We start from the raw sequence: 72089 nt of genomic DNA, 5'->3' as shown, positions 1-72089 counted from the left end.
TACCCCGTGGCCTGGTCTCTTGTTGGGAAAGTGGGGAAAGCCCCAATTCCCCCACGGTCCCTGCCGGCTCCAGCATTGCGTTTCCACATGGGGAGCTGCTGGCCTGCAGCTCCCTGTGTGGAAAAGCAATGTGGTTTGGATTTTGGAAGAGAGAGCAGGTTTCCAAAACCCAAACCACAGTTTGCTATGGCAGTGTGAGAGACGCGAGGCTCCCGCCCTGCCATACCAAACAGCAGAGTCCTGGGGTGGGCACCTCGGGACACTGCAGGAGCTGGCCCTGGGGGGTGGTGGTCCCCAGGGCCATTACAGGCTCCAGGAGGGTGGTCCTGCAGCCCCCACCCACCATTGGCAAATCCCCAGGGAGGTGGTGGTCCCCGGGGCTTGGGGGTCCGTAACAGACCCCCAAATTTAAATATTAGTGCCCCGGGGAGGCGGCGGTCCCCGGGGCGTGTGGGGGGCTCGAGCCTCCCCACACAGGTTATTTACAATAAAAAAAACAAGCACGGGGGTCTCGGTCCCCAGGGCTGCGGGGGGTCTTTCAGGCCCCCCAACATTAAAAAAACAATTTTGCCCTGCAATTATTTAGGAAAAGCCCCAGGGGAGGGGGTCCACAGGGCTGTGGGGGTCCCCCTGGGCCCCCACAATTAGATTACCTCATGCCCCCAGGACTTGACCCACCCAGGGGCCAAATAATAACAAAGCGCGGGAGACCGTGCTTCGTTTTTTAAGATTCTTGGCCGGATTTGCGCACCCAGCGTGAATTCAGCTGATTTTTTTTTTAAATGCATTTTTGGGCCCTGGGGGTCCTTGTGGGACACCCTGACCAGGCCTAGTGGGTCAGGGTGTTTCTACCCTGCCCCCTTTTCTTGTTTTTTGTGTTTGCTTTCCTTGTTTTCTTGTGCCTCAGTGACCAAGGCACAAAATGGCTGCCAACACTTCCTGGTTTTGAGTGTTGACAGCCAATTAGAATAAAGCCTGTGATCGGGAGGGTGCGCGAATCAACTGCGCCTCTAAATATCTAAACTTGTATTTTTTTATTTTCTCGGCAACTATTGAATGGATTTACACCATTTAAAAAAAGGTCTCTTTCTGAACCAAGGGCTACCTTTTTGCCAAATTTGGTGCAATTTCGTTCAGCAGTTTCGGCTATAACTGCGTCCCAGCCGACACAGTCATTTTCCCCCAGTCAGTGTGTACCGGGTTTTTTTATTTTCCCCGAACTTGTCCCTGCCAGGAATATTCAGCTCAGCAAGGGTATCCAGACCTTTTCTGATGCGTCACTCCAGTTTATACAGCGATGAGTCCAGCCGCGCCGAAGACGCCAGAACGGGAGGAGGGAGTGTGATCCCCTGCGACTACACGGAGGCGTGGTTCTCCGTCATGCAGTCAGCCCACTGCCCCATCTCGTGACATTTCAACCATATTGCAAATCAATGGGTAATTCCATGCCCATACAGAGAAACAAGGCCATTGCCTTGCAACATCCCTTTAGCATTTGGTAAATGGCATATCATTCTATGTACTACATGGTTGCAAAATGTTCCTTCCCAAAAAAGTCTCAAATAATTGGCTTGTTGCTTCTTCCTGTGAAGGAGTATAATTGCGAATTTGTAGAATAACTGTAGTGAAAAAATAAACTCCACTATAGGCAATTAGTAGTTTGTTGCAAACATATGAACTTAATTGTAAGTCACTTTCAAAAACAGCTAAAGTTCATAAAATGTGGCAGCATGCAGAAATTCTATCATTCATGTATTGAACTAAGCTGGTGGTAAAATAAACAGGCTACCACAAATGTCTCATTTCTGTTAATGACTGTTAGTTTCAGAAAAACATTTCGGGAGAGGTCGAAACAAGTTCACCATTTAAATATCAGATGCACAACTCACCAATTTGCGAGTCGCACATTGCGTCGCACTTGCGACTCGCAATTTGCAGCTCACAAATTGGGATGCACAACAGTGTCTGAGATACTGTTTGCGATTCCCAAAAGGGTCGCAAATTGCATGCCTCATGCATATTAATGAGGCGGTCGCAATTTGCGACACCATTTGGAATGGCTGGCTCTCCCAGGGTTGGTTGCCTGCTAGGGTCAGCAGACCACCATGTTTGGGACTGATTTTAAAAGAAACAGTTTTTTAAAACAAATTCATCCTGTTTTCTTTAAAGGAAAACAGGATGCATTTAAAAAATAAAAATGACATTTTTCAGTTTTATTTTTTAAGGGCAGGCAGTGGTCCCTGGGACCACAGCCTGCCCTTAAAAAATATTTTCAGAGCCACTCACAAAGGGGAAGGGGTCCCTGGGGACCCCTTCCCATTTGCAAGTGGTTTACACACTTTTTTGAAGGGTGGTCAACTGTGACTGTTTTGCAACCAGAATTGCGGTCTCAAAACAATCATACAGAGCTTCAGGAGTCGCTATTAGGAAGGGACGCTGGAGAGGGCCTTTAATAGCCAGTATAGCCCGCTGCAGCGGGCTTTAAGGCTATAAAAAATACCCCACAAAATGTTTGGTTTCAATTTTCTAGGTTTTGGACTCATCCCCGATAAAGATTATGAACACCTGGAACACGTAAATGGCACCCCAGGTGTCCCTCTATCCCAGTTAGCAATGACTGAACACGTTCCTTTCGCATGGAACCAGTGGCGGTGCGTCCATTGGGGGCGTTGCCCCCCGCCCACACCCGCAGCTCCTTCAGCGTCTCTGAACTGAAGTAAACTCTCAGTTTACTTAAGTTCAAAGATGCCGAGGGACAATGCCTGTTAGTCAGCATGATGCAGGACCGCCCCCCCCCCCTTCAGAGTCTGAAGGGGGCGGGCAGTTCTGCGTCATGTTGACTGACAGGCATTGTCAGGGGCAGGCAGCAGCACAGGTGCGCATGATTGGGGACGGAGGGCACATTTTTCAGCCTTGCCCACTCATGCGCACTTGTGCCTGCTCGGTTGGCCATGCCCATTAGAAGAGCAAAACCTTGCTCTCCTAATGGGCAGGCGGGCAGAAAGCAACCGTGCCCTGTGTCAATCCTGGCGGTGCTCCAGTGCCAGGATAGGCTGAGGACGGAGGGCGGGGTTGCCACTCCAGTGAAGGCACCAAGGTCCCAGAAGATGCAGCGCTGACCGGTAGATAAGTTTTCTTTCTTTCTTTATTCTAATTCCCCAGTCCCCCCTAACCCCCCTCCCCGCGCAACCCCTCACCAGTATTGCGAAGCAAACAGCGATTGTGTGCGTGCTTTTGTGCGTGTGCATCCCAATGTTTTTTATGGCTGATGGCAATGAAAGGCCAAATAAAACGAATGGTTTGCCTAACTGGCGATTGTTGAAATTAATTCACCTCAAGTCCCCCTTATTGTGTTAACACGCCACGACAAGCCTGGAACAAATCTGAAATTAGAAATGGAATTAGTGCTAAAAGTCTGCACTTCCCTCCTTTTGTGTATTTTAGGATTCCGTTGCCAGCCTCTGAACAGTTAACTATTTTCAACCCTCTCAGTAAGGAGGAAAAGAGGGTGAGCGGAACCAATGAAGGGGTTGAGGGAGAGTTGAGGAAAGGGTTTCCTGATTCTACTCGGAGCAGTCGAGATGCTAGGAGTGGGAAATAGCACCGCGGCTGCATGCACTTTCTCTCCTCCGGTCCGCAGACACGTACTGTTTATTTTTTTATAGATAAGTGGAACTTGAATGGCACCACAGACATTTTCCACACTCAGCGAATGGTCTGTGAAATGAGTGGGTGTATGGATATTTTCTTTAAATTATTTGAGTACATAAACTGCGCTAAGTGGAACTAATTAATTAAGCAGGTTGCACTAAGTGGAACTAATTAATTAAGCAGGTTTGGTGTACTAGTGTTTTGCCCAGTTTTTATTTTTTACAGAATTTGTAGTGGTATATAACTTGCAGTGACGTATTTTGTGCATCAAGTACATAAGTACTGTGTTTGGAAACTATAACTTTCATGCACACATAGAGGGGCATAACGTTTGTTTTCCTTCTCCTTGTGTGCTTAATGCCCACACGTAGGGCCTCATTTATGAAAAGTGACGCATCGCTGCGTGAAAACAGCGATGCGGCACTTTTCACTGCGCACTCCTTGCGACACCAATGATGCGTCATATTTAATGTATGACCCATCATGTCGCAAGGAGTTACAGATACGTCAGTATTTCTGACTTATCTGGAAGCGCAAAAGTGACGCATTGCTGGAGTGTGTCACAAAAGTGACGCAACTCCAGCAATGCGGGAAAGCCCAATGTGACAGGGCTTGCGTCAGTCTTACGCCTGCTGTGAGGCAGGCGCAAGATTTTGACGCAACAGCGTCCTAAAAGTGACGCAGTGAAATCTCATAGATTTCACTGCGTCACTATTACGAGGCTTTTTGCGGGGGAACGCCCCCTCTGCATACATTATACCTGACGCAGGTATAATGTGGCGCAGGGGTTTAAAAAGTGACGCATCTACCTAGATGGCGCAACAAGGCGCATGTTTTACGCTGCCGATGCGTCACAAAAAGTGACGCATCAGCAGCGCAAAACTGACGCAAGGCCTCATAAATGAGGACTGTGATGTTTTTATTTTTTTTCAATTTAATATATGGCTATTCACGATACTGTGATTTCAAGGCTCACATTTTAATACAGACCATAGGGTAGATTTGGAAAGTAAACTGCGATCTTTATGATCAATGTGAAACCTGACGTTTTCTCTGATGTCATCTTTACCGAATTGTTCAATGCTTCTCGGGTTTTAAATGCTGCAAGTAATAGGACTGTATGCTTCAGTCTGCTCGTCTTAGATACAAAAAGGAACATTTTAAAACTATAGTTGTGTATATCAAGAGTGTTTTTGGGAAATTGAGGCATTACATTATTGGCTATTTAATTGGGACTTAACCCCTTCCATGCTGGTGACGAACCCCAGCCGTCACGCTCTGCGGCGCTCGTGTGCTGATGACGGCTGGGGTTCGTCACGGCCCCGCCCTGTTCTTTTGTTTACCGCACAGCGGCGGAAACGGCCCAGCATGGAAGGGGTTAAATGTATTTAGCCATGTCATTTTATTTATAGTGCTAAAATCCCCCTCTGCTGGTTGGAAGTCAGGCAAATGTGCGGTGTATATTAAAGTCCTGCTTTTATTCTAGACAACTAGTATGGGGTCCTAATGGCTGCTTTTGCTGCACTTCTTCACAATTTAGGATTTATAACAGCGATTGCTATATTTTAGGTACTCTTTTAGAATTATTTGATACCAATAGCGTGTATGCAGTGTGATTTGTAAACCAATGATGTAGGCTCTCACTTTCCGTCTGCACATCATAAAGAGGGCTAGTTTTAATTGGTGCACTTCAAATTTTTTGTGACCTCATAAAAATAAGAATAGTATGCATGGCAAGACAATTCGAAGACTCAATCTTTTCTATTTAGTCAGCTGAGTAGATGTTTTGATGGGAGAGCATGTGTAGATTACTTGAGGCAACCTGGTTTAGTGTGTGAAAAGATGGATGGATAGAGAGATACATGGATGGATGGGAGATCGCCTGGGGATGGCTGGATACTCTGGTGATTCTCCACTGGTGAAAGGATACATAGATGGACGGGAGGGCAGAAGTGTTACAGGAGAGTGTGTCCAGTAGAATGAGTGGATGTATACAAGGTTGAATGGGTGAATACTCCATATGATGGACAAATTAATGGATCATTTTCTAGTAAGTGGATACCTAGATGGTTGGGTAGGTAACTGAGTGAATAAAGAGGAGAGTGTCTAGAAGGAAGGATAAACGGATTAATCCAGAGGAAGATGAAAACATGTTTGGAATAAATTGGGGGTTAATTGGGTGAATGATGCATTGGCTGAACGTCCTTAGGTTGGACAGACTTATTCACTATTATTATTATTATTATTATGATTATTATTATTATTATGCTGTTTTGTAACGCGCTCAATTACTGCCGGAGTATCCTGGCGCTGAGAGAAAAAGGAAAACAACAGAAAAGGGGAATAAACTATGAGGAACAGCTAAAACAGCTATGTACAATTCATCCCAGCTTTTACGGCACACCACTTTGAAATGTCACCAGCCACCACTGCATGGAAGAGATAATTGTTCTGAATTAAGACCCATTGCCTTGTGTTTCAGGAAACAGAATTTTGAATTGTGACTACATCTCTTCTAAAAAAAAATATGTTTTCCTGACAGTTAAGCTCTGTCTCAGTTCAGCTAATATGCTTTAACTATGTATTATATACGAACAATTAGTATCGTTTCCTTTAGCTTAATACCGCTATATCAAATGAATGAAAAATATTTTACGTGGCCATAAAGTAATGCTGTTTGCATAACTGAGGTATTACCACAGCATTGTGATAACAAAAAAATGTACAACAAATCATGGTGACATTAATAATCAAGAAATCGTATTTAAAGGAAGCATTATTTTAAATGCACATTGCACTGTAATCAGTCATATTTCAACCTCCGATTCTGCAATATCAATAATTGGGAGTGAGGAAAAAGATTTAGAAAATAGACAATAATGATAAGGCATACTTTTAGAAAGCCAGAGTGTTTCAACGGGTGGCCATGGCAACTCAGTTAAAGAAAACGAGCGGTGCTAATAATAATCACTGGAGCGCATCTTGGTTTCTTGGGTTTTAACATGCTTCTCACCACGGTTGCACAAAGTCTTCTTCTCACGGGTTAATTGGGAAGTTCTATTTTTCTGACACTGATCTTGGCCCGGTCAATAAATAAACAATGAGGCTACAATGAAGAGGTTCCTGTCCAAAGCGTAAGGCTGCTCGCTGATTAAAAAGTTTTCCAGATAGTACAGTAAAGACTGAAGATAGCAAAAAACTGACAATTCTTCAGTAGAAGAAAATAAAAAGAAGTGATAGTCTAGAGTGCTGTGAATAAGCTAGCTGATAATGGAGACGCGTTATATGCATTGAAATGTATGAAATACACCTTATATCTATGAATTATTACGATATTTATTGCATAACAAACCCATTCGAATAACTTGAATTTGTAAAGAGAGTGCAATATGGCTTTATTTACAAACCGCACAGAAACTAATCATTTGGGAGTGCAAGGTGCAGAACTGGAGCACGCCCACACTGATGCAGAGAGGAGAATGGGCACCTGATCCGGAAAAAGCACAGACGTTTTTAATAAGGTCATCTTTCCAACCTTCATTCTGCCTTTCATTGATATCAGCCTACATATTTAGGGCATTGTCTGTTGTAATTCTTTCCTCTAGAAGCGCGAAGAGACCTGATGGTGACCCTGCGCTATATAAGAACTAACTAACATTAACATTTAAGGGGCCTTGCAACAGTTTTGCGCTACCGTTGCGTCTCTTTTTGTGACGCATCGGCGGCGTAAAACATGCCTCCTGTTGCACCTATTTACAAAGTGACGTATCTAAGCAGATGCTGCACTTTGTAAACCCCTGCACTACATTATACCTGTGTCAGGTATAATGTATGCAGGGTGGGCGTTCCCACGTAAGTAAGCCTTGTAGAAGTGATGCAGTGAAATCTACCAGATTTTACCGCGCCACTTCTAGGGTGCGAATGCGTCAATGTCTTACGCCTGCCTCACAACAGGCATAAGACAGACTCAAGCCCTTTCACATGGGGCTTGCCCCATGTGAAAGGACACATTGCTGGAGTTGCGTCACTTTTGTGACACACTCCAGCAATGCATCACTTTTGCGCCATACAAATATGTCAGAAATACTGACGTATCTGTAATTCCTTGCAATATGACGTGTCATACAGTACATATGACACATCAATTATGTCGCAAGGAGGGCACACTGAGAAGTAATGCATCGATTTTTTCACGCAGCAATGCGTCACTTCCCATAAATGAGGTCCTTAGTAGTCAGCAGAATGCTGTTTAGGGGCATCCAAAAAAGGTTTTATATCATGTCCTTGAGTAGTGCTCCAGACGCCACCCAGTGCTTTAAATTGCACAAAAAGTGTGCTTGGCAGAGGCGGGGGGTTTGGGGGGTTTGAGGGGGGATTCTCAAAGGGGTGTGACCAAAAATGTCTATCTAGGAATTCTTCACAAGAGGTGTGGCCTATATAATTAGCAGAATGTCTTTAAACATGTCAAAGTGTGTGCTTGTTTCAGAGTGGCCCCTAACCCTTATCTGAGTGTTTTTTTCTGTGAGTTTTCTGGTATTGCATGCAGACCTATCCCCTAATAATAGCCATAGTCCTAAAACAAGCCAGAGATATTGGCTTAGTCAATGCTTGTTAGTAGTTTCAGCAAAATGAGTATCAACTATAATTATATTGTAAATAAATGGATTTCAAAAATGTTTCAGTACTGAAAGTATGATACTGTGAAATAAATTTTAAAAAATCGGTGAAATGGGGAGTGATCTTCGGAGCATCTCTATCATTCCACTTCCTGTTCACACCACTTTCCTTTACAATTGCCCTCTATTTATTTCCACACATCTTTCTAAAATCCTCAATGTGTATATCTCACACATCATCTACTTCCTCTTCTACAGACTCTAGAAAGTAGTGGCGATGATATTCCTATGGCAGAGAATAGAGCAGTTAAAACTTTAATGTTAAGATAAATATTAAAAAACGTGTTTTGTGTTACATATTAATGTATCATATTTATATATATGTATTTATTTTAATGAAAGAACAAAATTTAAAAATATGGCCCGCGAAATCATCATCAGGACTCAGTGTTGAAATGGAAAGAAAACTAAAAATGCTTGCCAAAGGGTCACATAATCTTGCAGACTACCCTGTATCTACCAATCAATTGCCTACAACAAACTTTTAAGTGGGCAAAGCGACTTATGCTCTGACCAAAGACCACAAAATAATTCTGCTTTTATTTATTCTTGCACTATGTGCAAGATTAGGCGTCCCATTGGCAACCATTTTTAGGTTTTGTTACTTTGAGTCCTGACAATGTTCTTGCGGACCTTTTGCGCCATTAGAGACCAAAATGTCGACTGGTTGCTCACTTTATCATTGATTATGCCTTATGATGCCGCAGTCCTCTCTGAATATTTAAAACATAAAGATGAAAACCACATTGGGCTATGGATTTATGAAGCTGTATTGTTAATGGGACTTTTGTAATTTGCATTGAGCAATGCCTCTATGCAGCTGTGGAATAGCTCTGTAATATTGTGAAGACAAAAAATGTCCAATGGCACAAGTCCTAATAATGTCACAAACATCTCTGCAGTTCCTTCTGTAACACACTGTGCTCAGTGTTTGTGTTGGACATGTTATGTTATGTTATGTTAATAACATTTATTAGGCGCAACAGCTGCCCCAGCGAAGGGGCGTCCTGGCGCCTGATCATATGCAACAACACAACAGATCAGAGCTGACAGAGGGGGATATTAGCCTACAGAGATGAACAAGTGGGTTTTGATGGCCCTTCTAAAAAGGGTCAAGCTGTGAGGGCCCGAATGTGAACAGGAAGGGAATTCCATAAATCTGCCGCCAGCACGCGGAAGGAACGTCCTCCCATCCTGCTAAGCCTGAACCTAGGCTTGTTCGCCAGATACTGGGCTTCGGATCTGAGGGATCGCGAAGGGACATAAGAAGAAATAAGGCCTGTCAAGGCCGGAGGTGAAGACAGCTTTAAGATCTTAAATGCCAGACAGAGAACCTTAAATTTGATTCTCTGTCTGACCGGAAGCCAGTGCAGAGAGGCCAAGACAGGAGAGACAGAACATCGTCTCGGGAGACCTACAATGGCCCGTGCAGCAGCATTCTGCACCCTCTGAAGCCTCGTCGCCTCAGCCTGATTGACTCCAAGGAGCAAGGCACTCCCGTAGTCTATCCGAGAGAGGATAGAGGCCTGAACCACCAGTTGACGTGTGGGAGGGTCGAAAAATTTGAGAACTGGTCTAAGTCCTCGCAGAATGCCATAGCAGGTGGCTGCTGTCTTCTTTGTATGGCTGGCAAAGGAGAGGTTAGAATCCAGCCATACCCCCAGATTTTTAACTTCGTCCACTGGAATAGGCATCGCCCCCAGTTCAAGAGGCCACCACTGGTCTCCCCAGAGTTCCGCCTGCTTCCCCACAATCAGGACCTCGGTCTTTTTTGCATTAAGCTGTAAGCAGTTGTTACGCATCCAGCTAGCCACAGCTATCAGTCCTGCTCGGAATCTGGGCGCAGTCACCTCAGGGTCCCCACTGAGTGTCACCGCCAGCTGCGTGTCGTCGGCATACGATGTCATCGTAAGGCCATATTGCCTAACGACAGCAGCCAGCGGTTTCACATACAAGTTGAATAATGTGGGGCTGAGGGCAGAGCCCTGAGGGACTCCCAGTTCCAGAGAATGGTACGAGGACTGGCCAGGTGGAATGGCTACTTTAGAAGACCGGTCCGAGAGGAATGAGCGGAACCACTTAAGAGCCTTCCCGACAATCCCCACTTCCTCCAGACGCCGCAGCAAAATGTCATGAGACACCGTGTCGAACGCGGCGCTCAGGTCTAACAATAGGAGCGCCGCGGTCTGCCCCGCGTCTAGCACTGATCGCAAGTGCTCAATCATAAAGAGCAAAGCCGTTTCAGTGCTATGTTGAGCACGAAACCCATTTTGAGTCTCGTCAAGGATGTTATTACGCGAGAGGTGGGCAGACAGAATGGTATTCACGTGTGCCTCCGTGACCTTGGCGGTCCAAGGCAGGAGGGAGATGGGCTGGTAGTTCTCCGGGAGCAGGGGGTCAGAATTCGGTTTCTTCAAAATGGGTTTGACCACAGCCTGTTTCCAGGGTAACGGAACCACGCCCTCTCTGAGGGAAAGATTGATCAGCTCCATAATGGGCTCACGACAGAGAGGCGGGAGAGAGGCGAAAAACTCCGGTTTCAGAGGATCTGAGGGAGAGCCAGATTTAATTTTAAGGCTCAGAGTATCGAATACCTCATTGGACATACTCGGCAGGATTGACAGAGTTTCAGGCACCAAGACCTCTACTTCGCTAGGAGCATCCCCGGGGGCAGCTGGTACGAATCCTCGGTAGATTTTCTGTACTTTCTCCACGAAAAAGGATGCCAAGCTTTCACAGTGCGAGTCCGTACAGATTTCTTGCGAGGTGGCCCATGAGTTACATTCTTACGGAGACAGTACAGTTTGTCTGCGTGAGCTTTCGAATTTTCAAGTTATTGTTTACACTAAGGAAGAGGCAATCATACATCACTTATATTTTACTGATATTGGTAAGGGCGGATCAACATTGCAACTGACAACATCTGTGTAACGTGATGTGTCAACAGCTCTACAGTAAACATACACTGTGTAGCAGACTGACCATCCTGAGCCATACCATGGCCCCACCTACAGCTGACTTCCAATAGCGGACATTCCTTGTTAAAGGACTCTGTTGACTTATGATCAGTGCCTGAGTTGGCACCAAGTACACTCCCAGTTAAGTGATGGTTGGACAGCACAATGCTTGCCTTTATTGCTTTACAATGCTTGCCTTTATTGCTTTACCAAACAATTCAAGCACGTGCTCGAAGTCTGGAAAAATGGATTCAGGAGGACTGGCAGATAGATCTGAAAATGTTGTGGTACCTCTTCCACTTCACTTTACATTTTATAATTTGTAAAGAAACAGTTGAGGTCTAAAAGGTGACCCTATCTCAGATATGACCTAAATTATCTGTAATTTCTAATTACCTGAAAGCAGAATAACTTGCTTAAGGATTGTTTTCATACCACATCAACCTTCCAACTCATAATTCCACTATGGTAACAGAAAAACGTCAACATGTATTATGGCAATTATTCAATTAATAAACTGTCACTTCTTAAGTACTAGCAGACAACCTCATAAAGTCCCTCAAGAGTAGATACATTAATTAATGTTATGCAACCAATCAACTGAGATTAATTAAATATATAAAATACAAATATAACAGATAAAAGTGGAGTAATGAAAAAAGTGAGTAATGGTAAATAGGAAAAAAAGGAAGAAATAAGAAGAAAACAAAGAAAGAACACAAAAAATAAAAATGTATCCTAGTACATCCTTTGCCTCAATGACCAGAGGTAAGAGCATTATAGAGACATTAGATCCAGAACTATCATACTGACATTAGAGTCGTGTTAGAAATTGCATTCTAATTTGGCTATACTTTACAAAATGCCAATGTAGTATGCAGCAATCATTTTGTGAGTACCCAAACGACTTGAAATCACTTAAATGCATGTTATGCATGGTATTGCCCAACCACATAACAATCTCTGCTTACTGCTACCACAGGTACTCGTCAATTCTGTTTAGCTATCCAAAGCTTCCTATTGAGTGCACAAAAACAAAGACTATTGACCAATGAATCCGTGTTATCTAAAGATACTAGGTGACAACATTAAATGTGTGATTAAATAAAAAGGTCATATTGAACTACTGAACAATTTTACAAATAAGAATTCTGACATTTTTGTTAATAACTCTTTTTAGGATACTTAAAATAGAAAGGAAGATTTATGATGGCTTTCCATCAATGAAGAATGCTAATAGGTAATTACTGAAGGAACTCTTTCACTGCTATGTAATTTACACTTATTTCAATGATGAAAATTGTTTGAGGAGGATGTCCATCAATAGCTATATTTGAATTGCTTAGTGCTGGTAGACCTGTCAATCTTTTAGTGGTCTTCATCCATACTTTTGACCTCACCTCCTCCATTTGTGCCTGACTTATTTTGGTTGGGCTTAAGACTCTGTGCACTTTAACACTGTTAACTAGTGATAACATTCTTGTGTTCACTACCCTTGAACATATTTACATTGACTTTTACCCAATTGGCATATTGAAATTCTATGCACTTCAAAGCTACTGTTCAGTAGCTTCACCCACCTTCCAAAACCAGGGAACCAGGGTATAAAAGTAGGACCTCATACACCAACTCTTCAGCGCACTTCTGGACCTGTGGATACTCTGCCAGGAAGAAGGACTGCCATGCTGTTGGAAGAAGTGACACTCTGCAGGATTGATGCTCTATAAGTCTGATGATCTACATTGATTGCTGCCCTGTTCGTTCTGCTGCCCTTTGTACTTCTGCCTGGGGAGAAGGACTGGATTTTCAAATGTCCCAGGACCTACAGAGTTAATTCCAAGGGTTTGTTCACTGCCCTACTGTTTAGAGCACATTAAGAGGGAATTCATCCTCCACTAGACCCAGTCTGAGTGAATTCTGATCCTTCAAGTAGTGCCACTCCAGTCCTAGACCGTTGGAAGTGTTGCTAAAGGTGCCCAGATAGCCAAAATCCAAAAGTAGGAACTTAAAAATGTTTGGCTAAAAACTGCTCGGAGAACCAGGAGGAGACTTAGATCAACCTGCTCGTATATATCTGCATGAGGTGCATCTCCAGTCAGATTGACTTTGTGTCTTTTCCCTTTACTTTTATTCTCTGCAGCAGCAAATCCATTTCAGCAGTCCGTCGCCAAAGGGGTATCTGACCTCATGCAACTGTCATCAGCTAGAGCCCTCTGCCTCTACCTGAAGGAGAGTTTCAACTTTCATTTCAGAGATAAACGAAGAAATCTTCGTGGCCACTTTGACCGAAGGTCATCCGACAACTATGCTCCCTCACTGGACATCTCCTGTAGCCTTGCCCTACTGAGCATTACTTTCCCAGCACATTTTCTCAGGACTTTTTCCAAGTCTGTAGGTAAGTACTGACAGGGCTGAATCCCCTTCTTGTATCCAAATTGCACTCCATTACTGTTGACCATATTTTTTTACTTTGACCTGGTCTTGCGCAACCATATCTCCTTGGTGAGTGCTTTGATATTTTATGCACTAGTTTTTACTAAAATCTTTAAAAACTCATAATTTCAGTTCTGCTGATTGAGGTTGTGTCATTTTGGTGTTAAAAAATGTCCTTTAAATTGACTCTACTTTTCTAAATTGGTTTGGGATTTTTCATGTATTGGGTTTTCATTATATTACTGCTTGTGTGCTGCATAAATACTTTTCACATGGCTTCTAAGTTTAATTTGACAGCTTTTTGTGACAAGCTAACTAGGGTTAATTTAGTCACTTTTTGTGGTTCACACTGCAAGTGATTGTGGCAGTTGCTTGACCAGGTCTTACACGCCAGTCAACCAACAGACCAGTGTATAACAGATGTCAACAAGGTCAAGACCTTCATTGAAGGAAGACCCGAAGGGTAGGTGGCTTACCATAATACTGGGTATGATACCTTTTAAATGTGGTGGTAACATCCTATGTCAAGAGTAGCACAATGGAGACATCTGAATTTAGAGCAGGTCCTACTGCAAGAGACAACAAGGTTACAAGGAGCATCTTGGACTCTCTAGGATTAGTTGTAAGTCTCTAAGGTCACATTGGAAAACTTATTTCATACACAATCAATACATGTTTATTTCAGTATAGCATTTATTAGTCTACGGATGATCCAGGGTGGCCCAGTGCTAAAGAGGTAAATATTATTCAAGGGTGTAAAAGGAGGATGCATTTGCAAGAAATGCCATTTGAATTTATAAATGTAATTCAAATAAATGTCTGGAGAGGTGTTAGAACTGGGGGTGCAGCAGGGAGTACTAGATTGTCTGGACTCTGTGATGGCATTGTTAAACATATGATGTCAAACCATGTGGAAAACCCAAAAAGAGAAGAAAAAAACATATTACTAGAATATAAAAAGTAGAATTAGGAAATATGTTGGGCAATAACCTTCATGTTAGTTATTTCAGAATAATTTAAAAAAAATACAATAAAAGGTTTGCATTATTGACAGGTGACATACAAAAGTTTCTGGTCACTGTGATTACTTTGGGATATTTTCAGTAACATACCAACTTGTCAGTACAAAGGGTGTGCAAAATTAGCATAATTAATATGCCTTTTTATAATTTTGTAAAATGTAGCAAAATTATAATTAACTATGCACAATGCAAACCTGTAATTTTGCACTATATTTTGCAGCAAAATGTCTCTTTGCGGCTATTTGTGATGCAAGGATGCTTTTAAACAAAGCCCCACAAACAGCAACCAATTGCTTTATGTTGTTCTTGTGCATTCATTTTAGATTATTACCATGAATGGTGTGTTTCATTGTAAAGTTTTACCATTAATGGTGTGTAGTTATACAGAGTGGAGCAATGACAATATTTTGGGAATTTTTCCGTAACAAGTCTATAGTAAATTTCCCGAAATTATATGAATTACAGCCGTGTAATTCAAATTACTCCCAGGCCTATTCACTATTTATGTGACAATGAAGGTAACAGACCTTCTGGTTCTATTTTTATAAAATCTTTAAATGTTTGGTAGTAGCCCCCTGTTGTAAAGGTGAATTAGAATTCCATAGTTATATTGCTACTTTTCAAGACAAAGTAGAACATGACAATGATAAAATGTGAAATAATTTGAACATTTTAAGAATGTGCCATTCTATACAATTACATGTTTTTCTGTAAAATACTTGATAGAGGAATAAAGGCATGAGAAATGAGATTGTGTAATCACCTGCACATCATCTTCTCTAATGGGATGCAAGTGTAATCAGTTTCTTAAATATTGTTTCTATCTGAGCGGTTTAAACAAAGGGATATATGAAAAATTAATTTAGGACAAAGGTTAAACTTAAACACTCAGTTTTATGGTGGGTTACAAAAAGGACTTCAATGTATTTGGCACAAAATACTCCATTTAACACTAATCAAATAGTAATGCTCTGAAGTTATACTCAATAACACTTCCTGGTGGGCTTAAAGTAAAACAAATCTGAAACAATCTTAAGTAAATATTGGTGATAACTGTTTTATTCTAGCTATGCTAAACTTCACGTACTGTACATGCAGCATTATAACAGAAGTCAAGGCTCATTAAAACAAATCATTTGTCCTGGGTCCTAAATAATGTATATCATTCATCATTCACGTTAAAACACCCTGTCAAGTTTGCATATTTAAATGCTCTTTTTTTCTCTTAGAATGTTTCCTTTGTTGCCCTCTCTTCTGTGAATCTTAGCATTACCGATACTTAAAAACTTAATGTCATCTCTTGTGCATATGGATTGACATTGTAATTTTGTATCATGTTTCTTGAAAGTTCTAAGATGTTCCTTATATTGTTTTTTTAATGGTTGTATTGTGGAGCCTACATATAACGTTCCATATGTACAGGCAGTTAAACACACAAAAAGCTGAGTTACAATTTATACAGTAGTTTATAGTATATCATTTTTTCTTTACATCACCAGAAAACAGTGTTCTTTACAAATAATATACGGTCAACAGATGCAGTTCCCACATTTGTAAAAAACATGTATGTCCATAATAGCTTTCTTGATTCAAGAGGTATTGCTGTAATTTAATGTGTCACCAGGACATGACATGTCCTCCCCTGAAAGTTGTAGATGGCTTTCCTGTAATGTTTGATAAACATCATGTGCTCAATCTCTTTTTAGAGAGTTTTCTTTTTGTATGTATCAAATCGTGCCTACCTTCAAATGATACTTTCATTGCTGTATTTTGTATGATATTTTCATCATAAAATCTCTCCTTACATTGTCTTAGAATGGTACTGACCTCCATGTTATAATAATTAATTCGTGGGCGAAATGTCAGCAAAAAGTGAGCGAAATTATGTGCAATTGTACAACATGCAAATCCATAATTTAGGGCCTGATTTTGATCTTGGCGGACGGGTTACTCCATCACAACAGTGACGGAAATCCCATCCACGAAACTATAAATCCCATAGGTTATAATGGGATTCATATATTTATTTTTTTACTGTGAATTGCACATTTGAGATATAGTTTTACCTTGAATAGTGCAGAATTATGTGACTGGTGTGATGGCATAATTTTGGGAATCTCGCACAACATGCATAACATAAAATTCTCAAAACTATGCAAAATTAAAATTGCACACAGGTCTACACAATTATCTGGTACATAAACCTCACAGTTGTGTATTCCAGTTCAGATCATTATTAAAATACTTCACATTTAACATTCTGTGAAATGTAAAGAGCTAATGTCCATCGCTTTCAAATTATGAATAAGTCATCAATGATTTGCAATCACATTATCAGGTTGGCTTGAAAAGCCTGTAGGCCAGAACACAAGGCCTGTGCCCTTTTAAATCAATCCATGAAAAGAGAAGCATAAGGAGCAAACATTTAGCACATTGCTGCACCTTTAATTTGCTAGAAAAACATATTTTCAGGGACAAAGACATCAATGATAAAAAAGAAAAGTGGCAAACATAACATTTATGTGTGTATTAAGAGATTTGCAGTTCTCCTATTTGAATATTATTATGAGACACTGACCTTTTCTGCATGGTTACCCCCATGTTTTTGTGTGAATTTGTATTGGTTGTTAATCATCTCTGGACACTGGAGCCCTGAGGTCCAGTCTCCACTGTATGTCATCTGAGCCCCAAAACATGTAAAAGTGGGCTAATCCTGAGATTGTATAACTACCCTAAAAGGCATTAGAATGTGCAGTAGAACTCTACTCATTACATGGAAAGTTAAATGTGATCTGTGAACTGCAGCACTTACAGTGCCACCCACTGTTGTGACACAGAAAAACAGGGGCTCATACTATAACTGTAGCCTGACTGCTGAAGTTTAATCCTGCAGCTGCGACATGTCAAGTTTTGAGAAAAACCTTTCTTTTGAATAATAAGTTCCCCTATATCTAGGTGTTGCAGTCAACAAGTGTTGGACTTGGCCCTTTTCTCAGGGCTATCCCTGAACTTTTTGCCTTCCTCCTGTATTTTGTCTGACCTGTTTTTGTTGGTTTATTGACTCTGGGCACTTTACCACTGCTGATTAGTGCTAAAGTACATCTGCTCTCCCTATTGTAAATTAATGTATGAATTAGTGATTCCATGATTGGCTAGTTTAATTTACATGTCAGACCCTAGTACAGTGCACTAAGTGTGCACAGGGCTTTTGAAACAAATGCTGCTAGTGGGCTTGCAGCACTGGTTGTGTCACCCACAGAAGCAGCCTGTAAACGTATGTCCAAGGCCTGCCATTGCAGAGCATGTGTGCAGTCTGGTACTGCCATGCTGACTGGGCAATTGCACCCACTTACCAGTCCCTAAACTTTCCCTTTTCTTCATATCAGACACCCCTATGGTAGGCCCAAGGGCAGGGTGCATTGTAAGTATAAGGTGGGACATGCCCTGGTTTGTGTGGCATGTCCTAATAGTGAATTACAACCATTTTCGTTTTTCACTATTGCAAGGCCTCTGTTCTACATAGGCCAGAATGGGCAGTTTGATTATTACATCTTATAATCCTAACTAACTCAGGGAACACAGTAGAAATTCAAGTTTAGTACACCTGAACTCAGAATGATAACATTCATATTTTAGTGAAGTTGATTTTAACATTCTGTGTTTGAAAATACCACTTTTAGAAAGTAGGTATTTTCTTGTCTAACTATCCAAGCCTGCCTCTGCTAGGTGGTGTATTCCTTGTCTGGAGTTTGAGTGACAGGGCTGGGGGATTCCAGGAGACAAGATGAGTCAGCCCAGTGGTGAATAGAGAGATCTGCATCTAGATGGGAGGTAGGAGGTGCACCTGGGCCGTGAATAGGGCTGTGCCTGCCTTCCACAATGCTGGCTCCACCGCCTGGGGTGTGTCTAATGTTTCTGCCTTGCACTGTGAAAGGAAGGAAGGAGTCATGTAAACAGAGTGCTCCAGAACTGGTCAAAGGCCCCTCTGTCCTCAGAGGACAAAGGATTTTGGGGTATAAGTATTGGGACCCTGAACCCAAGAATGTAGATCACTTTTGGCCAAACAGGAAAAAACCTTTGCTGAGGAGTGGAACCAGAAGAAACTGCTGCCATCGCATCTTGGATGTCTCCGCTGTAGCTGTCACATTGCACCGCATCGAGAGAAGCATCTCGCAACAAAGAGGAAGTGTGTCGCCATCGCTGCTGCTGCTGGTGCATCTTGGATGTCGCTGCTGTAGCTGTTGTATAGCACTACATCGACAGAAGTGTCTTGCCGTCACATCTTGAATGTAACCGCTGTATTTGCCGCATTGTGCGGAAGCGTCTCGCAGCGTCGAAGAAGAGTGTCGCAGCCGAAGCTGTTGTCGCATCACAGAACAAGGGTGTCGCCGAAGCAGCTGATGCATCGAATTGAGATTTCTCGCATCATCAATGAAGCGTGCCGCATCTTCACGTCTTTATTCCTTTGCACCGGAACTTTGCCGCATTGCCATCGCTTCGACACTTTTGTTATGGAAGCGTAACGCATTGCAAGGTACATTGACAAAAGTGTCACATTTTAAGAAATTAACAGAACTAAGCTAAACCTACCATTTTAAGTACAGTATTGGGATTTTTGTCATTTGTGATCTTGTGTTAAGTCTACATAAAGAATACTTATTTTTGATATAAAACTTGTGTGTTGTCCATCGGTAGTGTTGTCACTGGATAACTGTATTTGGTCACAAATGCTTTACACACTGCCTCTGAGTTAAGCCTGTCTGCTCATGCCAAGATACCAAGGGGGTGAGCAGGGTTTATTTTAGAAGTGTACCCCCTTACCCTGACTAGAAGTAAGGGTCCCTATTTGTCACAAGTACCTACCTGTGCCAACTAGAAACCCCCAAATCCCAACCCAGTTCAGACATAGCCATATGCAAATCAGCCTTGACCCTGTGCCTCATGGGAACAGTCCAGCCCGAACTGCCAAGCCATTTCTTCCCTGGACCGGAATCAAGCATCCTAGTACCGGTTTCTGGCTATCAGCCGTCATCAGCCAGGATAGTTTGACCCCAGTGGTGTGGAGAACAAGGTACTCATTTCCGAGCATACTCTTCCCACTCTAGGTGACAAATGAAAAAACAACAGTTGATGGACAGAATGCAGAACAATGTCATACATTCTCCCCAGTACAGAGCTCTGGGCCTAAATCCATGTTTTATTTACACTCCACACCACCCCAGTTCAGACATGGCATATGCAAATCAGCCTTGACCCTGTGCCTCATGGGAACAGTCCAGCCCGAACTGCCAAGCCATGTCTTCCCTGGACTGGAATCAAGCATCTTAGGACCGGTTTCTGGCTATCAGCCGTCATCAGCCAGGATAGCTTGACTCCAGTGGTGTCGAGAGCACGGGACTCACGTCTGAGCATACTCGTCCCACTCGGGATGACGAATGCAAAAACAACAGTTGATGGACTGAATACAGAACAATGTCATACATTCACCCCAGTACAGAGATCTGGGCCAAAATCCATCTTTTTTTGCACTCGACACCACCCCGGTTCAGACATGGCCATATGCAAATCAGCCTTGACCCTGTGCCTCATGGGAACAGTCCAGCCCGAACTGCCAAGCCATGTCTTCCCTGGACCGGAATCAAACAACCTAGGACCGGTTTCTGGCTATCAGCCGTCATCAGCCAGGATAGCTTGACTCCAGTGGTGTGGAGAGCACAGGACTCACGTCTGAGCATACCTGTCCCACTCGGGGTGACGAATGCAAAAACAACAGTTGATGGACAGAATGCAGAACAATGTCATACATTCACCCCAGTACAGAGATCTGAGCCTAAATCCATATTTTTTTTGCACTCCACACCACCCCAGTTCAGACATGGCCATATGCAAATCAGCCTTGACCCTGTGCCTCATGGGGACAGTCCAGCCCGAACTGCCAAGCCATGTCTTCACTGGACCAGAATCAAGCATACTGGGACCGGTTTCTGGCTAATTAGCCGTCATCAGCCATGCTAGCTTGAATACAGTGTGCCAAGAAATGATGGACTTAGGCCCAGATCTCTGTACTGGGGTGAATGTATGACATTGTTCTGCATTCTGTCCATCAATACATATTATCTTTTTAATTATGGTATCTTGGAGTTAGGACCAGCTATAAAAAGGATTCAAACACAAATTGTATGATTTATTAAAAATCTAATCTAAAGATATAATTGGATTTTTAATTAAAATGTAAGAAAAGTAACATTTGAAAAGCTACTTGTTCCCTGACTGAAGAATCTGGGTGGCCATTTGCATTTTGACAGCAGCTGCCTTGTCAGTGCTTGGCCTTTATCGGGTGATATTGGGTGATAAACTCCTCCTAGTGCAGAGAAATGGCTTAGGCCTAGTGGTAGGCAGGGCTAGGTTTGGGGCAGGTGACATATAGAAGCTTAGGAAAAACAGCTGGGGAGGTGCCAGGAAATGAATTAACTGAAAAGAGATCTAAGCGAAGCCTGTCCAGTCATAGAGTAGTGTAAAGGGAAACCTAAGGAAGAGGAAGATTTCCTTCAGTAGACCCAAAGTAGCCAGTTGGACACCAGCCCAATGGGAGGAGTGTATGGTCCCTGGACAGTTTGGGGTAGCTTAGGAGTAATGGAATGCTCAATTCACTAAAAACATCTCTGCATGGCGCACAAACTCCCTAGAAAGGCAGAAGGCCTGTGTCATCCTGGATTCCTCCAGTGCATTCTGGGCTGGTTTGCAGTACAGCACGCAGGATGTGCTACAACATGGGTAAGGTAATCCCTGAGAATCTTTTCTCTATAGGTCAGAAAATGTCAATAAGTCGCCCATTCCATAGACTATTGAACTGTATAAAATAGACCCCATCATAGTTGTTCAGAATACTTTCTGAACCTGTGAATGAACAGAAGAAGGACAGTACCAGCAGTTAGGGACCTGAGAGGATACCTGAAGGTTTGGACTTGCTCCCACTTATACCCATGACAAAGAAGTGGACTCCAAGGGTCATCTGTGGGCCTCCCATTTTGCTACAGGGACAAGGTATCTTTTTACTGAAGTTCAATTCTGATTACTTGTAAATGGACCTGGAATGGATCCTGCTGGTGGCCTCTGTTCGAGTGAGCAATCCTGGCAGTCATTATGGTGTCCAGAAATGCTTATTCTGAAATATCTCAAAAATGTAAATTTAGAAACATGTTGGACTTCCAAACCTCTGGAGTACCAGAAATAACCACCCTTACCTTCCCTAGGCAAAAATAATCAGGTTGGTACCACTCAAGACTTTACCCACATGAAAATCCAGGTAAGCTAAATCTCACAGCAAGCCAGTCTGACTTTGGTGCAACCTTTCCGCATACAGACTTCATCCTTTCCCCTGTAAAAAAAATCTGGTTTCCATAACAAAACATACTAAGTTTGAAGGTTGGAAGATTGACTGGGGCAAGACGGCTGTGAGAGGACTTTTATGGACATTGAATCGGAATTTCTCTCACTCTGAGTTTTTTCCACTAAACCTAATGTCTTCCGCTGGATCTCATCCAATGGCTTCTTCAGATGCAGGCTACAGCCCTACACCACTGGAGGATTTTGACTTCCATTTCAGGAGCTTAAGGCCTGGTTTAGAGTTTGGTGGATGGGTTATTCTGTCACAATGTAACAAATATCCCATCTACCTTATTACAAGTGCCATAGTATTGTGTTTTTATCTAGGAACCTAAATCAATATTGCTATTTTATGCCCTTGTACGGCTATAATAAATGATATCCCTATAATGGCATAAGAATCAGATCCATACTTAGGTAAATAGCCCTTGCAGTCCAAAGCACAGCAGAAGCTACTTCCTTGGATTCCTAGAAAGCACAACGAGTTCTTTTGACACACCAAACCTCCAGCAACCTGGGAAATCCCCATTTGCTTTTGTTTTGATTTGTCATTAAACTCCTGCGAACACTAAAGGAACAGTCAGTTCTTAGTGACATCTTTATGGACGTCTTATGTCCAAACCTCACGTCAAACTCGGCACCTTTCAGGTATAAATATACCAACGTTGCCTTAAGCAAACATACGGTGGTGGTTTTGGAGCCGAGCAGCTATCTACTTGCCCGAGAGCCCAGCTGATGCGAGAGCCCAGGGACGCTGCCCCTCCTCTTTGACACACTGAGAGAGATGCTGTCTTTTCTCCTGCCGAGAAATCCAGCTCCGGTGTTCTCAGCCGCCTTTGCGGGCTGCTGGGATATCGAGACCTGAAAGACAGATACCAGACCTCCTGCATTCTATTACCCAGGTACGGAGCTGACTAAATCCTTAGAGAGAATTCTTGAGTCAGATTCTTGGCAAAACCAACCCTAATTAAACTGCTACTTACTTACTCCTTCCCACGTATTAGGCTTAGGTCAGGTACAACGGGGTAGGCGTATTTAGAAGCACCAGTTGAGTACGGTAGTCAATGTATATATGTATGTATATATTTTATCCATTTTAAAGTATCTTATGGCTAAGAAACCATATCAATGCTTCTACAGTATTATTTCATAATACTCTTTTTACTGTACGCACTTTACTTTACATTAAGTATTGCAATAATGGCAATTCATTTCTCTTGCATGAGAAAGAAGACTGCTCAACAAATTCCACCTTTTTATTGAAAACGCCCGTCTCTCTTTTCTCTGCACTCTGGTGAAACTAAGTGCGCACATTTTGACTGAGTGAAATAGCTGTCTATTGTTTTCACACGACTCTAGAGATACACTCTTATTCAGAAGGAGCAAAGTTGTCATGTTATATGGTTGTCAGAAGCTAATCCCTTCTTGTCTATCCAGGGAGGTTAAATTCCTCCTCGTTTATTCGAGAAAGTTTCTAGTGACCTCTGAGCTAGCTGGCAAACCTTAAGTCTAATATAGTCAGTAGAGACCTAGTCGACCTCAGTCCTATGTCTACACTCCTGAATATATTATTCCAATGCACAGAGCCTATTGGGAATTTAGGAACTACACTACAATAGGATTGAATGAACTTTCAATAAATCAGATTCGATATCTGTCACATTTGGGGTGGAGTAACCCATCCGGCAAACTCAAATCAGGCAGTAAGTCAGAAGTTAAATTCTTTGACGGGGATGAGCCCGCATAGTGTATGCGAGCCATGCTCCACCACTGTCAACCTGAAGTCACACCTAGTTCTCAGTCACATGCTAAAAGTAACTTCTATTTGAGTTTTTTTTTTCTTGGTGTTTTACCATAAATCTTTAAACATTCATGTTTGGTTTCTCTTATTTGAATTTTGTCAAGTTCCTGTCATTTTCTTTATTGCATTGTTCTGTATTTTTTATAAATTGGAGTGGGACATTTGTTTTGTTGTGTTTTTCACATTTTAACTGTTTTGGTACTTCCAAATACTTTACATGTTTTTTCTCTATGCCATAGCTTCCAGTAGTTACGGTCAGGTATACAATACTGAAATCTTTGCCTGGACCTAACACGTTATTGATTTTACTTGTGGTGGACTATCATTCACCTTAATTAATAAATCACATTCTTACAGGTATTGTCGCTATCGCCTACAAGCTGTCGCTAACTGCTGTTAGCGACAGCTTGATAATAGGGCGATGAACTATTGCTGCTTAGCGGCCAAAAACGGCCACTAAAGCGGTGATAATCTTGATATTATGCCCCTTACATCCATACTTACCAATAATAAGTCTATCCCTCACAAAAAGCAATAAATACATTTAAAAAATTCCGATGTAAGTTAAATATAAGCTGAGAGGGTTCGACCAGTGATGCTACAAAAATGTCTGTAAACTCTGTAAATGATCCATTGTCCAAGACTATTGGCCTACGACGTGGATGTTCTAGTTTCGTGTGTATTTTGGGCAGGAAATATATGAGATACATTCTTATATTTTTGATAAACAAACAATGTTCATCATTAATGAGGACACCTAATTCAGAACACTTTATTATTATTGGGTTGTTTTTTTGACTCACGTTAAGTTGAAGATGAAGGATACGCTTTTGCAACAATTTGTATCATGAAGTTTTTTTGTAAGCTACATTGCAATCTCCAATGTTGAGAACACCAACACCTACCCAATTATCTGAGCCCATCTCATTATATTAATGTCATTTTGCAAGGTTTTTAGTGCTAGAATTACATGACTTTTGAGATTAGATGGTGAGGCACTCAAGTGAATTGTGTCAAAATCTAAAAAAAAACAGCATCGAAAAATATAAATACCCCAAGGATAGAATTCCCCATATTAATGTGCACACCTGCCACAATATATTTTATGAAATAGGTTGATTGCTATCAAGAGACCAGCTGAGTTGTTGGTCAATTAATTCATGATTTGTTTTTACCTTTTTTCTTTTTTAGAAGCAGGGAAAGAAAAAGTAAGTTGGAGAAAAACAAGGATTACAATCTCAGTAACAACTTCTGATCCCCAAGAGGAACAGAGGAGGCACTAAAAATATGAGAGTAGAAACAGTATATGGATGAAGCATGAAAACGAGATCGCAGAACCATCCCAAAAAAACATAACCTTGTCTATACTTTGTGTATTAGGTGATTAACACCAACTGAAGTGAACGTATTAAGTAAATGTTTGTCTTTTGCGCCTTCCGAGCATATCGAGCATTTTGTAACTTTCAATTGATTTTGTATTTAATGTCTACATTGACAGAACGATATTTTAGATATTGTGTTGTTGCTCTACCAACATCATACATCCATTTTACAACTCCCAGAAAAATGTGCAATTAAAAATCAGGAACTTTAGCGCAGATACCTCTGTTCTACCGGCTCGATTTAAAAATAGCTAAAATGGCAGAAAAGAAGAAATTAAAATGTCTAGACATTGGGCTGTTGTCAACACGGATCATATGTAAACACACTAGTTTCCTGGATTAATTAAATTAAAATATGTGCTATTTTAGGCCCAATTCTTTGCTTTCAGTAATGACTGAAAAAGCTCAAAGACTGGTTTATTCGGCATTTTAATTTGTTCTCTGCTTTTGATCACCAGAAAAACCTGGATTATTAATTAAAGACCGGATAACACTTTTGAAAAGACTCTCAACTTTCTGCAGTATTGACCCATTGTGATAGAAGATTTCTAATCATATCCTATCACCGGCTCTGTCCTTCAGCCAACTTCAGGATTTCCATATTAATGGGTTAGGGGCTCCTTAATATGGACACCTGGTTCCAATAGAATAAACCCATTTACTAGGACGCACATCACTGGGACTTCTAACCCCTTTTCTCTAGCCTTACATTACTTAGATCAAAGAGCTGCAAGAAAGATATGGATGTTGAGTCCGGGCTATGAGCTTTTGTCAAATAAGTTGGAGATGAATGGAGTGAACAAAGGGGAGGGAAGAGGATAGAAAAGGAAGAAGAAGAGTGCAAGAGTGCGAAAGGACAGGGTTTCGAAGAAAAGGCAAGCTGGGAGAAAAAGAAAGAAATTCCTGAAACTCAAAGGGAGAGAATAAGGAAGCCTCGATTTCGAGCCAGAGAGGAGAATAAAATGAACAGTCAGAGCAGATCCAACGGGCAGCTTGTTTCAATGAGAAAACACAGTGGTATGTTTTAAAGTCAGGGAACTGAAAGCCACCATGAGACTTATCCTTTTTTAGATTAGCAAGAGCTATACGAGAACGTTTGCCTTTCCACAGAAATTTTAGTAGAGCAGAGTCGATCCTCTTAAAATAGTAATCAGGAATGCGACCAGGAATCATGGAAATGGTATATAGTACAAGCTGTGATAGCATCATTTTATTAGAGTCAAGGCGTCCCCACCAGGAAAGGAAGGGAGGATTCCATTGAGTAATAGCCAAATCCAATTTTTTGGTTATAGAATCAAAGTTTATCAGACAAAAGGGGATGAACCAAACCCCTAGATATTTTATCTTAGAGGGTTGCCAAGAGAAACCAGATTGTTCAAAAAGATGTTTTTGTCAAGAATTACTTAAAGGAAGAATTTCACATATGTCTACATTGAGACGGTATCCAGAGACTTGAGAGAAGGACGAAACCTCTTGAAGGAAAAAAGTAAGAGAAGACTGAGGATTAGAACAGTACAAGAGAATGTAATCAGCGTAAACTGAAAGCTTAACCTGTTGTGAGCCAAAATGAAACCCAGAAATGTTATCTGCAAGTCGGATCTTGGTCAGAAAAGGTTCCAACATTAAAACAAATATTAAAGGGTACAGTGGACAACCTTGTCTAACAACTCTGTGTAGGGAAAAGTAATCAGAAACCATACCATTGGCAAAAATAGAAGCTTGAGGACTAGAATAAAGCAATGAGATAAGAGAAATAAATTTAGGTGGGAAACGAGCCCAACAAAGTGCCTGAAACATAAAATCCCAGCTGATTTGATCAAATGCTTTCTCCGCATCTAACGAGATAGCAGATAAAGGATAATTAAGTGAGGGAGCTTTACTCAAGACATTGAAAACGGCACGCAAATTATCCGAAGAAAGTCTTCCCTTAACAAAACCCGATTGTTCAGGACCAACTAAATCAGGCAAGAGTGGATCCATTCTGAGAGAAAAAATCTTGGCAAATATTTTATAGTCGGTATTTACCAAAGAAATAGGGTGATCATTTTTGCAAAGGGTATGATCCTTACCATCTTTAGGAATTAAGCAAATCATAGCTTCTTGGATCGAGCCTCGGGAAGAGCCCGAATCTATAAAGGATTGAAACAAAAGCAGAAGGTTTGGCAAAAGAAGAGAAGCAAAATGACTGTAAAATTCAATGGTAAAACCATCAGGACCAGGTGTTTTCCCTCGAGGTAAAACCGAAACAGCATGTGAAATTTCAGCGAGTGAAATGTCTAAATCCAAAGACCCAAAATCAACATGAATGGAAGAGGGTTAAGGTATGGATTGAAAATAGGAGAGAAGTTGAGCCGAGTCTGGGACGGATTCAGGAGTATAGAGATTTTGATAGAAAGAAACAAACTCGTTTAGAATATCCTTGTCCTTAAAAAGAGCAGTATCAGTAGAACTTTGAACAGATTAAATTTTAGTTCGTTCTTTTCATACCTTCAAGTAATTGAACAATAATTTCCTCATCTTATTTTGTCCGCCATAATAACGGGAATTACATTTTAACAAGAAATTGTTAGTAATTTGTTGTAGATAAATTGTTGAAAGTGAATTTCGCATCAATAAGTAATTTAAGGGAAGAGTCGGTATTGGATTGATAATATGAGTATTCAAGAAGTTAAATTTTATTAAGGAGTTGTGTTGATTTGGCTTCCATAAGCTTTTTCCTATGTGAGACAAAATTGATAATAAAACCTCGAGCAGCTGCCTTAAAAGAGTCCCACACCATAACAAAAGGGAAATCTGGGGTACGATTAATCATAAAAAATTCAGTGGCAAACTCAGTGAATTTAGTGCAAACATTAGAATCAGGGACTAAGTTATTAAACCTCCATTGGCCTGGATGAGGGGAAAAAGGGAGGAGATCAATATCCACGTAAACGGGGGCATGATCTGAAATTAAAATTTAACCAATATCAGAGGAAATAGAATGCTGGGTTAACGATTTACTGAGGAAGAGGTAATCAATACGGGATTGAGAATGATGGGATCGGGGAATAGTAACTATATTCTCTAAGGTCAGGATGGCATAATCTCCAAATATCTACTAGAGCTTTATGATGTACGGAAGTAGTAAACTGAGTGTCCATTTTGGACGTATAGAATTTAACTTTGGAATTCCTATTAAGTGTGGGGTCAAGAACTTGATTGCAGTCAGTCACCACCTAGAACTAGGTAATCATCAATAAGTGAGTAAAAATTTTCAGATATTTTAGGCCAAAAAGATTTATCAACACCAGTAGGGGCATAAACATTGAAAATGACTATATGAATCTTATATACAAGGAGGTTAACAATAACCCAACAACCATCAGTATCATATTCATGAGAAACAAGAGAAACATTTAACTTTTTATGGCACAAAATCACAACACCATTTTTCTTACCTACAGCAGGGGAATTAAATACGTGGCCCACCCAACATCTCTTACGCTTGGAGGCCACAGTATCAGAGAGGTGGGATTCCTGAAACAGGGCAACATCAGTTTTAAGCTTGGCAAGGTGAGACAATACCCGCTGCCTTTTAATCGGATTATTCAAAACCTTTAACATTCCATGTAGTAAGCCGGAATGCAAGTCAGCAAAAAAAAAATATATGAACATTAAAATCATGCTCACGAAAGCAACCAAGGAATGAAATGTAAGAAGAAGAAAAATAGATCAAAAAGAGAAGAGAAGAAAAAGACGAAGAAAGAAGAAGGAAAGAGAAAAGATGAAATGGAGAAAGAAGAGAAAAGGGTAGTGAACAAGAAGACAGTACAAGTCAAAAACAGACAACTGAGAAACATACTTACGAAAGCAAATGGAGAACGAGGGTGACGGCCCCAAATACGACGATAACAACAAGAGCTAACACCAAACAACCGCTACAAAAACCCTCATTGAATCACAAAACATATGGAACACACCGGGAGAGGTAGGAGGAATGTGACATCTGTAAAATAAAGAAAGGGAAATTTAAATCATGAAGAGGACATGGGAAAAGAAAAAAGGGGAGGAAACAAAAGACAATAAGGATACAACTAGACACAGGGTAAATATAATAACAATCAGCAAACGAAACAGGAACATAACTGCAGAACTAAACATTATGGAAGTCTAATTAAACATTTCCTGAAGTGTCCATAACATCAGCTCCATGGTGACGAAGGAACTCTTGTAGAGCCACTGGATCTTCGAACGTGGTAGTCTTATCTTTATAGGTAACCTTGAAGAGACAAGGATGAAGCAGGCCATATATGGCGTTGAGAGCTCGCAACTGTGGACGCATATCCAGGAACTTTTTCCTACAATCAGCTGTGGCTTTAGCTACATCTTGAGACAGGAAAAGACGATGACCTTGCCATATAATTTGTTTTTTAGCTTTAGAGGCTGAAAGTACCTGTAGAAGATCAATATATTGTAAGTACTACATAATGACACCTTGTGCTTTGTTAGATAACTTAGGAATAAGTCGATGGGCTCTCTGAATGTTAATGGAAGACAGAGCACGTGAGTCCAAAATCTGTGGAAGAAAGGATTGGAAAAAAGCAGTAGGGTTTGACCCCTCCAAAAGTTCGGGAAGACCATAAAGGAGAAGATTATTTCTGCAATTTCTATTTTCCAAATCCTCCGCTTGACGTTTAAGTTGAAGTATGTCAGCTTCCATAGAAGAGATACGAGAACAGGGGGCCTGAAGAGACTCTGTTGATTGTTCAAAAATCAGAACACGAGAGTCCAAGGAGGACTATTTATCGTGCAAAGTCTGTAGAGTTTTGGTGGTTAGTTCCATGAACGGCTTGAGAGCTCGTATCTCCTCCAAAATGAGATCCCTAGAGGAAGAGGATGAAGCAGAACCCGGTGAAGGAGGGTCTTTCTTTAAGCGTTTAGTCGACGCTGATGTTGTTGGAGGTTTACTGGCATTATGCGATTTAAGAGGTGGCCCAGGTTGCAAATCAGATCTTGACGCAGGATTGTCCTCCATATCTTGTAAAGTGGGGTTGAAGTCTGAGCAAGCAGTTACTTTGGTAGTAGTAGTGAGCTTAAGATTACGGAGTTTCCCCATAAAGAAACAAAAAATATGCTGGGAAGAGCCTCTTATTATCAATTGCGCATGTCACAAAAAATAATTCCATAACGTTCCAGTTGGTCAAGGTGAGGGGAACGTGAAGTATGGAATGAACATTCAAAATGGTGGCAAAACCAGATCAAGAAACACGTCTGAGGAGAAAAAATGCGTAAAATCCTGAAAGCGGCAAGGTAGGAAATATAGAGCCCGAGTTCAAACATAGACTGCTGAAAAAGTCCATTGTATAATGTTGTGAGACAGGAAGAATGTAGCATTCAGCATCGCGCCTCAGTTGAAAATCAAGCGAAAAGAAAAACAAAATGGTGGCCGGAATCGGGAGAAGCAAATCGCGCTGGATTTCAGGGTCAAAAAGCAGTAAATAGTTGAAAAACGAGGTCGCTGGGCTCATATTGAGACCCCAAAATGATTAATTTCCAGGAGGAGTCCTCCGGTGGTGGCACTACAAATCCAGAAGGAGCTGAGGTCAGTGCAGGAGCTCTGTCGCTACGCCACCATCTTAGACGGTGCGCAAGCCACGCCCCCCTGCTAGCTTCTTTTTTAATAGTAGGCAGATGTTCAAATATTGACTGCCCCTCAGGCCTAAATGACGAACGTGAAATATTATTTTCCTCCCAGGACTAAAATGAAGACCATTGTGTTGAGAGTACTTATGAAAATAGTTATGAAAAAAATCATGCAGCACACCTTGCTGTGCTGCATGATAGGAAAAGGACAGGAATGCCCCATATTTAACAATATACAGTGCACTCCTGTCTTTTCCCTGCACTGCTGCACAATGTGGTGCCAATCCAGGCACCCTTACACCATGGTGCAAGGGTGCAAGGGTGCCTGCATTGTAAGCATTGTAAGCAGGACTTTTTTTGTGCAGAAATGTGTAAATATCAATAGGTATATGTGTCTAAACACCCACTCTTCACCCATGGAACACTGCGCAAAGTAACACAAAGCAGCAATTTGCGTTGTTTTACGTTACCCTAGATTTATCAAGCAGTAAGATGGCCTTCATGGCTTGATAAATCTAACTTAAGAATTGTGTTGCTCTTGAGCCCCATTGTGTGGCGCAAGAGCGAAGCAGATCTTTGATAAATATGCTACTTAGTTGATTTAAAAGATATAGGAGGACTTATATTTACTTGCACTTTGATTGTGAAAGCAAAGTGTTAAAATAATAATCAATATTAACATATGTTTCATAAACAGTTCTTTCAGAAAATGAGAGACAATGTCACTAAGGTTGCACTTTCAAGTAATAAATGTTAAATAAAACTTGCATGAACATACAGCTAAGGGGCTCTTACATCAGTGTAAATGTGAGTTAGATATTCAATGTAATTATCCCAAAAAAAATTCTTGGTAAGAATGTGTAGCAAGTATTGAGGAGTTGAAGCATAATTGGGGAAATGCAAATAATTACTGTGCATATCTTTGGGATTCGCAGCTAGTAAATTTCACTCTAAGAGACCTGATTAACAGTTTGGATGACAGAGTATAGTCCATTAGGGTGGCAGAGGAATTGTAACAGATTGTTGTCTGCCAAAATTTCGAATCATGGTGGGACCAATGGTGACTTCACCACCCTGATAGAAACCACTGTCCTGGCAGTTCTGGCCAAGGTAAAAAAAATGGGAGTTTGTTATTGAAAAACAACTAATGACCCATGTACTTTTCTTCTTAGGTGTGGGGGTCACTATTTGTTTTGTGTGCCCCTCACCACCAGGTGTTACCTGGTAGACACACAAAAAAGAATATCACATTGTCTTCCTTACCAGGCGTGGGGTGTACGCTCCATTGGGCCATTGAAGGAATTATTCTGTCTATGTGTCCAGAGCAGCCTCTGACAGTAGAAAGCTGGTAGTCTTGCTGGCCAAACAGGACAGGTGGAGTGTTTGCTTGTCATACACAAAGTTACCTGAATGCCAAACTGTAAGTCTACCTCTAAGGATGTAATCACTGCGAAAACAATGACAATCACCGAAAGATGCAAACTACTGAAAGCGCTCCAGTGAAGTTGATTAAAGACATGATACTGGTGAGTCCACTATACCAAATCTTCAGGCTACCATAGAGCCCAGAAAATGGGAGAAACAACTACTGAAATCTGTAAACTGAAGGTGCATTAGCGTGTTAGTGTTCCTCTCAGAATTAAAGGCAGCAGGTGAAGAAGAACCGGCAGTAGTTTATCCTCCTAAGAAACCCAGGGCCATATTATCAAGAAAGGGCGATACATTATCGTTGCTTTTAGCGGCAGGAAACTGCTACTAAAGCGGCGATAATGGGCTTGATAATATGCCCTTGTACATTCCCATAGAAGCCCAGGTTCTGGTGTTAACCTGGGCTTCTATGGGAATTCACAAGGGCATTTTATGAAGCTCATTGTCGCCGCTTTTTATCGGCAGTTTCCTGCCGATAGAAGCGCCAATAATGTATGGCCCTTTCTTGATAATATGTCCCCAAGTTCCTAGGCAGTAAGGACAGTAGAATCCTGGATATGCCAGGTGTGTCAGGTACGGGGAATATATACACAATGGAAGGAGCACTGCCTGACAATGAGGAAAAAAATAGCAAGCGTTTTTATGGTAAATGGCACAACTTATCAATATATGTAAGGTGATTAAGAGAGCAACTGGTTGGAAAATTAAGTTGCCAGGTAGCACCAGCTTTACACCACCTTAAATGGTCTGTCAGAAGAAATCAAAGCCACATTATTCCAACTACTATATATACAGAATGAGGAGCATTTGAAAGCTTTACGTTTCTCAGTTGTCATGTCATGTGCACAGTCATTCAAGAAAAGTTTAGTCCCTACCACCAGAGGGCACCAGCATTTAAGAATTATGACGTTGTCGTGCTTAAAAAAATAAGGAGCTCCAGGCATATCTGGGGTTAGTATTGAGCTGGATCCAGATTCCGGCACTAGACTACATTCCACGGCACTTGTGTGCTGTCTGCTTTCCATTTGGAGCAGTAACCTACAGCAGGCTAAGAGGGATCTTATTTTCACTTCTACCTTAGGCCAACACAAAGGCCTCACTGAAAGGGCCATCCACAGGTGTTGCCCCGAAACCGGTTCCAGGATGCTTGTTTCCGGTCCGGGAAGACCTGGCTTGGCAGTTCAGGCTGGTCTGGTCCCATGAGGAACAGGGTCAACACTGATCAGCATATGGCTGGGTCTGAACCTGGGAGGAAAATTGAGCCAACGAACAGTGAATGATTTAATGCAGATCTGTGACGGAATTTCCTGCCCGAGTGCGGACGTAAAGTTAGTAGTCTTAAATCTTTTCTACTAATACCGAAAGTAGTATGTTCACTCTGTGAATCCCGAAAGTAGTAGGTGCATTCTGTGAATACCCAATAGTAGTACGTTTAGGATTTAGTCTTAAGTTCATTCTGTGAATCGGGCCCATAGGGTCTAGCAAAGGGTGAACAGTCTGGCATGATCATGCAAAAAGGCAGACGTTTTAGAATAAACAGCATTCACAAACTACTGGTGTAATTTTACTACTACTAATTTTACCAGTAGTAAAATTACACTCACAAAATGTCTAATAGTAAAATTACACTGTGGCTTATGAATATCAAAACAGTCATGAATGTACCACAGAATGTGTAAACTTACACAAAAGTGTAATATTACCTTTGTGAATCAAGCCATCTGAGCCTCTGACTGGAGCATTACCTTTTCTTGGTGCTTTTTGCCTCTACAATTAAAAAAATGAAATCTCCGGTTCACCTTATTGTAGTCATGGTGGTGTAATTTTTCGAATTACATTTTCTCTATTTTTAAAAAAACAATTCAGGATTTTTATTGTTGTGTTTTCACTCCTTAAATGTTTTGGTACTGCTAAATACTTTACATATTTTTCATTAAGCTACCAGGAGTCAAGCCCAGGTTTGTTCATTGATCTGTTGAGTTGGTTCATACAGGAATGTGAACTTTTTTTACTTGAGAAGGGCTCTCACCCTCCCCAACTAATAACCCATTTTTAAAATTTCATGATATGGATAGTGTGGTGGAAAACATTTACTGTTAATTCTCCTTCAGACTTAGCACTCCCTCAATAAATCAAATGATTTTCTTCTTGATGTCAGGTTATGCCAAACAGTCATAATTGGGATAGAGCAGGTCCCTCGCATTCTGGGCTGCGGTACCACTACACCTGCTGCACTTTTTACACTAAGCCTTTTCCAGAAATGAAACATGAATATGTGTTTCTAATGTTCTGCTGGCTTAAGCATCAATGTATGAAGTGTTCCCCCTTCTGTCTGTTTTTTTCCAGAGGATCAAGAACGATAACATTTGAATGTGAAAGGTGACATGTAACAACTTGTCTTTCACATTCATCTGAGTCATTGTTTGGCTCAGCAATGAGATAGTGTGTAGGATCCAAACGTACTGCCTTTGAGAGTATAATAGGATATGTTTTTCTTTTTCCCATAATTACGAATGATAACATAACCATCAAGATGAGAGTAGTGTGCTTGTGAGAATAATATATGCAAGGAGTCACATCTTCATATCTTCATTTGGCATCACAATTACAAAAAGATGACTTCACACTGCACTGGTACAGGCGTTGAAATAGATATGTTAATGCTTTCTCATTAAGAGCTGTTTCTGTCACGTATCAGCTGCATTTTCAGTTGTATTGGTAGGTGAACATAAAATCAGGATGGATATTTAGGTAATTTGATAGATAACTGGGGCATGTCACAGCCTTCACCGGACATGATGGAAAATAACTTTCAAGCGCACTTTTATTGGAAGCTTTCACCAAGAAGGGACATGCAAACTTCTAGCATCGTAAGTAGGGAATGTCCAGCTAAAAATAATATACCTTATTCTGTTATTCAGACATAACATAACAGGTGTATTTGTAAAGCGCACAATTGCGCTGAATAATAGATGCTTATTGTTACCCAACTCAATGGTACTCATTTTATCAACCTCAAATGGATGAAAGACTGAGTGGACCCCCCAGGATGTGGACCTGTGACCATGTGGTCGAACACAGGCCCCTGCAGTGGCTGCTTTAGTTCACTGAGCCACCAGACCCAGAAAGAGAGAATCATGCTGCATGCTGAGAAATGTGCAATTTGACAATGAACAGTTAAACTGTACATGTGTCAAAACACACATGCAATTAAGTGAAAGCATTTATGTAGCACTGTCGTATAGCCAGTCTGTCTCTATGTGAGACCTTACTTTTTGTTCATTAGAACATATGTGCAAATCATGCAACTTTCACTGCCCAGAACATTTGACCTTTAAGTTTTGTGTTTTTAATGTGTTTTAAAATTTGCATTGAACAATGTTAGCCTAAGTTGTAAGCTTCAGTCAGCTAACAAGCTAATGTTATGTTATGCTTGGCAATGTATTTCCATGCCCAAAATGAATTTTTGGGGCCTTCCTATTAAAACAAACCTCACTGTTTACATATGGGACATATTTATGAGAGGCAAGCGCCGCCGTTGCGTCACTAATTTTAACACACCAACAGCACAGGCTGTACTCCACATCTACAAGTCGATGCATGTGGCCATATAGCCGAGATACCCGCCACCCCCTCTCAACACAATCCCCAAAAGGAGTGAAACCGGAAACAGTTCTTGAAGTTTTTGGAAGTGGGATGGAGTGACCATCCCGGCCGTATTTATTAAAACAAAATTAAAACATTAAACGTTTCATGTTATGTACAATTTCATTACCATATTGCGATGTTTGGCTAACCTTAACAGATTCTCTAATACAGAGGTTCTCCTAGCCGAACTAGCAACCTACAAAACATTTCTTGACATATTGAAATTGTACAACCTAACGTTTAAGGGCCAACAGCAAGGTCATAACCGGTGTCAAGATCCCTAACCGGACTTACCCCTCCCACTTGGGATGGGCGACAGCACGGAGGCGTACCTCAAGTGCAACTACTACCAATTTCCCTTGACTTGACGGGGGCACCTAAAACTCGACGCCAGTTAAAGGTCGTTCGAATACTCGTGTGAGGTATCTAGAAGGTATCGTGGCCCTTATCCCAACCCCACACAACTTACCGCATCTGCCGTCGCAGATGTCACTGGCCCCGGGAAATTCCCCAGGAGGGGGCTGTAACCCCTCCTACAAAGGAAGGGGCCTTGACCGCCTTTCCTTTACTTCCGGCGACCCATCCTTAGAAGGGACCGCCTCCCCATTGAGGGGCCAATGGCCACCTCTCCCGAGCGCTCCCATCCGTGTTGGGTGACGCCCACTCATAGGGATCTACTAATTAGTGCTCACCGATCATGACCTTACCGCCTACCAAAATAAATACGACAGTGCAAATTAACCTAAGAATACATTGGCCACTATGACCGAAAGAGCATACATCAAAATTCGACACTAACTGAATATCTTTAATGGCAAACATACTTAAAACGAACATTCTTTATTAACTCAAAATCAACATGGCACTACAACCTGGAAACGAAAACAAAAACAAAATTAATCAACTTTATTATACACAACTGGCTGTCTTCAGGGGCTGGTGGGTGGGTCAAAATTGGCTCTTCGTTCTGTCCCGAGCTCACGTGCAGCGAGGAGGTGCAGCTTCAGAGCACAAGAACAAGAGGATGTCTTCTGGTCATGCGTCCCTTTTTATCCGTCTTCAGGGCGGGCGTATACCCGCCCCTGCCTGCCCCTGAGGGCGTGGCTGGCTGCGTCGGTGTCTAGGCCAGCCCACTCTAGGGCGGGAACGAGCGCGCCCCAGCTACGCCGCTTCGGGCATACCAGCTGAGACGCGCCTCCCGCCCAAAATGGCTTCCCGGGGGGATCGAGGCACTCGGCCATAAGTTCGGGGGGACCGATTCGGTCGCCCCTTTCCATATAGCCGAGATACCCGCCACCCCCTCTCAACACAATCCCCAAAAGGAGTGAAACCGGAAACAGTTCTTGAAGTTTTTGGAAGTGGGATGGAGTGACCATCCCGGCCGTATTTATTAAAACAAAATTAAAACATTAAACGTTTCATGTTATGTACAATTTCATTACCATATTGCGATGTTTGGCTAACCTTAACAGATTCTCTAATACAGAGGTTCTCCTAGCCGAACTAGCAACCTACAAAACATTTCTTGACATATTGAAATTGTACAACCTAACGTTTAAGGGCCAACAGCAAGGTCATAACCGGTGTCAAGATCCCTAACCGGACTTACCCCTCCCACTTGGGATGGGCGACAGCACGGAGGCGTACCTCAAGTGCAACTACTACCAATTTCCCTTGACTTGACGGGGGCACCTAAAACTCGACGCCAGTTAAAGGTCGTTCGAATACTCGTGTGAGGTATCTAGAAGGTATCGTGGCCCTTATCCCAACCCCACACAACTTACCGCATCTGCCGTCGCAGATGTCACTGGCCCCGGGAAATTCCCCAGGAGGGGGCTGTAACCCCTCCTAAAAAGGAAGGGGCCTTGACCGCCTTTCCTTTACTTCCGGCGACCCATCCTCCCCATTGAGGGGCCAATGGCCACCTCTCCCGAGCGCTCCCATCCGTGTTGGGTGACGCCCACTCATAGGGATCTACTAATTAGTGCTCACCGATCATGACCTTACCGCCACAGGCCCGGATAGTTGACCGGCTATCCGGGCCCCCCACCAAAACTCCTAGCTAAAGGTCATGTTCCAACGTTTTTAACCATGCTAAGAAGTCTCCTATGAGTAACTCATTTCCCACCCGAGACAAATGCACACCATCCCCCATATACATACTGTCATCATTAATACAACCGTGCGAGATAGAATGCAATGTCCTGGAACGGAACAACCTACTCATTTTGTTATTAAGTTTCCTAACAGAATGGTTCAAAGCAGGGATCGAAATAGCCCCCCGCCACACTTTTCGTGGGATCATATGAGACCACGCAATTATGCACCCCGGAACTCTCCTCGCCAACCAACTTACGGTGGAAAGCATTGCCTCTAGGAGAAGTCGTCTACCGGTGGTGACCAAATCATTGCCCCCTAGATGTACTATGACTATTGACGGCGGTGACCTCGTCCGCCCTAACAAACCCTCAAAGTAAGCTTGAAACTGGTCAATACAGAGACCGCCCCTTCCGTAGAAGGACATCCTGTACCCGTATTCCCCAGCTACGTGAATCATGTCACCTGCTTTGAATACGTCTGCGGCACGCCTCACGTATGAGTGGCCCACGACCCACACCTCCTTTCTCACAGCCGGTGATGTCTGACCGCTGGCCCGGTGTTGGGTCGACTGCATAGTCCGCCCCGCCTCGAAGGCTTGGGTAACTGAAAACCAAACAAAAGACAAGAAGCGTGAGTACATTGTTACAGCTTCACAACATGTGCAACCGCACATACCTCTTATAACAATTGGAGGACCAACGCCCCACTCGTTTTACTTGTTCCACACTAAGACCCCTGGCTGCAGCTTCGGTGGCAGCCCCTATCCGAAAGGAGTGGGTCCCAAACTCACCCGGGTCCAAGCCTGCTGCGGCAATTGACATCGCGAGCACCCGCTGAAACTGAAACTTTGTCAGTGGGGTGGCGTCCGCGTGTCTCAACATTGTCCCCCCCCATGATGCCACCTTTTGTGCTAGGTAATCCTCTAAACACCTCACCGGACACATGGAGGATCCTGGAATCCTGCGAATGACTATGCAGTCTCCCACCCTATTTTGATCGGTTTTCGACTTGACAAAGGATACCGTCATAGTCTCACCCCTGACCTGAACGTGTTCCCGGCACAAACCCCCCGCCACATTCCGCTTGCTCCTTGCCACCAGCTCACTTATCCTCATAGCCCCGTGAAATGCAAGCGTAAAAGCGGCTCGGAACAAACAGGCCTCGAACTGAGACGAGCATATGTCGGGGAGTGTGGCCAGCAACTGGGACAACCTATCCAGACCTATCGGGCGCCTCTCATCTACTCTGCGACCCTCAAGGCGTTGCCACCCACGCAGCGCTTTCTGTACAGCAAAAGACGCTGTCGGGTCCTGGATATTATGAGCCCTGGCAACAAAGGAGATGGCAGCACGATGCCTCTGGGCTGTAGCCACCGACTTCCCAGCCTTACGCAAGGACATCAGAAAATGTACTACCCAATCCTCATGCCCCCAAAGTCCCCCTCTCTCAGTCCCCAAAAAGGCCAAATAAGCCCGAAACGCCCCTTCGTATGCCTTCCTCGTCCTTGGTGCTAGACTCTCTCCCACGAGGTAACGAAGTTCGGGGCACCGAGAGACCAGAGAGCTTCGGGAAAGGGTGCTGGCTTGGGGTCCGCTGAGGGAAGGAAACCCGAGAAAGCCTGCATTTGAAAACGAGACAGTGCATCAGCAGCCTGATTCATCACCCCCGGGACATGTTTTGCTCTGAATACCACGTTCAGTTGCATACACAGTAAGACAATTTCTTTAAGCAGCCTCAAAATCATTTTACAACGTGCTGCCTGACTATTAATGCATTCTACAACGGTCATATTGTCAGACCAAAATATGACAGAATGATTTTTGAAACCATCGGGCCAGGATCTGAGGGCCACCAAAATAGGAAACAGCTCAAGGAAAGCAATATTACTCGTCAGCCCCTCATCGTGCCACCATGTTGGCCACTTTTGTGCCGACCATTTTGTGCCGAAGATGGCGCCGAAACCCATGCTTCCCGCTGAATCCGTCCATAGACCCAGCTCTTCAGAGGACAAGGCCGGTTTGTTCCAGACGACTCGACCATTGAAATCCGCCAAGAATGCTAACCAAATACGCATGTCTTGGCGGACCTCGGCCGATAACCTCGTGCGATGGTGACCCTCTTTTAGGCCGACCATCGCCTGTGCAATCGAACGGGAGAAGGGGCGGGCCATCGGGATCACCCTTAAGGCAAAATTCAACTTCCCCACCAATTGCTGCAATTGATGCAGCGTAACTTTAGATGCAGTGATACACATTTGCAGGGCTGTCTTGAATTTCGATACTTTGGAAGCTGGTAAACGAAAACAACCCTCACTAGAGTCCAACTCGATCCCGAGGAACTCGAGGCAAGTCGTGGGACCCACAGTTTTACCTGGTGCCAACGGCACGCCAAATTGATTCATTAAAACACAAAATTCAGTCAAGGCCCGGGCACATTCATCATCCCCAGCGGCCCCAAGGAACAGAAAATCATCGAGGTAATGCATCACATTCCGAAAACCTGTTTTCTTCGTGTAAACCCATTGCAGAAAACTACTGAATTTCTCGAAATAAGCACAAGATATCGAGCACCCCATAGGCATACACCTGTCCATGTAATACAAACCTTGAAACATGAATCCCAACAAACGTTGATCATCCGGGTATACTGGGAGCAAACGGAACGCTGACTCGATATCTGATTTCGCCATCAGCGTCCCGGGCCCCAGGCGATTCAAAATGGCTACGGCCTCATCGAATGATGCGTACCGCACCGAACACATTTCTGGATTAATTGCATCGTTTACAGAAAGGCCATGAGGGGCTGATAAATTGTGAATCAATCGAAACTCACCCGGGTCCTTCTTGGGGACCACCCCTAAAGGAGAACAAACAAAGTTCGGTACCGGGGGGACAGGAAACGGGCCGGCAACCCGACATCGGGTAACCTCTTTCCTGATCTTATCCTGTACTACAGTAGTATGCTGCAAGACGGAAAGTTGATTTTTGCACGACCCCACACCCTGAAAGCTACCCACCGGGATGCGGAAACCATATGAAAAACCGTTTCGTAGCACCCCAGCAGAAGTACGATCTGGGTATTCGCTGAGCCAGGGAATCATCGCCAGGGTATCAATCGGGGTTGGTAAAGGCGCCCCTCGGACTATATTAGACCTGTTTGGCGCCTCCTCTACCCCCATTTTCACCCGATTTGGCTCTGCACGAGGACTCAGGATGGGGTGCCCCACAACCACTACATTCGTGTTTGAACTTACAAGACCCCGGGGGCCTAGTACATTTGCTTCTGTTGAAATTGAAACAGAACCCCCTCTTCCCTGTATTGCCGGCGGGTCTCGGGTAATCGTCTGTACCCGTACCCGACCGAAAGGGCGTCCCCCCATTTTGGCGGGAGGACTCACTAACAGCACTCCCCACCAATGGCACTTTCAACATTCCGGACTCTTTCATCTTATTCCATGTTAAAGAATCGTAACAGTCCCAGGTTAAACTTTTGTTATGCTCCATCGCTTTCCTGAAAAGGTTGTCATAACAGAACCATTGGTTACCTTGGTGTGATGTCGAGTACCCCATAATTCGTGACTGATATACTGGAAATTCAGGGAGCAAATCAGGCCTACGTTCCCCCAAAATTGCCGTGAAAATTCCCCAAGCATTACCCCAGTTACCAATATTTTCATTCACTTTAAAGGCGGCCATTTTTGCGCGCCAAACACTCGGATGCATCAGATCCTTTTGCCCCTTAACAGTTTCGACCTCATAGTGATCAACGAGCAGGGAGAAAATGTTAACGTATTCCCCCGCCCAAATCTTTTCCTTTATTGGCAAAGGAACATGTTGCCCCAATCTTTCTCTACGAGAGGGTGTTGACTCATCCCTTGCAATCGGCAATGGCCGCTTACCTGCACCGGACGCTGCTTCCGTCCCTCGTGGCTTGTCTATCGCCGCATCCGGCGCGGGCACCTTGGCTGTATCACGTTTCTCGCGCAACTGCTTTATGAGAGCTTGCGCTTCGGTAGCCATGGCGCCCCCATTACTGTCCCCCAACCATGCTGCTAACTGTGCCGCCAACTCGGGAGGCATATCTCCGGCAGACGTCGGGGTAACTATCACGGGAATCGGATTCCCCTCATCCGGTACCGGGGCCGGTACCGGGGCTGGCGCCTCGAGCGGAGAACAGGGAACCGGGACGTCTCCCCCGACCGGCCCCCTTCTCGGCCTTTTTGGCTTCCCTCCGGCCGGTGGACGCCCCGATCCCTCCTCGCCGTCTCGCTCCGCCAACCGCTTCTTAATTTCGGACATATCCTTCATGAGTGCCCGAACCAACTGGTCAGTCGACATTCTCTTTGCTCCTTTCTTGGGCATCCTTTCGACGAAGTATCTAAAAAACAAAGAGAGAGATTAAAACGCTCAAAATTGGCTCTTCGTTCTGTCCCGAGCTCACGTGCAGCGAGGAGGTGCAGCTTCAGAGCACAAGAACAAGAGGATGTCTTCTGGTCATGCGTCCCTTTTTATCCGTCTTCAGGGCGGGCGTATACCCGCCCCTGCCTGCCCCTGAGGGCGTGGCTGGCTGCGTCGGTGTCTAGGCCAGCCCACTCTAGGGCGGGAACGAGCGCGCCCCAGCTACGCCGCTTCGGGCATACCAGCTGAGACGCGCCTCCCGCCCAAAATGGCTTCCCGGGGGGATCGAGGCACTCGGCCATAAGTTCGGGGGGACCGATTCGGTCGCCCCTTTCCAAATGCTTGAGTTCTTGTAGGCTGACATCTTAAAATCATTTGCCAGAACTGGCTGTGCCATGCAGAGACTAAAATATGCTAGGTAGGCGTACCCCCTTAAAATCCAGTGTAAATCTTGTGCAGTAATATTTATGGTTTTGTCAGTGTGTGAAGCATTGTCTGCAAGCATTGTATAGAGCTTAAAATGCATCAAAATTCCTGTGCATCAGCTATCCAGGCATAGAAAATGACGTATTGACTGTGGTACCTAAAGACAAGCCATACAAAACGGTTTTGCAGGATCAACACCCTGGAGATGTTTATTCTGCCACTGTTAGTTTTGAGGAGACCCCCACCACATAAGCAGTGCAGGAGAAGGGGAAGCATTTTTTTGCTTTTGCCACCGGACTCCCCTAAATGAACTCAGGCAGGATGAGGTCATAACATACTACCGACTCAAAAGGGAGTCCATAATAGAACTGCTGAACCAGATAGTGCTAAGGCTTCATCCATCATCTGCAAGTCCCACCAATATCCCTCTGCAGGTCAAGCTGATGGCTGTCCTCCACAATCTGGTTCATTCCAGATCACAGAAGCCAAAGTGTCAGGAACATTGCAGCCATCTTTTTTGCCATCCTACCCTCTGTCCTGGATGCCATAGTCCGCTTAACAGCCCAGTACCTCCTCTTCCCCAAGACACAACAACAACAGCTGGAGACCACGCAAGGCTTATGTGCCATTGCTGGATTCCCAAGTGCTAGGTGCCCAGGATTGCACACATGTGCGACTGGTTTCCCCACAGCAACATCAAACCTGCACAGGAACCAGAAGCACACCTAGTCTATCAAGGTCCAGGCCATCATGGACAATGGGGGTATGTTCTTCAATGTGCACACAAAATATCCAGGGAGTGTGCATGATGCCTACATTTTCAAGCACAGCATCATCAATGAGCACTTCCAGAATGGGTGAGATCGGAATGGCCTACTTGTTGGTAAGAAAATCTGAAGTACATAATAGATATATAGGAAATATATGACAACATAGCCATCTCTGTATCTGTCGATGAAGGGGTGTGTCTCATACATCTGCCATGCATCATGGGGCACGTGTAATGCAAAGCAGCGAGTCACGCATTTCAGTATACTTGTATGTTGACCAAAGCGTCAGGAGCAACACAGGAAAAAGTATGTGAAAAGGTCATGTGTCACATGCAATGTCAGTGTAGGCACCAGACATGTGTAAATGCCAATACTGGATAACGTGACTACAGCAGTACAAAACATACGTATGACTCAGCAATACTGGCAGTCAATGTACAGACATGCACGTAGGTTGATGGGCGCATTGACTGATGTATCCAATGTGCTGGCTCTCCTGTTCTGTGGAGTAAATAACCCAGATGAAAAGCATAACATCCAGGAATGTGAAAGTCACTAAGTCAAACACAATGCTACCGAAACCTTTCATACATCAATTATCAACACAGAATACATTCCAACCTGGACAAGGCATCACAGTGTACTCAGGCTAGCAAACTCAACATGCCACAGCAATGAGTAAACAAACGAGGCATAGAAGTGCACAGGCCTCTACAAGTTAGAATCATACCCATACATGTAAAAAACAATGTATTGTGTCTACTTTCAGAGTCGTCAGCTCTGTGTACATCAGTGTATCCTACATAAAGATGACCCGCATTGCAATACATATGTGTCAATCAAAGTGCACCATGACAACTTCTTTGGCAAAAAAGAATAACTGACGCCTGTCAATAAATAGCATAACAATCCATGTGACATTTTTGAACTGCACGAAATGTATGCACCAAAATCACATGTTAAAGTGAGTGAACTATAAAACGGCTGTGACAGTGCCATGTAGGCCACCAACATCAGAGGTTTCACCAGGAGATATGTAGTGTGAGTGTGACACATGTTGTCAATGTCATAAACTACCTAGGGAGGACAAACAAGCCAGGCATCGTGTCAATAATCTGTCACTTCACACATATAGTGAGTGCACATATCATAAAGTGATCGGGAACATCTCTAAATACTCATCACAGTAGGCTACTGAATAAACATGAATGTTAGGATGTAGAAGTGTACAATGTAGCAGGCCATATTCATCATTTGCTATTACATAGAACTTGAAGAGATATGTGTACACCTTTGGCCAATTGTATAAGTAACAAATATTGCAAACTACTGTACGAAATGTGCATGAAATGCAGCTGTAACAGAGAGCAAAAGCATTGAAAGTTGTAATTTCTTTTGAGATTTCAGCTGACCAAGGATATGGTATCCAGCAAAGGGTCATGACCCCAATTACGCCTCCCGAGACCGAGCCAGAAGGACAGTAAAATCACGCACTGGTCAAGACCTGCAACATTTGCTGTTCCAAAGTCCTGGTTCAGATGCCTGGACATGTCAGGTTGGAGATTGCTATACTCAACACCTACAGTCTGCTAGACCTTCCTAGAATGCACCATTCTCCACAACATCTGTGTCTGGACAAATGTCCCATGAGACGTGGGCCATGATCAGCAGGACCCAATGGAGAATAAGGATGAGGATGGAGGAGGGATCCAAAATACAGTGGCTGGAGGTCGAAGATACACCCATATTGTACAGAATTTCTTCTATTAAAGTACATGTACTTTGATGGACAGAATGTCTGAACATAATCGAAACGTTCAACATGGAAATAAATGTTTGTGTCCATTATTTGTGTTGGCATTCATGCCACAGTCCGAGTAAACATCAACTCACCCACACCTCCTCAAAAAGAAGTAGGCCTCAAAATGTAATAATCATATTGTCAGACCTGTTGAGCAACATGGGCCATGTGTCTCTTCTATCAATTGCACTTATGCAGAAACGCAATGTGAAGCAATTCATGGTACAGGTAGGGCATGCCACATTTCATATTTTAATTGATCATTACTCTCATTGTAGTGTGTCTCGACAATGTGTTACCATGCAGAATGACAATTGCAAAAATAACAGTTGATGGACAGAATGAAGAACAATGTCATAGGATGATAGCCAGAAACTGGTCCTAGGATGCTTGATTCCGGTCCAGGAAAGACATGGCTTGGCAGTTCGGGCTGGACTGTTCCCATGAAGCACAGGGTCAAGGCTGATTTGCATATAGCCATGTCTGAACTGGGGTGGTGTGGAGTGCAAAAAAATGATGGATTTAGGCCCAGATCTCTGTACTGGGGTGAATGTATTACATTGTTCTTCATTCTGTCCATCAACTGTGGTTTTTGCACAATGCAGAATGGCTGCATTTTCCTGGACTAATGTTGTAGCAGATATAATCAGAGATCATGAATGGCAGTTGTCATAGACAAAGGCTTAATGTCATGCAAATTTGTAAAAGCTGTTACCTGTAAGGAATGCATACATGAATGTGTGGCTTTCCACACAACACAGCACATGTGAAGTATTTCCTGGCTACATTGTCACATATACCACATCATGCTACAGTAGATAAAATACACATTTGTCATGCATGCTCAGCAATGCAGTGGGAAATAAAGGCCTGTAAAACATTATGAGCAGATTACATTGTATAATGAGTGAATGGCCAGAGCAGTGGGACATTGACTGGGTTATATGCACACCTCTGAACACCTGAAGGATACTGAGATGTAAAGAGTGTGATTTCACTCAGATCAAAAGTCAGACAAAAATGCATGTCCAAACACCCAACTCATTTCAAATGGTCAGATGGAGGGATTTTGATACAAACTTAACTTTGCATGACAAGAGTTGTGTGCCTCTGGCCTGAGTGTACAAGTGCATAGTTGACCGTATCACTAATACTGTATATACCCAAAGGTGAAATGCAAGTAGAGTGTGTGCCATTACGTATGCCTATGCAAGGGAATGCAGTAGCTTTGGACCAGGAGGCACACACAAAGGCCTGTCCTCAGAGTAGATGTGCTGCTATTAACGTTGACAGGAGTAAGACAGAGATCATGTGTGAATGGCAGCATCCAGTTAATGGAACATAACAAGTAAAATGGACTATTCAACCATGTTTCACTGCAGTGTTGACTAATGGCTTACTCACCAATTCAATTTGTCTGTTACTGTGTGGCACACTCTCTCCAGACCTACATCACATTTTCTGATATATGTGTGCATGATCAAACCATGTGCCAAACACGTATGCCTCTGCAGGATATACAGAACAGAAAGTCTGCAATGTGTAACAGTCTGCACATGTAAAGATGTTGTGTGCTGCTACAGTGTGTTCAGCTACAGACCCTCTGCCAGAGTCAAAAATTAGTGTAGTACCAAACAGTGTGCAGTGACTGAGTGTGTGTCCTGCACTTCATGATGTTTGTTGCCATCGTATATATGTGGATTGCAGTATAGATTACACAATGTCCTGTAAGTGTAAACGGAGGAACATATAATGGGCATGGGCATATCGTGCAGCACAGATAGTCTCTCTACACTATGGCACTGTTTGCAGGAACATAGCAAGAATTGTAAAGTATCTAACATAACACTTTCAAATGTTGCCTTGTGACCTCTGCAGGTGCAGGATTGACTTCTTAAGCCCACTGGAGGCACACTTGCCCCACGGGGCAAGGATGCAACTCCTACATGAAGGAATGGATGTGCCCTTGATGGTGTGTCTTACTGATAGCCAAAATATGCTGTGAGCCCTAGTGCTTGATCTATGCCTGCTGCTGTATACAAATCAAATTGAAGTTAAGATAAGATGTTACTGACACATTCCAGGTTTGCCTGAGGTCGCTTATGAGTAAATACACATATTACTATCTGATGTGAATAGCTACCCACATGCAAAGGTCAAAGAACCCCTCTCTGGTGCAGAGTTATGCAATCCAGTGATTTGCTTGGTATATTTAGTGGTATTCATGATTAATTACACTTGTCTGGCCTACTCAGGCTGGACTTTTGATGCTCTCACTATAGGCAAACAGATTTGGTGAATATAGTGTCCAAGGTGCATTGTGCATGAGACGCACATATTGTTTCCCACACAAAACATAGACAGCAGATGTGTCTGTACCACAACAATCCACTGTGGAAGTCGCCTAGTTTAGTCTGTAAAATGATCTCTGCTGCACAATCACAGATATGATATTGACCTAACACTGTACCTATCATATATATCCAGTTAATTGATAAGCAGGATGTCACATACACTGTAAACTGACTGAACCAGCCAGTGTCTGAGGATCCCTGAGTGTGTATTGCATCCGTAACACACCTTATGGCAGGAATCAATACAGATGGTCTGAATTTAGATATTGTGCATACTAGGGAATACAGTAGTGTAACTCATAGGCATAGTATATTTGGCTGAAAAGAAGCATACTCAACAGCAACCTACATTCACCCACACATACTACAAACCACAAAAGGAACAAAAGGAATAAAATGTTTTAAATGTCACTACACATCACAATGTTTATGTATTCTACTTAGATAATTATTGTCACTCGATATTTCACCATTAATAAGGCAGAAACTCACACTCTTTGACCACTGGAAATTCACAAATCCAAAGATTTAAAACTTGCCAGGTAAGAAAAAAGGAGCAAGGAAAGTTAGCCTAAGGTGTGTTTACCTACATACCACAATCCACTAAAATACACAGAAAACCTACAACCGATCCTTCTCTGGAATGGATTGAAATATTTGTAACTCTGACCTTTCGGACATTAGATGCAATCCATCCAAACCCCTCTTCAGGAAAGAAGTAAAAAAGTTTCTATCCAACAAATTCCTCTTTCACTGAGGTCCTGGCCATTGACTGTTCCCTGTTTAGACCAGACCTCATTTTGTCCCCTGCCTCTTGGCATCTGTAACATGCCTGTGTCTTGGGCCTACACGTCTCATGTAAATCTATGCATCACTGCTGTGGGGAAATCTGTGCATTGACTCTCCCCAACTGCACTCCACCACAAATACCTCAGAAACTTTGTGTACACTGTCTATTGTATTGATTTTTTATTTGTTGTTGCTATGTATTTTTATTTATACTTTTTTAAGTAACTCGGGTACTTGCTGCTGTTTTTTTTACATATCCCACTGTCTTTCATTTACTCTTTTTCCCCATTACTATTTATTTTGACCTACTCACTATATACCTTAAGCTATTGCTTTTGTGCTTACTCTGGAAAGCACTAAGTTGTCATGCACATTAGTGGTAAAATGACATGTTTGCACTCTACCTCAGTGGAAAACTATGATTCTACTCTTCCCTCACTCACATCATCCTATATCAACTACCTCAGACCTGTTGCGTTCACATGTCTCTCAGATTCTTCTTTTTTATAATGTTGCTAGGTATATTTTCTTTAGGAATTATGCAACTTGAATGCGTGTTTCTATTTTGTCTACATTTCCCACTGTACACTGCATATGCCTTTTTATATCAATATATATATATATATATATATATATATATATATATATATATATATATATATATATATATATATATATATATATATATATATATATATATATATATATATATATATATATATATATATTCACTGAAAAAACCAGAGGTTTCAGATCAGTTATAGTTAGGAATTAGCATTTAAAAAACCTTTTAAATTCACTGAAAAAACTAGAGGTTTCACACCAGTTATAGTTAGCTGGAAATTTTACTGACATAAAACCATTGAAATTCCCACGTTATAGTTAGTTGGACTCACTATAACTTGCGCGCCTGCAATACACTGCTGATGACGTCACATATTACATCACTCATGACATGGTCATTGACATCACTCATGACATCAATGGGGAGTGACAGAGAGAAAGGATAGAGAGAGAAAAGGAAGGAGTGACAGAAAGGGACTGAGTGAACCAGAAAAGAAAGGAAAGTGAGGGAGTGTGGGTGAGCAGGAAGACTGAAAGAAGTTGAATGTGGTTGGAAAGTAAAGAAAAGGGAAATAAATATGGAGGATAAGAATAAGTGAGTGACGCAGAGTAAGGAAACAGGGGTAACATAGCGTGAGAGAAAAGTAGTGAGGTTAAAGCAAAGGATCATGACAAACTACATTTTTTTAGTCACACTTACCATATAGTTAATATAAACTTAATTATATTTTTTTTCTACACTTTGTATCTGTGAAAGAGAGAACAAAAAATAAGTTATAATTAGTAGAATATGTATTTTAAAATAAAAGAGACAGGTCAAGAGGTTAAAAATCATAAAAGTCTATAAAGAAATAAAGCAAGAATGAAGGATACAGAAAGGGAAATAAAGTAATGTAGAAGGACAAAAAGAGTAAAAAGAAATACAAGAAAAGCAAATTACTAAGAGTAAGGCAGATAAATTCAGTGTCAAAAAGGAAGAGAAGATGAGAGAAATGAAGTGAAGGTAAGTAAGATACAAAAAGAATGTGACAGAGTACAAAAAAAGAGATGAGTGAGTAAAGAGAAATTAGTAAAAGAGCAAAGGAGGAAAAGACAGAAAAGGCAAATAAAGCTGAGAGACTGAAAGCTGAAAAGTGGTGCGAGGGACAGAGGGGATGCAGACAGTTGAAATGGGAATGAGGGGTTGTGAAAAAAGTGGAGTAAAAGAACAGGGATGAAACAAAGTGAGAGAAAGGCAGTGTGAGTGAGTAAAGAGAGCTGAAAAGGGTGGAAAAAGGAAAGTGAGTGTGAGACAATGGGAATACAATATAAATTACACAAAACAAACTATAGAATAACTTCTCCAACATGTTACATAGTTTATTTTTGCTGTTCTCAGAATATATTGAATTTCACTGAAAACAGTGAGTTCAAACTATTCATCATATGACAGCGGGGAAACAAAAACACAATCTAAAAGATTGTGTTTAAAAAAAAAACATATAAACTTACAAATCACATATTTACACTAATCTTTGATTCACTTACTTTTCCTTGAGGCCAAATAGTAGATCGTGAAGGTCCTTTTCATTGGAAAATAATCTGCTGTTCTCTAAAACTTCCATTTCCTCGACTTTCTATAAAAAAAACTCAAAGAACATCTGAAATATGTCTCAATTTTTTTCTTTTTCTCGTTGTGTAAAGTTATGACTTTTTCCTAATTCCAACACTATTCCTTACGGCCAAATAGTGTCAGATTTATCAGTCTATTTTCGAACTCAGAAATTACCGTTTATCCGATGTTTTGAAAGAAAAGCTCATACCACATTTTCACAATGTATAACTATTCATATTCCCATCTCTGGATCACTCATTTTCAACATTTCCTATAATACTGATACCACTTACTATGAGATCCACTTACAGTACCTATATGAGAACTGGATTTTTTTTATATTATATTCATCACTTTTATTCACAATATAATTTTAAATAGCAGACTAACTTTTATTAACTGCTCCTGTCTTTATAGGGAAATTACCTTTAGTTAAATTCCGGTTCTAAAAACACTAGGTAAGAATTTTTTAAGTCAAACGGCAAACGTTGTTTGAAAGTCAAATGAGTATCATTACAGAAAGACCAACCGTTTCGACATTTTAAATAAGCTGTATAATGCCCTGATGTTGTTGAAGGACCGTCATGATAAATAATAGCTACAGTTACAAAGGTTCTTCCTGAAATTGATAACTGAGAAGCCACGCATTTTTTTATAGAAGTTGTCAATTTAGTTCCATCAGATCTACATCGTTGAAACATTAAAATGACATACTGTCCATAAGTTTGTATAAATAATGTGGACAGCATTGGACACTTACATTAGGAACAAACCATATTATGATCAGCTGCTTTAAGTAGATTATTAAAAGACACTGATTTGCAGTCTGGTAAAGTCAAATATATAAATCTTTCAGTGTCTATTCTAGTACTACTTGATAAACTACAATTGTCGCAGTCATGCTGCCATTGATAAGAAAGTCTAAAAAGATTTTCTACATCTACACCTTCATCTTCCAATTCACCTAACATATACATTAAAAATTCCTGACAATCCTGCTGAATATTTTGTGAATTTTTTTTTGACCTGAACATATATCTAAAAGATTTCGAATTTCGGGAAACACTTTCTATTTTTGCTCTATCACTGCTACATTTCTGAAACACAGAATTCAATAAACCACAGAATCTTTGATCCCGATTTTCAACAATCTCTTCTTGTAAAGTTTTAAGAAAAAAAACAACATTAACCACTACATTAGCATAGCAGTTGACACCAGAACTGTTTTCAAATTGAAATCCAACAACATCTTGAACAGAATCCTTTTTCTTTCTGCTTACAATTACAGTTTCATTTACTTTTTGTCTTTTCGCTACTACCTCACTGCAATTATTCTCATTTCTTCTTTTTCGGCCTACCACACGTTTTTCAAACAGAGGATATTGAGGCAAATGTGGAGCATACTCTCTTCTTAACCTATTGTATTCTTTAACACAATCTAGATCTGCACAAATCTTTGTCTCATCACACTCAATCAAGTACAATCCTGATAAAGTTCTGACTCGTGATAATGTCACATATGCCATACCCTCTTTAAACACAGAACTTCCAATGTTCACCAAAGCACTATCTACACTTAAACCTTGAGATTTATGAATTGTCACCACATATGCCAAACAAACAGGAAACTGTTTTCGGCGAACATATAAGTCTTTTACAAGCGAAAATCTAGCAGAACAACGACTAATTTGTTGTACTTGCTCAATGCCATCAAATTTTATTTTTAAAAATTCAATTCCATCTCTATTTCTATAATTCACAAAATCAACAACATGACCCATTGCTCCATTTACCAGACCTCTTTCAACATTTAAATTCCTTCTCAAAATGAGACGGCAATTTAAACACACATTCAGAGTCTTTTCAAAACCAGCTGTTTTAAATATACTTTTCTCTAATGAATCCAATTTTGTTTTCAAATTTTCTGACAAAACAATTGTTGCACCCATATGCTCTATTTTATCTATTGCTTCCAGTTTCACAATCTCTTCATTTTCTTACTTTAACATTTTGTTGTTGAAGATGGAACATTCTTTCAGAGTTGGCATCAAACATATCCCAAATTTCTTCTCAGTAATTTTCTTAAAAATATTCTCTGGAAGAATGTTTTCATTAGGATAGAAATTTGAAATTAATAAAGCATGTAAAGCTTCTTTCCCAAGCTCAATTACTTGTCCGATTCTTACACCTTGTAGAATATTTTTATAATCTTCATCCTTTGCCTGTCGCATATTTTGAAGCAGTTCTGCATATTTAAAATGTTACCATATATTAACGTTTCCAATGCTTCCAAGGGACTTCCTGGTATCTTCATCTGTGAGCATTTTAAACACTGGTTGTCCTTTTACTGGAGTCAACTGCAGTAGATCTCCAAAAACAATAATGTGTTTTCCTCCAAATAACACATCATACTCTGTTCTAAGAATTTCTTGCATTCTCAAATGCACAAAAGCAAGCATTAGATTTGAGACCATGCTTACTTCATCAATGATAAGAAGTTTGATTTTCTTCAGGACTCTGGAAACTTCAGAACACGCATCTCCAGATAGCTTGTTGTAATGCAATGTATTATCATGCTCAACTGGCAGCATCAGTAAACGATGTAGAGAAATCCCTTTAATGTTATGTGCGCCAGTCCAGTTGGAGCGGTTACAACACAAGACAGCGGTGATTCAGTCCTTTTCTGCAAATAAGTTGCAATGGCTTTAATCAGAAAACGTTTTCCTGTTCCCGCTTCTCCACTTACGTACAGTCGGACAGGCTTAAATGATGTACATGAGCACTCTTTTTTCTCATGTCTGAATCCATGTTCAATCTGTTCTGTCACTTCGTCATATATCTTTTTCTGCTCAACGTTTAGTTGCTTTACCAAATCTTTTAAGTTAACTACATCCTCTTGAGCTTGTTCCATAGCTCTTTCCACCTCATCCATGGCAGTTACAGCTTCATTTTGGATAATTGGTCCTCCTAGTGGATCCTGACTCAATGAAGTAGAACTCTGACTGTCTTGAGAACTGTCTCTAGCAATCTCTTCAGCAATTGTGGCTTCTTGCTCTATTTCTTCGTTCAACATTTGCAGATAATTTGGAAAAACAGGACATTCTATGGTATCCTTGGTTGCATTAAAAGAGCCTTCATAACAGAGAAAATCTCCAAGTAGTTCCTCTTCTGTACGCCATGGCTTAAAGAGTTGCAAAAGAGCTAAATAGTAAAATTCTCTTTTGTCTGAAGATTCGCAACTCAATTTTCGATGATTAATCAAATGGCCTTTTCTCTGCTTCACTAGACATCCTTCATACTCAATGACAGCATATTTTCCATTATTGATATCTTCTGTGATGTTCCTCTTATAACTGTGGGTTTGCAGAACTTCAAAGAAACAAGTGTTCTCAAGTTGAGTACTTCTATTTGGATAGTATGTATCCAACATGTTTGTCTTCAAAATATCTGCACTGTTTGGTTCTTTCTCCGCCAAATATTCAATTTCTTGAACAGATTTCAAAACTCGGTTTCGTGTTGCAGCAAGACCTAGACTCACCCAAATGATTGTTCTTGATTTGGCATAGATATTTGCTGATGATAACCGATCAGAACATTCATATGCTCCAATTTCTCGATGCGACAACATCTTCAGACTGAAACTGTATAATTTTTTACTTATACTCTTTTCATGTGAGATGTCTTCCCACATTTCCTTCAGTTCAGTCTTTTCTTTTTTTGTGATGTAAGACGTCACATATCGAGCCACAGCAATAGAGTTGTCAGCAACGAACTGAATATCCATGTTAGCAGTCCACATGGATAAAATCACTGGGTTGTAGTCGTTGATGTACTTGGACTCTTCGTTTCTTTTTAAATTGTATGTATTTTTTGGTGATTTCCTTGTCACAGTATGTCACAGAGAAGACATCAAATTATTTACTCTTCCTTTAAAAATCACTGGTCATGGAAACGCGAAACGACATTTCGTGTAGAATTTGTCCTTGTTTTTAAATTTTTGACGACAGTACTTTCCACAACGATGGTATTGAAAACGTAAAACTTGTTGCCTTAAACTGTTTTGTTCAGTAGTTTTCGGAACAGCACATGTTGAATATTCTTCAATGAAACTCATCACTGTGTCATCCAAATCAGTTCCAAATTTGGGTGCATCTTTAATCCATAACAACATATGTATGTGAGGAGCACCTCTCGCTTGATACTCCTTCCTCCAAAAGAAAACCAAAACCTCTCCAAGGGGAGGATTTTTTTGTTGGTAATAAAAGACATCATAGCTTCAAATCTATGATTAAAATATCTGCAAACATTCACTGGATCCAAAGAACACAGTTCTCCAGGTGTTTTCAATTCTATATTTTGTATGTTTCCATTTGCCTCTCTTAGAAATTGAAGTAAGTCGTCCCATGCATACTCAGCACAGCTTAGAGTGAGGAACCATGTAGGAGTTCCTAAGTTTCTTAGCATACATTTCAATTCCCCATAACGACGGAACCAATACTCGTTTGTTCCACGCTGACATGCCATGAGATTGATTAGCTGAGATTCCAAAATACTGTCTTGCAGATTGACTTTCTCCATAAAGTCCCTCGCCAAAACATTTTGCAGATGAGCTCCACTTTTCAGTATATGATTAACTGCAAATGAAAGCCCAGACAAATCACTTTCATACAGTAGATAAAACAAATATGGAATGCATTGATGAAACCTTCGATCTTCAGCATATAATCTTAAAGTCCGGTATTCAGCTGCAGGAATTTGAACTGGTCGATCGTCATATCGTCCACCTCGACCTGTTGGAAATAACTGTGGAAAACAACGAGCTTCCAAACTTTCTTCCCATACACTAATAGGACTTCCTTTTGCTGCTTTCATTTGAAACAAGTCAATTGCATTCCCCATTACTTCTTTGGAATGCAAAGGATGAACAGTATAATGTTCATATATTTCTTCACTTCTAGACACATCAACTTTTTTAATTTGGCCAACTGAACAATCACTGTCTTCTTCTATAGCTGTTTCCTCTGCTCCAACACTTACATCTTTGTAGTACTCATTGTTTTTCACCAAATACAACGTTGCCTTTTTGACTTTCCTAACATCCACTAAATCTTGCCAGATTTTCTTACTCTTTGTCGGAACCCATTTAACTAGAATACCAGACGATCCTCTTCTACTCTTTCTACACCAATTGTATCAATATTTTTCTTGACATCTAGAGGCAAATAAACATCTCTTCCCTTTAATCCTCTTTGTAAATCTGTAGGAGGCAATTTCCCTATCTTAGGCTCCATGAGAACAATAGCCTGAAAAGGATGGACACATTGAATCAAAATAGATTTATAAGTATTTAAATCCATCAATTCAGAAGGAATATCTATCAACTGAATATTATTATGAACAGCTCTAGCAGGCATTCTATTTTCATTTAATTTTTTCAAACAATAATTACAAATACACTGATCAAAACGCAAATCAAAGAATTCTCCACCAATAAATAACTTACAAAATCCTTCCATTCACTATTATTTTCCAATTCACATTTTGCATATAAATCAACTAACCTAGTCTGAATCTTATAATGAGTCCGTCGACAACACACAAAAGTTAAATTAGGCCTTTCACTTGATTTCACCTTAAACTTGGTAATTTCCTCGTCAAACTTTTCTATACTTGAAATCTGTACATTGTCTTCCATATTACCATCCATTACTATATCCATTTCTACATTGTCCTCTTTGTTCCCAAAATAACAAAACTCAATTTCTTCACAAATAGTCTTCACATCTACTTCAGATCCATGCAAAAGAGCACTGCTTAACAGTTTAAGCTTAAGTGCTGGACTTTTTGTATAATACAACCTTCTCACTAATTTCCTCACCTTATTATGATGCACTGCTAACATCCTAAAATGATGAAAAACACTCTGACATACTTTTCTAGAAAGACAAGCCAGTGAATGCCCATGCAAACCTGTGTTTTCTCTCACTCTGCAAGGATCTAACTCTTGCAAGATCTTCATTTTCTGTTTTACACTTTTCTTACTATATGTACGTTAGAAATTTTGAAGCAAATCGATTGAATCCTGTCGCACACTAAAAAAAATACTACTGCTCTTCCATGTGTACACTGGACCCTTAGTACGTCTCCCTAAAACTTCATCAGCTAACACCTCTTCTGCATCTCTAGACACAAGTTTCTCTTTTTCCAACGGACAACCATCTTTCACCTCATATGCACGACCACTGGTGTGAACTGCATGCGCCACATCATTTTCCTGAAAGTAACTCTCCTCATTAAAAAATGGCTCAGAATGTGAACTATGCATCATTCTCCAGAAAATACTTCACAAAAATTAGTCCCATTAATTATTCTTTTCCATCTACTGTTCGATTTGAAAACATCAATTGCCTTGATAAGTATCCTAATTCTATTGATTACTAAAATAAATCATTTTTTCTTAACTTCAAAAGCCTGATCAACAATCTTCTCTACACTTTTCTTTTTCTTGTAAAAAGCAGCTCTCTGTTTACCTTTCTTTTCATTTTTTAGCAAATTTAAAACTACCCTATTGCGAAACATTCGTCTACGAATGTCCCTTAATTGATTTTGCCTTCTATTGCTATCCATACTCTTCTCTCCTGCTCCAGTAGAAACATTTTTTGAGGGCCTCTCCTTCCTTTTCAAATTTGCTCTCTCCTTCTGGATGTTCACATTCCCATTAACATTTTTTTTTCTTCTACATATGTTGCCAAAAAAAGACTTAGTTGTCTTACCAGGAGCTTTTTTTGTGTTTTTTGAAGTACTTGTTGTAGAGGATTCCTTTAATTCCGTTGCTGATTTTGTTCTTTTCCGTATGGCATTTTTTCTTCTCCTTTGCCTTGACGGCATTTTTGCTTACTTTTGAAATGTTGTTTTCAATCTGTGGTAAAGAAAAAAATAACACATTATAGACCACTATTAGCAAACAACAAATCAATGACAATAAGCAAACGATATAAACACTAATTTGCAACATATCTAAGTTTATACCACAGCAACTATATAACTAGGAGTAAGACAAAGAAAAATAGCTAGAGGGAGTAACAAAAAAACACAGAGAGACTCAGACAAAGAAACAGGTAGAGGGAGTAAAACATACAAAAGGACTAAGACAGAGAGAGTGTATAATATGTTGAAAGACAGAAAAAGGATGTAATAGGGAGAGGGAGTAAGTAAAAAAAAAGGGAGTAAGTCAGAAAAAGGATGTAACAGGGTGTAAAACAGAGAGAGGGTGTAACAGGAAGTAACACAGAGAGAGGGTGTTAGAAGGGAAAAGGTTCTAAAAGAGACTAAAACAGAGAGAGCCTGTAAAGGAAGAGACAGAGAGTAAGTTTGAGAGAGGGTGTAAGAGGAAGTAAATCAGAGACAGGATGTTACAAGAAGTAGGTCAGACAGAGGGTGTAACAGGGAGAGAGAAAAAAAATCAGAAAGAGGGAGAGAGACGGTATAAAACAGACAAAAGGTGTGATAGGAAGTAATTCAAGGCTAGAATATTACAAAGAAAAAGGTTGATTAGATAGTATCTGCATGATTCAAAAAATATATTAGCACATTTCACAATCATGTCATCTATGTTTCCTCAGATTAGTCATGTTTTTTGATAATGCTTGGTTAAAACATTTTGCTGCATGGAGAAATTGTCTTTTGTGAAATAGTGAAGTTTCAGTAGTGAAATTGAATGCTTGTACATAGGACCTGTGCTGTGTTTCTAAAATGTAATTTTAAAAACGATTTTGGGGTAATTGAATGGCTTTTATATTTTTGATAAGGAATTAATAGTGTCTTCCTCATTAAATAAATATATTTGAACCTTTTACAATGATGTCATCTGCATTACCTCAGATTAGGCAGCAGATTGAGCTTCTTTCTTGTTGGTTTGTGTCATGTTTTTTGATAATGCTTGGTAAAAAGATTCTGCTGCATAGAGGAATTGTATTATGTAAAATTGATAAGTTTCACTAGGGACCTGAAATGTTTGTACATAGGACCTGCGCTGTGTTTCTAAAATGTTATTTAAAAAAAACTATTTTGGGGTAAATGCATGGCTTTTATATTTTTGAGAAAGAATTAATAGTGTTTGCCTCATTAAATAAATATATTAACACATTTCACAATCATGTCACCTGTGTTTCCTCAGATTAGTAAACAGATTAGGCAAATGAGGTGAGGCCTATCCAGTGGTGAAAAGGAGTTCAGCACTGTGTCCAATAGTGCAATGGACTTGTCTTACCTTATCTGACCCTTGGGCAAGACTCACCTCCCCTGTGCCCCCTTGACAGACCTCAATGTATTGGGTATAATTAAAAGTGATAGGGTGCAAATGAAGTGAGGCCTGAACAGGAGTGCAGATGAGGTGATGCCTGTCCAGGAGAACAGAGGAGGTGAGGCCTGTGTCGAAGAGTGCAATGGACAAGACTTCATAAAGCCTTTCCCCCACTGCATACTAAAACATAGACTTCACCTCCTTTGCACCCCTGAACAGACTTCTCTCCCACTACACTCTTGAACACAGGCCTCACCTCCTCTGCACCCCTGTGCAAGCCTCACCTCATCTACAACCCTAAACAGGCTTCACCTCATCTGCACCCCTAGACAGGCCTCACCTCATCTATACCCCTGGACAGGCCTCACTTCATCTACACTATTTATTCCTTCTCAAAAATGTAAAAACTATTCATTTACCCCGAAATCGTTTTTCGCATCACATTTAAGAAACAAAGGACAGGTCCTATGTACAAGCATACAATTTCACTACTGAAACCTCACTATTTCACAAAACACAATTCCTCTATCGTGCAAATGTTGATATCAAGTATTTCCAAACAACATGCAACAAACCAACCAGAAAGAAGCTCAATCTGCATCCTAATATGAGGTAATGCAGGTGACATCATTCTAAAATGTTCAAATATATTTATTTAATGAGACAAACACTAATAATTCCTTCTCAAAAATATAAAAGGCATTCATTTACCCCAAAATCGTTTTTTACATAACATTTTAGAAACACAGCACAGATCCCATGTACAAGCATTCCTTGGCATAAAGAAACTTCTCAATTTTACATAAAGCAATTCCCCTATGCTGCAAAACCTATTTACCAAGCATTATCCAAAAACATGACACAAACCAACCAGAAAAAACCTCAATCTGCATCCTAATCTGAGGTAATGCAGGTGACATCATTGTAAAAGGTTCAAATATATTTCTTTAATGAGGCAAACACTAATAATTCCTGCTCAAAAATATAAAAGGCATTCATTTACATCAAAATCGTTTTTGAAATAACATTTTAGAAACACAGCACTGGTCCAATGTACAAGCATTCCATGTCACTAGAGAAACTTCTCAATTTTACAAATGCAATTCCCCTATGCTGCAAAACCTATTTACCAAGCATTATCCAATAACATGACACAAACCAACCAGAAAGAAGATCAATCTGCATCCTAATCTAAGGTAATGCAGGTGACATCATTGTAAAAGGTTCAAATATATTTATTTAATGAGGCAAACACTAATAATTCCTTCTCAAAAATATAAAAGGCATTCATTTACCCCAAAATCGTTTTTAAAATAACATTTTAGAAACACAGCACAGATCCTATGTACAAGCATTCCATGTCACTAGAGAAACTTCTCAATTTTACATAATGCAATTCCCCTACGCTGCAAAACCTATTTACCAAGCATTATCCAAAAACATGACACAAACCAACCAGAAAAAAAACTCAATTTGCATCCTAATCTGAGGTAATGCAGGTGACATCATTGTAAAAGGTTCAAATATATTTATTTAATGAGGTAAACACTAATAATTCCTTCTCAAAAATATAAAAGGCATTCATTTATCCCAAAAATCGTTTTTGAAATAACATTTTAGAAACACAGCACAGGTCCTATGTACAAGCATTCCATGTCACTAGAGACACTTCTCAATTTAGCATAATGCAATTCCCCTATGCTGCAAAACCTATTTACCAAGCGTTATCCAAAAACATGACAGAAACCAACCAGAAAGAAGCTCAATCTGCATCCGAATCTGAGGTAGTGCAGGTGACATCATTGTAAAAGGTTCAAATATATTTATTTAATGAGGCAAACACTAATAATTCATTCTTAAAAATATAAAAGGCATTCATGTACATCAAAATCATTTTTTAAATAACATTTTAGAAAGACAGCACAGGTCCTATGTACAAGCATTCTATGTCACTAGAGAAACTTCTCAATTTTACATAATGCAATTCCCCTATGCTGCAAAACCTATTTACCAAGCATTATCCAAAAACATGACACAAACCAACCAGAAAAAAACCTCAATCTGCATCCTAATCTGAGGTAATGCAGGTGACATCATTGTAAAAGGTTCAAATACATTTATTTAATGAGGCAAACACTAATAATTCCTTCTCAAAAATATAAAAGGCATTCATTTACATCAAAATCGTTTTTTAAATAACATTTTAGAAACACAGGAGAGGTACTATGTACAAGCATTCCATGTCACTAGAGAAACTTCTCGATTTTACTTAATGCAATTCCCCTATGCTGCAAAACCTATTTACCAAGCATTATCCAAAAACATAACAGAAACCAACCAGAAAGAAGCTCAATCTGCATCCTAATCTGAGGTAGTGCAGGTGACATCATTGTAAAAGGTTCAAATATATTTATTTAATGAGGCAAACACTAATAATTCCTTCTCAAAAATATAAAAGGCATTCATTTACCCCCAAATCGTTTTTTAAGTAACATTTTAGAAACACAGCACAGGTCCTATGTACAAGCATTCCATGTCACTAGAGAAACTTCTCAATATTACATAATGCAATTCCCCTATGCTGCAAAACCTAGTTACCAAGCATTATCTAATAACATGACACAAACCAACCAGAAAGAAGCTCAATCTGCATCCTAGTCTAAGGTAATGCAGGTGACATCATTGTAAAAGTTTCAAATATATTTATTTAATGAGGCAAACACTAATATTCCTTCTCAAAAATATAAAAGGCGTTCATCCACCCCAAAATCGTTTTTAAAATAACATTTTAGAAACACAGCACAGGTCCTATGTACAAGCATTCCATGTCACTAGAGAAACTTCTCAATTTTACATAATGCAATTCCCCTATGCTGCAAAACCTATTTACCAAGCATTATCCAAAAACATGACACAAACCAACCAGAAAAAAACCTCAATCTGCATCCTAATCTGAGGTAATGCAGGTGACATCATTGTAAAAGGTTCAAATATATTTATTTAATGAGGCAAACACTAATAATTCCTTCTCAAAAATATAAAAGGTATTCATTTACCCCAAAATCGTTTTTTAAATAACATTTTAGAAACACAGCACAGGTCCTATGTACAAGCGTTCCATGTCACTAGAGAAACTTCTCAATATTACATAATGCAATTCCCCTATGCTGCAAAACCTAGTTACCAAGCATTATCCAATAACATGACACAAACCAACCAGAAAGAAGCTCAATCTGCATGCTAATCTAAGGTAATGCAGGTGACATCATTGTAAAAGTTTCAAATATATTTATTTAATGAGGCAAACACTAATATTCCTTCTCAAAAATATAAAAGGCGTTCATTCACCCCAAAATCGTTTTGAAAATAACATTTTAGAAACACAGCACAAGTCCTATGTACAAGCATTCCATGTCACTAGAGAAACTTCTCAATTTTACATAATGCAATTCCCCTATGCTGCAAAACCTATTTACCAAGCATTATCCAAAAACATGACACAAACCAACCAGAAAAAAACCTCAATCCGCATCCTAATCTGAGGTAATGCAGGTGACATCATTGTAAAAGGTTCAAATATATTTATTTAATGAGGCAAACACTAATAATTCCTTCTCAAAAATATAAAAGGCATTCATTTACCCCAAAAATCGTTTTTTAAATAACATTTTAGAAACACAGCACAGGTCCTATGTACAAGCATTCCATGTCACTAGAGAAACTTCTCAATTTTACATAATGCAATTCCCCTATGCTGCTAAACCTATTTACCAAGCATTATCCAAAAACATGACACAAACCAACCAGAAAGAAGCTCAATCTGCATCCTAATCTAAGGTAATGCAGGTGACATCATTGTAAAAGGTTCAAATATGTTTATTTAATGAGGCAAACACTAATAATTCCTTCTCAAAAATATAAAAGGCATTCATTTACCCCAAAATCGATTTTAAAATAACATTTTAGAAACACAGCACAGGTCCTATGTACAAGCATTCCAATGTCACTAGTGAAACATCTCCATTTTACATAATGCACTCCCCTATGCTGCAAAACCTATTTACCAAGCATTATCCAAAAACATGACACAAACCAACCAGAAAAAAACCTCAATTTGCATCCTAATCTGAGGTAATGCAGGTGACATGATTGTAAAAGGTTCAAATATGTTCTTTTAATGAGGCAAACACTAATAATTCCTTCTCAAAAATATAAAAGGCATTCATTTACCCCAAAATCGTTTTTTAAATAACATTTTAGAAACACAGCACAGGTCCTATGAAAGTTTCAGTAGTGAAATTGAATGCTTGTTCTATGAAAGTACAAGCATTCAATTTCACTACTGAAACTTCACTTTTTCACAAAATACAATTCCTCTATTCATTAAAATGTTTTAACCAAGCATTATCAAAAAACATGACACAAAACAACATTAAAAAAAATCGATCTGCTTCCAAATCTTCTCCAAAGAGCATACAAGTCTCTATCTAAATTAAATGGATCATTTCTTACCGTTACAAATGCTTTGGGAGATAGAGAACAATGTCAGACACACACACCAATTTTTCTTTAGCAGAGCAAAAGGTATGCATTCCACACACCATGACTGGCACAGAAAACCTCTAATTCTACACAGATATGCCTCATTTCAACCAATCAAAACTCCTCCCTCACTATTTTCAAACCAACACCCTTCCCCCCTCAGCCCTTTGTATCTGTTACCATAGCAACTCCCTCCTTACTTAACTCTCAGGTTCAAAAGTTTATTCTACAATGTTGCAAATGAACTAAGCAAGGATGTTTGACCTCTCAATACACCAGCTTATCCAATGAAATGTTTCTTTAAATGACTTTTTCTTAACCATTCAAATTGCTTCTTTCACAAAACACAACCATGCACCCTAACTTTCAGTTTTCAACTATGTGAATCCACCAATCATTGCTTGTGATTCAAGAGCAGTGAAACTCCACAATTATTTTGTTTGTAAACTATTACTGTTCCAACTGCCATTTCATTCCCACACTTCATCTGACTGCACCAGAACCTTCTCTCACCATGTATTCTGAGTGGATTATTGGACATAGCTACATCCACTGGGCTCAAAGGAATGCAGCTAGCAGAATTTTTCACAACCTTGATTTAACAAATGTGAAAATCAAGTGGATTGGCCAGAGAGAATTGAGATGTCACCAATTGATACCATTGGTAAAAACCTTTTTGCATCTGCCAAACCCTGACCTCTTAATAGTACACTGTGGAGGAAATGGCTTGGGCACATTGACTGGGGTACGTCTGGAAATGCTTTTAAAGGACACCTTTGATCAATTGATGACACTTTTTCCACAACCTGCCTTGGTATATTCCAATATATGTCAAAGACAGAAATGGAACTGGTCCAACCAATTTTGTCCACAATTTAAGAAAGCACTGAAACATGTGAATAAATCTGTTTCTGCTTACATGAGAGACTATGGAATGGGTTCAATATACAACAATAACTTGCGTTTCAACATGCAAGATATCTACAGAGGAGATGGTGTGCACTTCTCAGATGAGGGGAATAGAATATTCCTCCTGAATTTAAGACTGTGCATTGGAACCTACTTGTAGGTACCTAAATCACCCACAGAACCCAAAAGCTCTTTTCAGAGCTACCCTACCTCTGATCACTCAAAATTATTATCTTTCTCTAACTTTTTTCACTATTTTTCACCAGAGTACGCTCCCTGGTATGCTCCCCGGTGCGCGTAACGGGCGCTACCCCCGCGAAATTTAAAAAAAAAATCTTTTTTTTTTGGGCATGTATGCCCCTTCTAAACTCCCCTCAGAAAACCTAGAGGGCCAGGGGGTGTCTACTGTGCCCCTTTTTCCCCATTCCCAACGTTGTTTGTCCTCCATCTTGTGTCTCAATTCGACCGAAACACAAAATGGCGGACTCCCGTAGTGCTCCCGGTACGCGTACAGGGGCGCGCACCGGTAAGCGCTCCCAAAAAAATTTGGGAAACGAAATTACATAAAAACCACTGGACAGACTTTCACCAAATATAGAATAGACCCTACTACATACCAGTCCCTACCATTATCCCACATTTGATGGTATTCCATTGAGCCATTTGGGCTGTAGCCCTGTCTAAATATCCTGAGGTATATTACATGACAAAAACACATATGAAACTGTTGGAATTTACAACCAATTAAAATGTTACTTACATTTTGTACTTTCATGTGCTGACATTTGATTATTTAAGTACATGAATATATATGAAAAATGAGAGGGAAACACAGCCATTTTGACTAATACTACCTGAGGTACATTTTGAAAGAATTTCCACAGAAAACTTCAACTACTTTGAAAAAGGTAAGTTGTTAATTTGGAAGGGGAACTATGTTGTGCACTTTAAGTTAATTTGGGAAAATGTTTTCTGATAGTTATATACTGTCCCTCTGTAAGAGTTAGAGATTGAGATAGACTTCTCTGTTATAATTATGGATTGAGTTAGGCTTCTCTGGTATAATTATGAATTTACTTAGGCTTCATCACATGCCCTTTTTAATAGTTCTACTTCCTGCCTGAAACCATACACTGCCCAAAAATGACTTCACTGTTAAAAATGCAGAAGTACCTGTCTGAACTTAAACCCAACAGTACCCTAACTCTACTAATATAGTTTATTTTTATGCAATTTTCAGAAAGAAAATGGAAGGAGAAAAACAATCAACTGTTATTTCTTTTGAAATAAAGGTGGAAAATCCAGAAGAACAAAAAGATGAACTTGATTTCATAGATGAATCTTTGGACCAACAGTTAATGGAATGTTTGGAACAAATAGAATCATGTACTAATAATTATGAGGAAATTCCAGACAATATTATGTTAGAAGTTTTATTACATTTTGAAAAAGATTCAGAAGAATAAATTTATATTTAATATTTAAAAATTGTTTGAGACAATATTCATTTTTATATGTAATTCATGAAGTAGTACCAAAATGATTATATTATAAAATGAGACTTATGGAAAGGGGCGACCGAATCGGTCCCCCCGAACTTATGGCCGAGTGCCTCGATCCCCCCGGGAAGCCATTTTGGGCGGGAGGCGCGTCTCAGCTGGTATGCCCGAAGCGGCGTAGCTGGGGCGCGCTCGTTCCCGCCCTAGAGTGGGCTGGCCTAGACACCGACGCAGCCAGCCACGCCCTCAGGGGCAGGCAGGGGCGGGTATACGCCCGCCCTGAAGACGGATAAAAAGGGACGCATGACCAGAAGACATCCTCTTGTTCTTGTGCTCTGAAGCTGCACCTCCTCGCTGCACGTGAGCTCGGGACAGAACGAAGAGCCAATTTTGAGCGTTTTAATCTCTCTCTTTGTTTTTTAGATACTTCGTCGAAAGGATGCCCAAGAAAGGAGCAAAGAGAATGTCGACTGACCAGTTGGTTCGGGCACTCATGAAGGATATGTCCGAAATTAAGAAGCGGTTGACGGAGCGAGACGGCGAGGAGGGATCGGGGCGTCCACCGGCCGGAGGGAAGCCAAAAAGGCCGAGAAGGGGGCCGGTCGGGGGAGACGTCCCGGTTCCCTGTTCTCCGCTCGAGGCGCCAGCCCCGGTACCGGCCCCGGTACCGGATGAGGGGAATCCGATTCCCGTGATAGTTACCCCGACGTCTGCCGGAGATATGCCTCCCGAGTTGGCGGCACAGTTAGCAGCATGGTTGGGGGACAGTAATGGGGGCGCCATGGCTACCGAAGCGCAAGCTCTCATAAAGCAGTTGCGCGAGAAACGTGATACAGCCAAGGTGCCCGCGCCGGATGCGGCGATAGACAAGCCACGAGGGACGGAAGCAGCGTCCGGTGCAGGTAAGCGGCCATTGCCGATTGCAAGGGATGAGTCAACACCCTCTCGTAGAGAAAGATTGGGGCAACATGTTCCTTTGCCAATAAAGGAAAAGATTTGGGCGGGGGAATACGTTAACATTTTCTCCCTGCTCGTTGATCACTATGAGGTCGAAACTGTTAAGGGGCAAAAGGATCTGATGCATCCGAGTGTTTGGCGCGCAAAAATGGCCGCCTTTAAAGTGAATGAAAATATTGGTAACTGGGGTAATGCTTGGGGAATTTTCACGGCAATTTTGGGGGAACGTAGGCCTGATTTCCTCCCTGAATTTCCAGTATATCAGTCACGAATTATGGGGTACTCGACATCACACCAAGGTAACCAATGGTTCTGTTATGACAACCTTTTCAGGAAAGCGATGGAGCATAACAAAAGTTTAACCTGGGACTGTTACGATTCTTTAACATGGAATAAGATGAAAGAGTCCGGAATGTTGAAAGTGCCATTGGTGGGGAGTGCTGTTAGTGAGTCCTCCCGCCAAAATGGGGGGACGCCCTTTCGGTCGGGTACGGGTACAGACGATTACCCGAGACCCGCCGGCAATACAGGGAAGAGGGGGTTCTGTTTCAATTTCAACAGAAGCAAATGTACTAGGCCCCCGGGGTCTTGTAAGTTCAAACACGAATGTAGTGGTTGTGGGGCACCCCATCCTGAGTCCTCGTGCAGAGCCAAATCGGGTGAAAATGGGGGTAGAGGAGGCGCCAAACAGGTCTAATATAGTCCGAGGGGCGCCTTTACCAACCCCGATTGATACCCTGGCGATGATTCCCTGGCTCAGCGAATACCCAGATCGTACTTCTGCTGGGGTGCTACGAAACGGTTTTTCATATGGTTTCCGCATCCCGGTGGGTAGCTTTCAGGGTGTGGGGTCGTGCAAAAATCAACTTTCCGTCTTGCAGCATACTACTGTAGTACAGGATAAGATCAGGAAAGAGGTTACCCGATGTCGGGTTGCCGGCCCGTTTCCTGTCCCCCCGGTACCGAACTTTGTTTGTTCTCCTTTAGGGGTGGTCCCCAAGAAGGACCCGGGTGAGTTTCGATTGATTCACAATTTATCAGCCCCTCATGGCCTTTCTGTAAACGATGCAATTAATCCAGAAATGTGTTCGGTGCGGTACGCATCATTCGATGAGGCCGTAGCCATTTTGAATCGCCTGGGGCCCGGGACGCTGATGGCGAAATCAGATATCGAGTCAGCGTTCCGTTTGCTCCCGGTATACCCGGATGATCAACGTTTGTTGGGATTCATGTTTCAAGGTTTGTATTACATGGACAGGTGTATGCCTATGGGGTGCTCGATATCTTGTGCTTATTTCGAGAAATTCAGTAGTTTTCTGCAATGGGTTTACACGAAGAAAACAGGTTTTCGGAATGTGATGCATTACCTCGATGATTTTCTGTTCCTTGGGGCCGCTGGGGATGATGAATGTGCCCGGGCCTTGACTGAATTTTGTGTTTTAATGAATCAATTTGGCGTGCCGTTGGCACCAGGTAAAACTGTGGGTCCCACGACTTGCCTCGAGTTCCTCGGGATCGAGTTGGACTCTAGTGAGGGTTGTTTTCGTTTACCAGCTTCCAAAGTATCGAAATTCAAGACAGCCCTGCAAATGTGTATCACTGCATCTAAAGTTACGCTGCATCAATTGCAGCAATTGGTGGGGAAGTTGAATTTTGCCTTAAGGGTGATCCCGATGGCCCGCCCCTTCTCCCGTTCGATTGCACAGGCGATGGTCGGCCTAAAAGAGGGTCACCATCGCACGAGGTTATCGGCCGAGGTCCGCCAAGACATGCGTATTTGGTTAGCATTCTTGGCGGATTTCAATGGTCGAGTCGTCTGGAACAAACCGGCCTTGTCCTCTGAAGAGCTGGGTCTATGGACGGATTCAGCGGGAAGCATGGGTTTCGGCGCCATCTTCGGCACAAAATGGTCGGCACAAAAGTGGCCAACATGGTGGCACGATGAGGGGCTGACGAGTAATATTGCTTTCCTTGAGCTGTTTCCTATTTTGGTGGCCCTCAGATCCTGGCCCGATGGTTTCAAAAATCATTCTGTCATATTTTGGTCTGACAATATGACCGTTGTAGAATGCATTAATAGTCAGGCAGCACGTTGTAAAATGATTTTGAGGCTGCTTAAAGAAATTGTCTTACTGTGTATGCAACTGAACGTGGTATTCAGAGCAAAACATGTCCCGGGGGTGATGAATCAGGCTGCTGATGCACTGTCTCGTTTTCAAATGCAGGCTTTCTCGGGTTTCCTTCCCTCAGCGGACCCCAAGCCAGCACCCTTTCCCGAAGCTCTCTGGTCTCTCGGTGCCCCGAACTTCGTTACCTCGTGGGAGAGAGTCTAGCACCAAGGACGAGGAAGGCATACGAAGGGGCGTTTCGGGCTTATTTGGCCTTTTTGGGGACTGAGAGAGGGGGACTTTGGGGGCATGAGGATTGGGTAGTACATTTTCTGATGTCCTTGCGTAAGGCTGGGAAGTCGGTGGCTACAGCCCAGAGGCATCGTGCTGCCATCTCCTTTGTTGCCAGGGCTCATAATATCCAGGACCCGACAGCGTCTTTTGCTGTACAGAAAGCGCTGCGTGGGTGGCAACGCCTTGAGGGTCGCAGAGTAGATGAGAGGCGCCCGATAGGTCTGGATAGGTTGTCCCAGTTGCTGGCCACACTCCCCGACATATGCTCGTCTCAGTTCGAGGCCTGTTTGTTCCGAGCCGCTTTTACGCTTGCATTTCACGGGGCTATGAGGATAAGTGAGCTGGTGGCAAGGAGCAAGCGGAATGTGGCGGGGGGTTTGTGCCGGGAACACGTTCAGATCAGGGGTGAGACTATGACGGTATCCTTTGTCAAGTCGAAAACCGATCAAAATGGGGTGGGAGACTGCATAGTCATTCGCAGGATTCCAGGATCCTCCATGTGTCCGGTGAGGTGTTTAGAGGATTACCTAGCACAAAGGGTGGCATCATGGGGGGGGACAATGTTGAGACACGCGGACGCCACCCCACTGACAAAGTTTCAGTTTCAGCGGGTGCTCGCGATGTCAATTGCCGCAGCAGGCTTGGACCCGGGTGAGTTTGGGACCCACTCCTTTCGGATAGGGGCTGCCACCGAAGCTGCAGCCAGGGGTCTTAGTGTGGAACAAGTAAAACGAGTGGGGCGTTGGTCCTCCAATTGTTATAAGAGGTATGTGCGGTTGCACATGTTGTGAAGCTGTAACAATGTACTCACGCTTCTTGTCTTTTGTTTGGTTTTCAGTTACCCAAGCCTTCGAGGCGGGGCGGACTATGCAGTCGACCCAACACCGGGCCAGCGGTCAGACATCACCGGCTGTGAGAAAGGAGGTGTGGGTCGTGGGCCACTCATACGTGAGGCGTGCCGCAGACGTATTCAAAGCAGGTGACATGATTCACGTAGCTGGGGAATACGGGTACAGGATGTCCTTCTACGGAAGGGGCGGTCTCTGTATTGATCAGTTTCAAGCTTACTTTGAGGGTTTGTTAGGGCGGACGAGGTCACCGCCGTCAATAGTCATAGTACATCTAGGGGGCAATGATTTGGTCACCACCGGTAGACGACTTCTCCTGGAGGCAATGCTTTCCACCGTAAGTTGGTTGGCGAGGAGAGTTCCGGGGTGCATAATTGCGTGGTCTCATATGATCCCACGAAAAGTGTGGCGGGGGGCTATTTCGATCCCTGCTTTGAACCATTCTGTTAGGAAACTTAATAACAAAATGAGTAGGTTGTTCCGTTCCAGTACATTGCATTCTATCTCGCACGGTTGTATTAATGATGACAGTATGTATATGGGGGATGGTGTGCATTTGTCTCGGGTGGGAAATGAGTTACTCATAGGAGACTTCTTAGCATGGTTAAAAACGTTGGAACATGACCTTTAGCTAGGAGTTTTGGTGGGGGGCCCGGATAGCCGGTCAACTATCCGGGCCTGTGGCGGTAAGGTCATGATCGGTGAGCACTAATTAGTAGATCCCTATGAGTGGGCGTCACCCAACACGGATGGGAGCGCTCGGGAGAGGTGGCCATTGGCCCCTCAATGGGGAGGCGGTCCCTTCTAAGGATGGGTCGCCGGAAGTAAAGGAAAGGCGGTCAAGGCCCCTTCCTTTGTAGGAGGGGTTACAGCCCCCTCCTGGGGAATTTCCCGGGGCCAGTGACATCTGCGACGGCAGATGCGGTAAGTTGTGTGGGGTTGGGATAAGGGCCACGATACCTTCTAGATACCTCACACGAGTATTCGAACGACCTTTAACTGGCGTCGAGTTTTAGGTGCCCCCGTCAAGTCAAGGGAAATTGGTAGTAGTTGCACTTGAGGTACGCCTCCGTGCTGTCGCCCATCCCAAGTGGGAGGGGTAAGTCCGGTTAGGGATCTTGACACCGGTTATGACCTTGCTGTTGGCCCTTAAACGTTAGGTTGTACAATTTCAATATGTCAAGAAATGTTTTGTAGGTTGCTAGTTCGGCTAGGAGAACCTCTGTATTAGAGAATCTGTTAAGGTTAGCCAAACATCGCAATATGGTAATGAAATTGTACATAACATGAAACGTTTAATGTTTTAATTTTGTTTTAATAAATACGGCCGGGATGGTCACTCCATCCCACTTCCAAAAACTTCAAGAACTGTTTCCGGTTTCACTCCTTTTGGGGATTGTGTTGAGAGGGGGTGGCGGGTATCTCGGCTATATGGAAAGGGGCGACCGAATCGGTCCCCCCGAACTTATGGCCGAGTGCCTCGATCCCCCCGGGAAGCCATTTTGGGCGGGAGGCGCGTCTCAGCTGGTATGCCCGAAGCGGCGTAGCTGGGGCGCGCTCGTTCCCGCCCTAGAGTGGGCTGGCCTAGACACCGACGCAGCCAGCCACGCCCTCAGGGGCAGGCAGGGGCGGGTATACGCCCGCCCTGAAGACGGATAAAAAGGGACGCATGACCAGAAGACATCCTCTTGTTCTTGTGCTCTGAAGCTGCACCTCCTCGCTGCACGTGAGCTCGGGACAGAACGAAGAGCCAATTTTGACCCACCCACCAGCCCCTGAAGACAGCCAGTTGTGTATAATAAAGTTGATTAATTTTGTTTTTGTTTTCG

This window comes from Lissotriton vulgaris, chromosome 6, assembly GCF_964263255.1.
Source record: "Lissotriton vulgaris chromosome 6, aLisVul1.2, whole genome shotgun sequence".
NCBI lineage: Eukaryota > Metazoa > Chordata > Amphibia > Caudata > Salamandridae > Lissotriton > Lissotriton vulgaris.
The sequence above is the reverse complement of the archived record's forward strand: the minus strand, read 5'-3'. Positions refer to the sequence as shown.